Source organism: Melanostigma gelatinosum (assembly GCF_949748355.1).
Source record: "Melanostigma gelatinosum genome assembly, chromosome: 19".
In the NCBI taxonomy this organism is placed as follows: domain Eukaryota; kingdom Metazoa; phylum Chordata; class Actinopteri; order Perciformes; family Zoarcidae; genus Melanostigma; species Melanostigma gelatinosum.
In genome coordinates this window covers 12,861,900-12,921,899 of record NC_136652.1, presented here as the reverse complement: position 1 = coordinate 12,921,899, position 60,000 = coordinate 12,861,900, and the positions used below count along the sequence as shown (strand labels likewise).

Genomic DNA, 60,000 nt, shown 5'->3' with positions numbered 1-60,000 from the left:
AAACGAATTAACGATACTCGTATTTCCATCCAGAGATCTTTCCCAGCTGTGTGCTGGAGGTTTCAGCAGCGGAGGTAGACGAGTACTACTCCCCCAAAGACTTCCAGGTGGGACAAAGGATAGAGCTGCTGAGCCGTCGCTTCCTGCTGTATGACTGCGACGGCTTCACGAAAGAGTATTACCAAAAGAATCACCCTGACCTGGAGATGAAACCCTTAGAGGTACCAAAAGAAACTGACCTGCTTCAGGAGAAGAAGATGGTAAGAACCGGAAATGTATTTTTCATCTGAAACTCTATCATCTCTATTGCCTGAGGATAGGTGACTTTTTGTCGCGATGATGTTTTGTCCTTCATTACCCTCATCTGTCCATGTTTACATGTTCATTCATTGTACATTTATTGTACATATTGACCAGCTAAATATTGAACTTATTTTTGAATATGTGTGTGTTTTACTGTTGTGTACTGATGTGTCTGTAGCTGCTGTGACGTTTTATTATCTGTTCTGTCCACCTCTATATCTCACACTGTCTACAGCCCATCGCTGTGTTGGACAGTAGGCTGGCTCCCATAAGAATTGGCCTTCGAGTGTAGTATTCTTGAACTCACAGGTGAACTTCATATTCCGGGGGTACTCCAGGTTAAGGCAATAGATTGCGGCCATTAACATGGCAAAGCCTGTGGGGATGTCTCCGAGCTTATGTAGGATGATCTTCTCCTCTGCTACCACAGCCACATTGAAGACTTCCAAAGGAAATGCATCATGCAGAGTGCCTTCGTGTCCAATCAACAGTCCAACCTGCATTCCTTTCATGATCACGTCAAGGTTTTCTCCATGGGCCTGAAGATGTATAAAGACATTCAAATCTTAACCGACATCACCAAATTTAAAACATAACTGCCACTCTAATTAATAGACTATAATTTATTTATTTTTTCCAATAATTTGAAGACTTATGATATCATCAGCTCTGCTGCAGTAAAGCTACCATTACCAGCTCAACCAATAGTAATAGACAGGGAGAGCGCTGAAGGGTATGGTAATAACTAATGAACATGAAAAATGTTACCATTGTCACATTACAAAAATTGAGTGTAGTAAAGGTGTAAATACAGTTTCTTACGTCACACATCCGGATTATGTCGGTGGAATCCTCTGAAAGATAGCATGGAAGACCAAGCAAGGCGGCTGTTCTTCGGTTTTGGTTTGTGTCCTAAAAGAACAGGCAAGAGTAGATTAATGTGACACCAAAGCTATAATCCTAATTTTAATACACAATAACAACAAACTTGTTTTCAACACAGTACATACCTCCTTTTGCAGACACTGCAGCACACCGCTCAGACGCAATCTCCTACTCGATGAAACACATGCTTTGTACAGCTCTAGAAGACTTGGCACCAAGGCATCGAGTCCATCCAGGAATGACTCCAGCAGGTCTTTAGTGACAATCCTACTGAACTCGGCACTCAGCTGAAACAGACAGATGACAAAATGCAGAGAAATATGTATGAGTGAGGGAAAATAAGAGCAGTATTGAAATGAAAATACAGGATTTATATGCTATACTCAGTTGGCAAAACATTACCTGTCTTTCACTAAACAATGCAGGCCATCTGTCCATGACTGCAGAGATGAGTGGCTCGTTACCAATGATTTCACTTCTTCTTTGCGAGAATGTTGCAATCATCAGATCATCCAGAAGCTGTGAATCTGGTTCTTTCTTCTGCACTTCTAGAAGCATGGTCTCGCGATCCTTCTCAGATTTACTGGCAGTTTGTCCCTCAGGTGGCTCTGGCAAGAAATGGATCTCTCCCTTTTTTGACCTTCTTTCAGATGTTCCTTAAAATGTCTTTTAAGTTCAGCTTGGTTTTGAAATGTCTTCAAACATTCATCATAAATACAGACAAGGCCTAAACACCTACGATGATGTCCATGATGCTGTTTATAATGCTGGATTATTTTTCCTTGTCCATTGGAGGAGAATGCACAAAACTTACATTTCCACGTCATGAACTGGACATTCTTGATGATATCTGTAAACAGAAAAAAATAAATGAATTGCATGTTTAGTGAAAAAAGCAAATATATGTATTCAACACAAATACAACATTTATTTCCTTTATGATTAAATTATCAATCTTTACAATTTCAAAATACTTAAAACAAAAACAGGGATCAAGTGATTTTGAAGCAAACATCCTCGAGATTAGAAAAAAAGGATAAACCGATTCATACATCTAATTTTTAAATACACTTATTCAGTTTATTGAGTTAGCTAAATCGTGTGCAGTATAATAATAGCCCTGCAAGAGTTTCAAACTTGATGATGGTTAAAATATTCAGTTTTAGCTTTGTTTTGTTATAAGTGAGACAATAGATTGTGATGTTGAAATGTATTACATTTACTTGTAGAGAGTACGAGAACCGCCTCTCAATATAATCCAATTCAACAGCGCAAGTCTCAGGAATGAGTAAAGGAAGTCTCTGAAACCCTCCAACCTGTCAAAGATTACTAGAATAATACGTATATAATTTATTGTTTAATTGTTAGTATCAACTTGTTTGTAGACCATTTAGTGCCAGGCCCTAACCTGCATAATATATATCATTATGTATGTCAAGTCTAAACATTACAAAAACAAACTACATAAAGTTGTACTTTTCAACAGTTAACATTAAACTGGCTAACAGCACTATGGCCTCACTGATCCTGTCTGCTGATGTGGAGACACACTGCTGGTAATAGGAGGGGCTGGTTGTAACAAAATGTCAACTGTTTGGCGACCCTTCACTGAAGAAGGCTCAACTATTTGCGTTTAACCTACAATTGACGTTCGACATAGTTAATTCAACCATTTGCCAGCTCCGTTTGTCTGTGTAAACATACCAGTGATGAAGCGAGTTGACTGCAGAGGGGAGCGGTCAAATACACGTGTCTGAATAATTCATATCGTCTCTACTGGAGGATTTGTTGTCATTTTAAATTAATGTTTTTACTCTACGACAGGAGTAAACTATAACTAAAAGTCCGTCTCTTCATCTCTGTGCAGTTTCTACTCTGCTGTCCGCGGAGTTCAGCATACTCTCGTACAAACATGCACGTGCGCACACACACACACACACACACACAGCAGAGAGAGAGAGAGCGAGAGAGGGAGCGAGAGAGGGAGGGTCGGTCAAAATGTCCGCTTTCCAGTCTTTGCTCTGAATGCAGTTGCGTTCCTAATGAGCGGCATGCTCCGCATTAATATAACGTTAAGTAACGTTACTGGCATTAAAATATAATATAACGAGGAGCAAAGCATAGGCAGCGACTCAGCCATTCAATGTGAATCCAGCAGGCATGAGCTACTTTAAGACAGTAACGTTAGTGGAGGCTAGCAAACTTGCTGACTAATGTTAGCTAGCTAGCTAGCTAGCTAGCTCGTTTTTCACTTGGGGGGGGTGGAGGTGTTCAGCGAAAAACTTCAGTGGCACATATAATAATGAATAAAAAATAATATTGCGGTCACATTAAGAATTAACCAATAGTTTATACTTCTACATTAAATACGTTTTATTAAAAGCACTACAGATTAAATAGGTCCACCATTTATCATTTTAAAAGTTCGCGGGCAAAACAGACCGGGGAAACTGTTAAACTAGCTAAACATCAAGACCACACATTTAGCCTTTAAAAAGCCCGACCTACACAACTGTGTTACATTACTAACGTTACACATGATATCAATTAGGAAAAATACTCAAAGTCATAATTTAAACTCACCTCTGTGTGCTGAAGCCCAGCGAAAAAAATCCTCACTGCGCTCTGTTCTGTCCGCTCTTCTTGTTGCAGGCAGAAAGTAACGTACTCTTCCTCCGCCTCGAGTCATTGGCCGTTGTCAGGTATATAGTGCCCCTCCGCCGGTGGCAATAGTCCTTTCTTGTTTACCACAAAATGCCGATATTTTTATTGGAATTTAAGTATGTGACTTATCTGCAGTGTTTAACCAGTAGATTATGTAAAAGCTTCAACCTGGCCATGGTTTAAAAAAGAAAGTTTCCCTAAAACTCAAACATTGCAGCAAATGTTTTTTTTCATTCCCCACTCCCGCCTTCTGTCTCTTTTTTTTTTTTTTTACTGATAACTTAAAATCACAAGTTCAATCAAAACTTCAAAATCTCAAAAAGTCAACACAATGAATTACTGTAAGTTTACCTTTCAAGAACTTGAACAGCTGAGTTCAAAATGTAAAATGTGTCAGAGCTCTTTGAGTTAAAGAGAAGAAGTAAGTGGACATAACTAAACAGGGCTGTGCTGTTTTACAGTGTGTTGAAAATATTTGATATGCTACAATTTGTATTTCTATCTACAGGAGGCTCCTCCCTATAATGGTTTTGGTTCACAAGAAGAATGTGCTAAAGACTTCAGGCGCCAGAAGTCGGGTATGCGGAAAGCAAATAACCAGCCGACCAAAGAGGTAAAACATCAGACCAGCCATTTAAAATAACACACCCCTCTAATCTTCACTTTAAAAACAAAATGTGACGCACACAACAATTTATGTCCATTCTCTATCAGTTGATTATGTAGCAGAGCCATCTTCATGATGTCATGGAAGGTTGGATTGCCTCAAGAGTTCACTCCACAAGACCAAGTGAAAGCCTTTGCAGAATGTTGAACATAATAAACAAAACGATTGCCTGATATCAGACAGAATTGTCATTTTGTCACACTCTTGCTCTTTCCATTCTCAGTCTGACATTGCCTCCTCACTCACACTCGACAGGCGATGTGTTGCCATGTCCTCAGACTTTGTTCTGGTGTTTTAAGAGTGAAGCGAAGTAAATAGTTCCTAAAATATTCAATTCATGCCATTAAAAAAAAGAGGACCATCAATCGCTAGTATTTGCTTATTCCGACTCAGAACTTCAAGAGAAGCCTACCAGAGGGGAGAGTTGGTAGAACCAGTGGGGAGAACTGGTTCGACCTTGAATAAATGCGTTCACGGCAGAGTGCCGTTTGATGTCATCCGGATTGATTTAGAACAGCGTCAATGTTGTCTGTAGCGGTGTCCACTGTTTTATTACTCTTCAGATCCAGTGTACAGCTGACGACAACAGCGATAGTCCCGCCCATGCCACAAATTGTTCGGACCCCTGTGGCACTGATTGGCTCAATCACTTTTTTAATGAAAAATCTGTCACAATGCCAGACGAATCAGTTGACTCAGAGGATTGGGCAGATTGAAAGGTTTGGACCCATACAGAACAAACACTGGACCTGCTGCAGAAAATGTATTTTGTTTGATGGAATCCGACGAGGTTCCCTCATCCACATAAAACAAACGGAAGACCAAACATTGACATGTTTAGCAGGCTGTCAATAGCATTCAGGTGAAGGGGAGTCCACCATGATCAGTGCCACCAGTGGTTGAGTCCAAGTGCACCACCCTATACAGAATCACCTTAACACACTGCTGTTAACTGTTTTATGATAGAACGCTGGGAATGTAGCAGAAAGGAGAAGTAATTCTGTCTGCATTTACCAACTGGCAATGCAAGCATTTTTCATTTCTGCAAAATAGGGAAACATGTAGAAAAATGACTTCAGTCACAATATTTCAGAAAATTGCATTATTTAATAAAGTAATTAACAAACAAATGGAATGGCATGCGGTAATATCCATCATACATACTTGATGCTTATCTGTTAAGTGACCTGTGATGAATTTCGGATTTTAAACAGACATTCAATGGGCGTGGCCCAGGTTGGGCACACTATTGGTTGGCCAAAATCCCTTTCCTGACACGGTGAAGGGATAATGGTAAGGCCAGCACACAGTTAGCTGTTATCATACCATACCAGTAAAAATGTTCTGCTCCAACGGACCAGACTAGAAAATAAGCAAAGCCAATTCAATGAGGAGAGCTGAAGACAGCCGACACAAGACGGCACTACAGCCGATACAGTACGAGGATATGCATCAACACATTCAACAGTGACACACAGCCAGTAACGCGTGTGCCGCATACGGTGTTCACTTTACATTTGAATCATTCTGCATACAATTGGTGCTCCTTATCCGTGGGATAGCAGGCGGCGTAGATGTATAAAAAAATACTGATATGATAAAAAGAGTAAATGTCTGTTGGGCTCAAGGGATTTCCTTTGATTTCATTTTCCAGCATTCGAGCCCTAAGTCTGTGGCGACTGAGTCCGTGTAACATCTCAGGACGTAGTCAACAAGAGGCTTGGTGGCCGGCGGCCGCCAGCTTTCCCGTTGTGGTGTTGAGAAACCTCGGCCAGGGCTGAGGTCACTGTTCAGGCCAGTAGGTGGGCTATCTTAGGGGGATTTGAGTTTTTTGATCCGAGGAGAAGCTCCATTCTCTGCTTTAAGAACTCCGTTTTCATGGTGACCAACTAGCAGGAGGGGAAACAAGTGAGAGGTCAGGAGCTCTACTGATGTAGCAGATAAACATTCAACGTTCATCAGGACAAATCAAGAACGCAGGGAATGACGGCGGGGGGAAAAGTCACATTTATACTCACGTGAGTCTCTCTTCAGCGGCCGTAGGGGTTGTTTTGCGGCAGCCTTCTTGCGGACAGCCTGTTCGTGTCTGAACTCCCTCCAGCGTCTCAGCTGGAAGCGGATAAACTTCCAGAGTAGCCAAGATTGGGTCAAACATACCAGCAGTAGAACGGTCATCCTGAAGGGGCCCCAAGGAAAGAAGATTAGTGCAATTGTGTGCTTTGGAAAATGCATGAAGTAAGGTCTGAACAACTTTATTTTTTTTTTTTTCTCAGGCTTTGAAAGCAATGGACACCAAGGGAACCACAATTTAGTTTGGTCCAGTTGCCCCGTTTGCAGCCAAGTCAAGTAATCTGCGAGATATGTTGTCCTTGGGGAGATATCTTTCAATAGAGTTCTTAATAGTCATGTAAACTGCAAGTTCAGCAAATTCTTTTTACTCGCCATGTCATATTTGGTCAATCAGTGACAAATTGCTGGCTACAGCTACTGTGAAATGATGTTGCAGACCAATAAAGACATTAAAAAGTTAAGGTTCTTCGTGGGCGCCAAGTGTGTTTTTGACTATACAGTTGTCACAGCAGCTGTATAAAGTAATAGCAGTGCCACAAAATAATTCAGTATCCACAGATGTTGGCCGTAGGGCCGTAGGTCGTTACCTTATCAGTACAGTGTTGAAGTTGCCCATCTCCCAGTCCAGCCCCTGGTTCTCACTACGAGCCAAACCAAACCCAACAGCCAGGAACATCAGGGTCAGAGTGACCATCCGTGTAAACACAAAGCTGATGGCCCACATGTCAAATCTGAAGCACAAACAGAACAACTATTTGTCATCGGAACACATAAATAAATCTGCAAAAGTCAAGTCACAGCAATAAAAAAAAAAGAAGAAGAAAACAGCGAGGTTACTGACATTTTCTGATGGTTCTCATCAGTGAAGTAGAAGAGTCTGGCGATGTGAAAGCCCAGTTCTGAGACATACTGGAGGAAGAGGAGTACCAGACCCACACGACTTAAACTGAACAAAAAGAGGAAAGAAGCAGACGAGAGACAAGTTAAAGCAGGGAAAATCCTCCAGTGGTGAACATCCATAGAGGGTTCTGAAACCATTTACATAATACCAGGAGCAGTAAAGCAGAACAGTGCAGTGAAATCTGGCGCTGCAGATAAATTCCGTCGAGTTTCAACCTCAAACTAAACTTCCTGTTCAGTCGTTTCTCGCTCTCCCACATTTGAATTTTGCAGGTTCTCGAGAAGAAAGCTCCTTCTGCTGGGCGCTTACTTTAACGAATAGGCTGCAGCAATGTGCAGCAGGTACAGACAGATGTACTGGAGCTGACGAGAAATCTCCTCCTGAAAGAAAAGAAAACAGACTTGTTTTTTGTTTTTTTTGCAAATGATATTGCTTTTTGTTCTTTGTCACGCTCCTTCTAATGTGCGTACATGCAAAACAAACACTCATTGCTGTACTTCTGTCTTTGTGAGGACACTCATTGACATAGTGCATTCCCACCAGCACAACTACTTAAATGCCTAACACCCATAAATCTAACCGGAACCTTAAAAGCAAGTCGTAGCCATTTGAAGGAGAGTGGATCTGCCAAAATGTCCTCATTTACCCAAAATGCACATATACTAAAAGTCAAATGGGTGCTCACAAAGATAGATGTACAAGTACACACACACACACACACACACACACACACACACACACACACACACACACACACACAGCTTATCTAGTCACACTCCAGAACTCATCCAGTTCCCAGGGCCTCCTTACTGACCTTGCGTACTTTCTGGAAGTAGAGCTCCGGCAAGGCATGGAGCCAGTAGGCCAGCTGAGTGAGGTAGAAAAACTTCACCTGGAACCTGGAAACACAGACAGGCAGAAGGGAAGTAGGAGAAAGGGGGGAAAAGGGCAAGAAGGAGAGAGAGAGAGAGAGAGAGAGTCGGTACAATTCACACAGCTGCCACAGTGACACATTCCTAGTTTGATTAGGCTCCCATGACTATGCAACTGTTAAACACCTTTAAGATGCCTGATTAGGAGAAGACACAGCTGAGCAATCCAGCAGAAATGTCCCTGTTTTTAACGGTGTTCAATTCATTATTCATAACTCTGACGCATGTTAACATGGCTGGTTAGTTTTGGCTCTGTGTGCAGTCAGAAAATCATGATAAGCTACAAACTACAGGCGCAAGACCAAAGCTGGATTACCAACAGACCAAATCGGACAACCGGGGGCCCCAATGTCCCTAGATCCACTGCGTGGCAATTATTTAGTCGTATATAGCATTAAATTACAATATGAAATCCAGCATTTTCATATAGAGGGCCGAGATAAAATCTAGTTTTAATTGCAACATTTGAGTTGATATCAAACGTGTATAGTGCATAGTATAACCGGCCCTGGGGTAGAAAAAAAATAACGTAATCATCTAAAACTACACATTTATTTTCTAATAAAAAACACATCACTAACAGAGCAAGTATCGCATCATTCATACCTGAGGTGTACATGGGGATAGTTCTCCCAGAGACTGCTGAGATGAAAGAGATATCCTTCCTGTGTGGAGAAACCAAAGACGAGAACACTTTATATTGTCTTTCCTTTGTGTGTGTGTGTGCGTGTGCGTGTGCGTAGTCACTGAATAATCTCACTCACCGTTATGACGATGTACAAACTCCACACACTCGACACCAAGTGAAACACACACAGCTGACCCGACTCATTGAACTTGGTATTCTTGCTCTTGGAGAGGTGGAGACGCCGGTTCACTTTCTGCAACACGAACAATACAAGAGATCATGTGAATGCAACTGGATCCGGTCACAATGGGCGCCCTGATGACGGCTGAATGTGTCATACACAAGGAAGTGTCACAGTAAAATAACTAGGACAAGAAAAGAAAAGAAAAAACAGCAGATACCATTTGTGTCTCCCGCTGCAAACCCTCCTCTGAAGTATTCCTTTCAAGACACTTTGGAAATTGTGGTGATGGTGCTAAAATAAAACCTCATTCCTCCTTCGCTGGCCTATTTCTAAACAATGACACAAGGGCTCATACCTTCAGATGGATTCAATTCGACTCTCTCTTCACAACTCCATTCCTAAAAGAACTGGAGCAATGTCTGTCTGATTTAGTCTGAGAAACAGTCAATTTGCTGCTCTTTACATTTCAAATGGTTCCGTTTCAAATGTCCTTTTCGGTGCAACTGGATGTAAACACTTTAACATTATGCCACTGGGTGACTGAGTACTTACATCCAGTAGATACTCCTGCACTACTGCATGGAGGATGATGGCGATGAAGAAATAGAAGAGGATGGTGGCAGAGTCCTTCCAACCGTAATGGTAAAACGTCACCTCGCCCTCTAAGCACACATAGGAGGGTTTAAACACAAACACACACACACACACACACACACACACGTTTACAATGAGAGGTGTGTTAAGCGTCCTGGAGCTATGTAAACTCAGTTTAAAAATCACAATTCAATGGCGGTAATATGATGACGTTATATGCGGGAACTGAAACGTACGAACTGTAGGATTGGCCATTGACTGTGAATTAAAGTCAGTATTTAATAAGAAATCCACAACTGCATACCTGGTGATAGTGTGGTGACGTTGTACTGAGGCTGAATGAAGAGTATGGCCGTCTTGGCTGTTGTCTGGACATCGGATGAGATGGGAATTAGTATTTCATAGAACATCAAATGGCCAGCCTTCAAGGTATCATTCAAGCATGTACAGTATGTGGGTATGTGCCTGTACTTGTGAGAGCGTGAGTGAGAATCCTAGCTTTTCAGAATGTATGATGTTGTTTGTAATATTGTCAGTCAATCCTCCCCCGTGGCATCATGACTGGGAGCTGAAAGAATCTGCCTGTGTTGACTCGGGATGTGGAAACTGTAACAGAGCTTCCCAAATTATTCTATGACAAGCAAGTTTCCCAAACCTTTTTTAGCTTAAGACCACTTTAAATGTAGCGATATGTAGCCGCAGCCCCTTGTCAGAGGTCCATGTGACTAGTTCAGTCAAAAGAGATTTTAAATAGTTTATTCTGAGTAACTATTGGAGGCCCGAAGGAGTAGAAATATCCACACAAGATAAATTTGTCTTCAATTATTTTGCAATTAATTGATTAATCATTTATTCTACATCACATTTTCTCAAATCATTTATGGCATATTTTGCTTAATAAATTATTGAAAATAATTGTCAAAATTGTTCAGTTGACTAATTGACTGGTTTTAACGATCATAGAAATGTCATGTTGTGTCTCAGATGTCTTTCCTATCCTATTTATCAACTTTATTTATTTATCTTCACACCCTTGGGGACGGAACATAACGGGACTTTGATAACATTTGGTGTAAAACCATCCCTTTTTTGTTAGATAGGACTTGGTATACACAGTGATTAAAGAGTCATCCTTTTGATAGCACGTAGCATAACCTATTAGCTTTAGACACAACCTCATTAATAAAGTCACTGCATGTCAAAGTGAAATCCCTTCAGGTCAATGCAGACCTTAGAGCCAGCAGCCACGGCGCAAAGATTGAGACGTGGCACTTAACTATCACCGGCAAGCTCGCGACGAAAAGTCATACCACTTCCGGCTACGCTTTTAGAAATAAAAGCCCTCACCGTCGGACGTCTGCTGAATCACATTCCAAGCAACAGCGACGCTTTTAATTTGAATGCTGATAAATGCTGTACTTGCTGTCTTAGCTGGACTCCCTGTGCTAAATGACAATTATCAGAATCAAAATGTTGCAGCGGTCTTTGCTTTAAACTGGAACCAAAAGGGTAAAACGTACACTTCAGGAAACGAATAAGATACATTGTGTACTAACGTATATGAGGAGACTCGTATGGCTGTGCCATCAGAGTTTTCAGTTGTATCCCGGTTTATTAAACTATTTTTGAAATGAACTTTTAAGTAGTAAAAGGCAAAATACCGACAACTTTGAACATATCACAGTTTAAGTAGCAATAAACGTGTAAAGTTGCAGTTTATACCCTGCTGTTTACAGCTGTTACTGTGTGGATCCGTTTTAAATCTCACGTTGCTACTTTGACTACAAACAGAGCAACATTCATTGTTCATAAAACTTGTAAAAAAAAACGTGAAAAAACGGCAGCAAGCAGCCACCATATCCGCGGAACTGATTCCACTGACAGAAAGCGGAGATGCAGTCAAACAACAAGTTTTTTAACAAAAGCAAAAGATCGCTTCGACCGAATAAGTTTCCGCTTCGCACCAAGTTAACATATTTGTGTGTGCAGCAGGCTCTCCGTCTTAAAACAGCTGAGTGAGACGAGGGAAGAAAGAGAATCTGGGTTCATCTCACCTCAAACATCAATCCAATCAAAACGAAAATCACCAGACTGAAGACGATGTCGGCATGGTTTTGAATTAAGAACTCCTGGCTGAAGAAAGGGTAACTCTTGTTTCTCCGGCGGAATGCCATGTCAACTCAATGCTGTTTTCCCTGCTATTTTATAAATCTCAATTTTTTTTCTGACTACGAAGTTCAGGAGTTAACTTTCTCACTAATTTACGCATGCGCGACTTCTTAAAGGGCGCGTGCCATACATACCTTCTTTGAGGCCGTCTACCGTTTACACAATAAGTACAGTCTATTATGACAAAAGGCCGTTTCAACCTGAGCGGCCATCGGTGGTGGAAAGTAATTATAGTTACTCAAGCAATGTGTGGAATAAAGTACTATTTTTAGGGATTTGAACTTAACTATTTATGTAATATTTTCCATTTACACTACTTTATAATTACTCCACCACATTTCAGGGGCAAATATTTACTCCACTACATTTATTTGATAGCTTTAGTCACTTTACAGGTTTAGATCATTAATACAAATTAGATATCAACTAATAATTTAATCAACTAATGATTTATTATAGATTAGGCTACCAAGAAATATATTAAGTCATTGAAATTAGCTTCACTCGTACAGCTGCAACATCAAAGTAATGTTTACATTAATGCATCACTAATTATAATCCCAAACTGTAAAATACATTATTCTGAAATGGGCCATAATGAGTTACTTCTGGTACTTAAAGTACATGTTGGTGCTTGTAAGATATGGAATGAGGATCTTTACTTGTAACAGAGTATTTGTACACTGTAGATTTGCTGGTTTTACTGAAATAAAACATCTGAATACTTCGTCAACCACTGGTGGTCACAGAGCAGTGCACATCCTAAATGCTCAAAAACAATTCAACGCACGACAAAAAAAAACAATATTTAAATGATTCCAAACACTTGTACTCCAGTCACCCCAATATGATGGTTATTTATTGCTTATTTAAAGCCACCAGTGGCCTTTCACTTCACATTTCAAAATTGCATACAGGCAAGTCACCTGCAAGAGAAAAGCCAGCATCATCTCACTGCTTTGTTTGCGGATTTCATCCCTTTAACAGAGCAGTGATGAACAAAACATACACGTGTGCCCTAGAAATAGCATCAAGAGCACATACAAAAAGTCACTACAAGTACCTCATCAGCATATTTTCATGTTGTTACATATTACACATTTGAAAGCTATTAAAGTCAGTGCCTGAGACATTTTTTTTCCCCGACATAATGTAAATTCAAACGACATTTTAGCGATTACATGGTCAACATGTAAATAAAGATAAAACATCAAACACAGTTTTTACCAGGTTGACACACTAGCCCTGCTCAAAGCAATGCCAGCTGACAACGTTGATTATACGAAAAATACAGTTTCTTATTCTCTGAGGGGACCGGGGATTTGTTGCTTTACATGGCGATAACACTAAATCACAGCAATAGACATATGGTACAGAAGATACTTGTGCTTTTAAGAAGCCGACGAAGCTCCGGCTTTACGCTGAGATGGTGACGATTCAGAGGTCAATAGTTCGCATAACTGCTGGCAATTATTAACATGAGTAACAGCAGTTTCGGTATGTAATATAAGACCTTAAAACAGCTGCACGCTTGTAATGACATTTTATTGATACAACGCATGGCTACTTCCTCAGTACGTGGTTACAAGCTGTCAGAAACAGTGTTCACTTCGTTGCACAGTGTAATTATTGAGGCTTAAGTTAATTGCTACCAAAAGAATAGAAAACGCTGAGTCAGGTAGAAGGCGTGACTGAGCTCCGCATACCACCTGTTTGACCAATCAGCTCCTTTAATTACCTTCGTGATGTCTGATGAAAGCATTGCTGAAGCTTTCAACTCTGTGTGTCCGGCGATCGGGAAAAGCAATGCTTTTAAAAAATAGTTCATGATTTGAGAAGAATAAAAGGCCAGTTTAGCATGAAACCAAAACACTGTGCCCCACAATGCACTAAATATATTGACACAGAGAGGTGAAAAAGCAGCCGTCCAAAAAGAAGCTGGTGTACTCTTTCCCTGATTCTGTCTTTAGAAACCTAGAAGATATCGTCCTCGTCTCTCCGTGACATTATAAGCTGCCTCCTGGGACCCGTGAGGTGAGGGACTGTAGACGGGGAGTTCAGCACTCCGGAGTCCAACTTAGGACTGGAAGTGCAGCGTGGCCCCACCCGGCCCATGAGCCCGCGAATATCTCTGCGAAGGGCCGGATCGCTGGGGATTGAGTTGAGGCACACCCCTCGTTCCAGACCCCCGATGTCCCGGTCCAAACGGGGGTTACTGGCCCTGCTGGGGGACTGAGGATCAGCGCTGAAATACAAGGTTGAACTTGACTCTGTAGGACAGAAGTACGGCTCTGGGCTGTCTCCAAACACTGACTTGCCCTCTGGTGAGCTCCGTTTGAAATCCGATGTGGGTGACTCGATCGGGCTCTCCATCTCCAGACTGTCGTCCTCTTCGTCTGGGTTTTCGGTCGACGTGGGCTCGCTCACGCTCTGGAACTCGTCTTTGCAGTCGGAGAGAGGTGCCAGGCCTTTCCCCTGAGACTCCGAAGTGGAGACCCCCTCGCAGCTGCCTCCTGCTGTGATAGTCATGCCCTCGCTGCTCTTAAACTCTTGGATGTACTCCTCCATATCCAGTATGGCTGCCGCTCCGCCGGCCCCATACGCTCTATTGATCTTCCCCAGGTCTCCTGTTTTCAGAGCCAGCCGGATTAGGAGCCAGTGGTGGTGGTAGCAGGGACAGGAGCTGTTGGCCCGGCCCCTACAGGTTCCCGGGTGCTCCAGCAGAGAACCAGCCACACCTGAGAGGGAGAAGCTGCCGTGGTTTTGAATGGAGGCGGCCGGCAGGCTTTTGTCCCCGAGAGAGAAAGAGGACTCCCCTCGCTCTACACACGTGCTGCCCGTGTGGTTGCGGTTGGTACCCTGGGAGATCTCGGTTGACTTGGGGTGGAGGAACCTGTAGTATAGGACAAGAGAGGTAGCGCCTAGGAAACAGGGAACAAGAACAAGTTGAATTCAGTACACTCAGTTTTACTGTTTATTTACGGTCATATTCATATCACAAATGACTGAAAAGGCAGAATATCCCGCATATCGTGCATCTAATATCTTTGTTAAGGTGGTCAATTTGCAGCATATATAATGTTATTTACTTTTGTTGTTATTTAACTAGTAACGGGTTGTAACGGTATAACTGTACCACGGTATATAGTAGTATTAAAATGGACTTTTATCCTACAGTGTACATTTGCTTACGTACATAAACTGACATAAGTGAGTGTGTGTGTTAGTTAAAGGCACAATCACACACACACAAGCAATCACATGATGTTCCTGGCGAAGACGAGGATAATAGTGTTCCACTGTATACTGTGATATTTTCCGAGATGGTAATCGTACTGTGAAAATGTCATGCCGTGACATACCGGCCACATCGGTGTTTTCCCACTTAGAATTATTTTTTTAAATCGATTTGAATAACCATAGGGGTGGTATTACTCATATACCACAGAAACTATTAGAGGCATTGAACACAAAAGCATCTGAGAGAAATGTGCTGCGTAACACAGGGAGGGAAGGGAGCGAGAGTGACTCACCGAGGAGAAAGCTGCACAGCACAGTGGCGGGAAGGGTCACGCTGTCCCAAGATGCTTCGCTGAGGAAGTCGGAGGCGGCCAGCAGCAGAGTGGCATTCTCCACCAGCATGAACTGCAAGAGGAGAGAAGGCTACACCATCAGTCATCTCGGACCGCTTTACGTCATTGTAAGCCAAGCACGCAGAGGTGAGGATGACAAGGCAAACTATCTGCCAGTGTGTGTGTATATCTGTGTGTGTGCCGCTGCCCTGTGTATAAGTCATTGAGGCAGTGCTGTATTTGGAGTACAAAACAACACGGCACCAGAATCAAACACGGTGAAAAGGCATGTCTTACTGCATAAAAACTGGCCATGCGAAAGCGCGAGGGCCCGTCTTTGACGTTGAGGAAGAGGAAGATGTGGACCAGCCCCATAACGCCATTAAAGGCACGCCAACACCAGGGGCCGGTGCAGATGTCGGGTTGCTGCGATACGAGCCAGAAGGAGGCCGTGAGCCAGTGGAAACCTGGAGGTCAACGCATAAATAGACGTGGAGATACAAGCGCGATTGGGAATCCATGTAAGAGGCATTAACAGGACATGCTGCATCATTCTGAGGATAATTACATCACTCAGTACCTCAAGTAAGCCTCCGCTACACAAAGGCGCCATGAAGCCTGCTGCTCACCTGCTACTCCACAGACCCACCAGTTAAAGACCCTGGCGAAGAACATGAGGCAAGTCACCCTTGCACCCAGCATGCCCGCCCTCCACACCAGCTGGCACAGCAGGGCCGCCGGAGGCATGGCCAGGTGGCCCGGTCGTATCAGACAGCAGGCTCTGCTGTACAGCACCAGGGCCCAGGAAATAGACAGCACACACAGACCACAGCAATATGCCACTGAGGGTAAAAAAAATAAAAACAGAAGAAGAAAGTATGAAAAACTACTTCCATCTCTTATTCAGACACTGTCTACACGACTATCAGTTTACCTGGGGACATGATGCCCACGTCGGTGGACACCACAACGTATGCCTGCAGCAGGCTCTGAGGCAGCGTGAGGACGAGGGCCTCCAGCAACCAAAGAGCAGCAACATCTGCCTGCTGCATGACAGCAGCTCCGAGCTCGGCTACTGAACCCTGCATGCGCACCACAGACCTCATGCAGTCCCATAATCTGCCAGAAGAGGGAGACAGAGAGAGTGATACAAGAAGTGACACACAGTAACCTCCTGTTAAAAGGTTTCAACTATTTATATAACAAATCGGTTTTTCGGTCTACTTGATAGCTTTGTTTCCTGCGATGACACACTGGATTAAATCCTAACAACATATTCTATATATATATATATGCAAATGATGCTGTATTTTGTGATGCAACATCTGGAGTTGCAAAGATCTTACCGTTTGAAGATGCCCAAGTGCAGTATGTGTATGACGGAGAGGTAACACCGCCTGTCATCCCCGTCGTCATAGTACCATTTCATACTGAGCAGCTGAACCGCTGTTCCCGGTAGGAAAAGGCCGAGAGTGAGGCCCGCCCACTGCGTCTCCTCGTTCCAAAGGTAAAACCCAATACAGTAGATCACTAACACACGTACACAGAAAACAGATACAGAAATGCAAGTTGGTATTAACAGTAAATGTGTTTCTATCTCAAGTGACATCTGTATGTTACAAATCCATGATTTAGGTGCAGCCTATCATATCAGGTCATGCAGATTTTAAATGAAACACATGAAACCCAGCGTGTGTCTGTCGTGTGAGGATTTGTGGCGAAGACATCAGAGTCCTGCTGTGAAAATAACACATTGATATATTTAACGTCTGATTATTCAGTGTCACACTGACTCCAGTCAAAGCAGCAGCATCGTGTGTTCTTTTTTTAATCTTGTGGGAACCTGCTGGAGGCAAAGTCACACTCAGTACATAGTCACCTCGTCTCCCTCTGTCCTGCCCTTGCTCCATTGATCTGCTGAGTCAGGGAATCATCACACCTGACAGTCTTTGCACAGTGTTTTCAGTACAGACTCCAGAAGTGCATGAATTGAACTTTAGTATTCATAGTAATAACATAAGTATTAATAAGCTATTTAAATAATATGTTTTTGGAGGTGAGCATTATTCCTATGTATCAAGGACAAGCCTTTACTGCGGATGTTTTTTTTTTCATTTCTTTGTCGGCTCTGTGACCCTGCTGAATGACCCCTGGAGGTCCCGGGGACCTAGCTTGGCTAACAGTAGGCAACGTTACATAGCTGTGCATTCAACAAAAGAAGCTAGGTTTGGCAATTGCCAGCGTTTTTAACCTGAACGACGGCTGCTCAATGGCTAAGCGACACGTTTTTTCATTCATTAAAGCCAACGGAACATTCTCCACACACAGACAAACAGCCCCCCTCCCCCCTCCACTGTTGTCATATTGAATTCCAGCTCGCACCATGCAAATCGAGCAGACCGCTCGCGCGGGGAATTTTATGCCCACTTACGAGCGGTCCGTTCGGCCACGATAACCAGCGCCGACGCGCCGAACAGAGCCGCCTGGCAGCACGCTATCCAGCACCCGCTCCGCCGGGCCGCCGACGGCATTCTGCGGGCGACCGCCCCAGCAGCGCTCATCATGATGCGGACAGGTGGGAGAGTGAATACACCGGTGGCATTGTCCTGGGCATCCTTCACCCTGGGTACACCCGCTCTCTTCTTCTGCTTCTTCTTCTTCTCCCGCTGCCTGCCTTCTCCTGCCCCCCCCTCCACGGCAAAAAATATGTGACGTCACTGCGCGGTTTTAAAGGGGCACCGATGTACCAGCGTTAACGACTCACCTTCCATCCCCCTTGGGAACATAGCCCTAATGTTTCATAGGAGATCTATTTCTCTCATCACACTTTGAGCATTCACCAGAACGCTGCACAGAAAGCCACAGAGCATGCTGCGCCAGGCCTTGTACCCCATTGTGTTCTGATATTTGTATGTTTCTGTGAAGCATTTTTCTCAGATAGATATTCGGTAAATGTTCTTTTACAATCAGCTGTAAGAGTGCTATTCAGAAACAATCTAACATCTGTGTTTATATCTCAGAATAAACTGTAGAGTCATCTATTTGTGGTTGTAGTCTGTCAGCTGATTAATACTGATACCAAAATATGGAAGTACATGTACAAAATTAGCAGCAAGATCTTATCGATAAGATCATTTTGTTGTGTGTTTCTTTTTTTTCCAGGGTGACGGGTAGACACTTACTGGTGGTGAGTGTCCCAAAACTCATAACAGGATGTTTATCTACGTCACCACATCGGCACACCTCACACACAAAGGCAAGTATGTGTTGCATGCAAACAAGTGAGGTTTCTTCTGTGTTCACTTCAAAGCTTAGCTCACTTAAAATAGGCTTAAATACGCACACACATATAAATAGAAACACTCGCAATGACAAACTTGGTTTATGGAAAATCACATTTTGTTCAATGAAGATGTTCCAGAGATACAAAACAAATGCAGAAAATGTCACAAATCGCTGTTTTTATACATTTGAGATTAATGTTGGCAACAGAATAAATTAACAAAGATGTAAACATTAAATCAATCAAGTCACGGCTCCGAGCCCATGCGGGTAATGTCTTGATTCTTCACACGCTACATCCTGTGTAGAGTAGACAATCCATGATTGAGATAAGGCTTTACTTCAAATCGGCCAGTAACAGGCAGCTGCTGACTTGACCTGTAAGGATTATATGGCTGGATTAGCAAGGCTGTTTCAAGGCTCTGGTGTGCAGCCTGACTCCAGCTTGATGCTGGTTGAATGCAGAGGTAAAGGCAGATCAGCAGAACACTCCTTTGGTGATTTGTAGTTGGTCAGCTCAGTCTCCCCTTGTTCGCCAGAGGTATGAGTCTCCATCTTCTTTATGAGGTCAAGTACATCCCCCTTGTCCATGTCGGCCTCTGCAGCCATGGCCTCGAGCTGCTCTGCCGCCTCACTCATGTCAAACCTTTCAATCTCTGCATTGACCTGGTGTAGCTCCTCCGGCGAGTGTCTGCGGGAGGCCGAGGGGGAGAGAGGACAGAAGCCTTGGAGGTGCACCCGGAGGCTGCAGTAGTGGAGATAGGCACAGGGACAGCAAGGACACCTGTGAGGTCGTTCTCCAGTGTGGAGGCGTTTGTGGAGCTTGAGGTGGACGAATTGAGTGAAGCTGACCGGGCAGAGCTTGCACTGGTAAGGCCTCTCACCTGAGTGTAGCCGCTGGTGGGTCTTCAAGTTACTGGTGCTACTGAACCGCTTATGGCACACCTGTGTCAAAACAGAGCCAAGGAGAATATGTTTTAGAAACACATATCCCACTGTAAAATGGTGAATTTCCTATTTTATACTTCAATTTTTGTATGGATTGAACAAACTTTCCACAACAGATGTTAGAGTGGAATAAATCTTTCCCAAAATGTCGAACAACATCTTCAATCTAAGACAAAGTTATACCTTGCATTCATGGGGCTTCTCTCCAGTGTGAACCAGGTAGTGTTTCTGCAGGTGGGCCAGCTGAGTGAAGGTCTTACTGCAGGTCTGACACCTGAAGGGACGCTCTCCACTGTGCACCCGCAGATGGACCTGAGGATTGCATGTCAGAGATTAGTATTCACCATTGATTCATTGTGTCAAACTCAAGAAACCCTGGTGGCTGGTAAATTCGAAAGATTCTCACAACCGCCGTATTTAGGCTTTTTCTATCCTTTTTGAACGAATATGATGAAGAAGAGCTTACCTTAAGGTTGGACAGCTGCCCAAAGACCTTTCCACATATGTTGCACTCATACCGGATCTTTCCATTCTGCCTGGCGAGGGGGTAAGACAAGGTCTTGTAGCCGATAATCTGCCCACCTCGTTTGATCTTCCTGAGGTCCATTGCATCCTCAGTATTGCTCTCAGTGGCAGACGTGGGTTTGGAAGGGAGGCAGTCTGAAAAGGCGGCCAAAGGCGAAAGAGAGGGCAGTGCTCTGCGGATTGAGGGGGCCATTGATGAGGCACTGGATGTGGCAGGTATTGTGAGGTCTGCGTGGACGTGGCTGGGAGGAGAGTGTTCGAAATCTCTGAGGTGATCTGAGGGGAACCTGAGGTAGTTTGTCCTTTCGGATATGAGGTCCTTGTTGTCTCTGTGCTCACTGGTTGGTGAAAGAATGATGTCTTGTTTGGTGTTGGATAGTGCAAGTGTCATGTCTTTGTGTCTGTTGGCTAGAGGATGAAGGAAGTGTGCATAACCATCAAAAGGCAGTCCATGAGATGAGAGTGTTAAGTGAGGTTTCAGTCGATCTCTGTAGTGCGGGTATGAGTGAGGTAGAATGCTGTTAAGGCCCAGTGAGTAGTGAGGCAGCAGATAGGGAGAATGCCTCAGAGCAGGATGAACTCGATCATGCACAGCAGGCGCTTGGTAAGGTTTGGCTATAGCAGGGCCTCGACTGTGCTGTAAGGTGAAGTGCAAACTGGAGGGAACCGGACCACTTCGAGCTGCTCTTCTGTCAGTTGGAGGGCTGCAGGATGGCAGAGGTGGTAGAGTTGCATATCTATGGCCATGGATGGATTCTGACTGGGGCTGGAATGGGAACGCAGCACGGGGACACGGGGGGAAAACTGCTGAGTGGTTGGTCTGAGACAAGGGACTATCCAGGCGTCTGGGGCAGGTAGTCAGGGATTTGGAAGGCTCGTCTCGGAGGATTTCAGAGACGCTGTGTCCTCGTTTCCCTGTTGTCTTCGCCTGTGCTTGACTCTCTTCTGTGGGACAAATAAAAAGGGAAATGACATCAGAAACACGTGAAATCATTTTTAGACATTCAGTCACAGTATCGTCATTCTTTTGAGTGACACATACACCCATGACAGTAACGTGATCATGCACACAAGCTGCTTGTTAAAATCACTGTTTATCTTCATTTCCGTTGGTTCCCGCGCTACTCCAAAGCCTCATCCTGTGTGTTTGATAAGGTGTGTGTGTGTGTGTGTCTGTGTGTGCACCATCTCCCATGCTTGCCCTGACACTCTATGAACGTGGACACCATATGTGAAACAATAGGCGTCTGATCAGGAGGCAGATAGCATGGCGTTAGTGGGTACAGTATGGTATTTGTATTCGAGTGCTGGCCAGTAGTTTCCACTATAAGCAGGACAGGATACACAGGATAAGAACCGACGTTTTATGTGAACGTGACTGATGAACCAAAGATTTCACCCAGATATAAATAAATCTAAGAGATGCTTGATGGTGTGAAAAATATAGCCATCAACCATTGACCTATGAATAATATTTATTTTTAACGAAAGTCTACACACAGGTCAACGTTATGAAATCTGGATCCAAACCTGTATTTCATCCGAGCAATTCCCCCCACTCTCTACCCACGAAGTCACGACGCGAGACGCCTCACTGACTAACTCCAGCACAGTCGAAAGACGCAAACTGACAAACAGACGAAGACGAAATACAAAAGTATGCATGCACATTTCACCTACTCCTGGACACACTTGACGTCAACCCACAAAAACACAGAGCAACCCTTATCTACATGTGTGCTACCCCCGTGTTCCCCTTCCCCCTCTCCTGAGAGGCCAGCTCTCTGCAAACAAACAGCCGACACTCAGCGAGATATCAATCTGTCAGCAGGTCGTCTTGTCAGGAAGTTCAAGTAGTCACTGGAGCGGTTCCTACTTCTCTTCCTCCTTAAGAGCCAAATAAATAAGAGTAGTCGTGCCAGAATACTGTCAGCGCCTCAGGCAGCCTCTTGTGTGTGAGCGTGTAAATGAGTATTTTGGTATGTGCGTGCGGCCTCTCTGCTAGCATGTGCACTCTTTTGTGTTGGTGAATGAAAGCCACAAGATTTGTGTGCCAAGGAGCTGCCGGCTGTGTTTCTATGTGGAGTTAATAAAAAAAAGGGAAACTGAAACATCGCCTAAAGTCCTGAAATCAGTCTCATCTTTCACAGGTACTGTGGCTATACCTGGAGACAGATCATCTTTGCTTTCAGGACTCCACTCTCCTCCTTTGTGTGTCCTGCTTTAACAAAAGGGCCATGGGCGGGACAAACAAAGAGCGTGTCAGTCGGTCTGCGCTTTGATTGGGAGCCGTACTCCATAATAACAGATGTGTCTCAAAGCTTGGGCACAGGAAGGGTTCTTGTTAACTGAAGGTGTCCAGAAACACTCAGTCCTCGCACTCATGTCCGAAGATAAGATAAGATAAGAAATTCATTTTTACTCCGACTCACACACTTACCAATATTGTCAATGGCCAGCTGGCCCAGTGGAGGGTAGTTGCAGCGTTGTGCAAATTCAGGGCAGTACCACACCAGCAGCTCCCGGCCCGGCTGAAGTGGTTTGATTGTGTAGAAGTAGATTTCCAAACCGCTCTGGCAGGCAATCAGGTTCTGCTCCTCCGCAGAACAGGCTGGGTTGACGTAGCGCATCCAGTTGCTCCTCTCCTCGTTCAAACCATCCAGGATGTGGTGTAAATACCCCTCCGAGAAGACCTATATGGTGTGAGATATAACAAGTCGAAGGATAAGTCAGTTGATGATGACATGCTCTGAATCTGAAACCATGATGTCACTGGTTTCCTGATGCCGTTATGGTAAATACTGAGCTGCTGCTGCAGAGACATTGATGTTGCATGTGTTTGCTGCACACATCTAGAGTTTAAAAAAAGCAGCTCTGAATTAGTATTTCACCGTATGACTGGATTGTACGGGTTAGGGTTATCTCGCTCACGACTCTCACCTATCGCCTTTGTGGTGACGTATTGATGACATTTCTATCGGCCTATACAACTGTTGTTTCTGCTCTCGGCTCTTTGAAGCCGTGCTGTCACTCGAGTCATGGCTGTGATGTTGACACATTGTCTGTGTTTTGGCTGTTGCAAGTTTTGGTTGGGGTGGCATGATGTCAAGGTTGCTGACTTCGAAACTGTAGCATTACACAGGCGCTTGTGCGTGATGGAAGATGTGCCTCTTTTGCTGATTTGTAACATAACGGTTCTCAGGCTCAAAGCCACTTCCTTGCTTAGTCAGTGTGAGAGTTTATGAGTCTGAAGAAGCGCGGACATATGTATGATGTATTTACTGGCAGCGATACCGCTGCCGAGAGAAGCGGAGAAAGAGGAGAACCGCTGCGTCACTGAAACCAAACAGCTGTGTGTGTGTGTGTGTGTGTGACCTCAGGCAGCCATGCAGGGAACTGGCAAACACACATTCACAGTACATGCACATTGAAAGCCATCTGATCCAGCAGCGTTTAAAGGTACCCAAGCATTGGCTGGCCGAGTTATACTTTCACAGGATGTCAGACGTTGACCACAACTGCTTACTCGTGCCACGGCACAGCCACAGCAGCGTCCCAAGATGGAGATACAGGATGTGAACACAAACCTATAGACAAATTTGAGATTCACTTACCCTCCAAAAGTACTTCCTGTCAGCGTCTTTCAGCAGCGTTTCGTTGGTGTAGCTTTCCCCCACCAGAGGGCCGAAACGTGTTCCCTTCGGAATCAGCTCCTTACTGGTCACCCCAAGCACCTGTTGAACAAGGTAGGGCATGAAATCAGCAAACAACAGAGTGGCTAACAAATTGGAGGCCTGAGCAAGCATCCGGATGCACTCAGAGCTGAAAAAAAACATAATTCGAGGGATGAGATTCTTGGGAATACAGTCCTTCTTATCTGACTCTCCACCCCTTGCTGGTTTCTTTGTGATTAACAAAAATAATCAAGCCAGTTCACTGGAAAATTAAAATCTCCAGAAAAAGGAAATAAGCAACCAAGAAATGAGTTGTCATTGTTGTTATAAGACTGTGACAGAACGTGTCCGTTGCTTCACATGCTGAATATTTCATAAGCCAATCGCCCACGTTATCTTTAGTTTCTCTACACTATTCAAATTTCACCACCACTCTTGTTCTACTACCTCCAGGTGTGAAACTCACCCCTCTGTGTCAAGCCTGCAGGATGTGGGAGAGAGGATAATGTATCATGGGCACACCCCGACCAGTCAACTGCACTTTGAGCTCCGGGTTCAAATCCCCCAAAGCAATGGTAACGTAGCCTCTCTTTCATCTTGGAGCAATACTGGCATGGCGTATGCAGCTGGATCAACCACTACATGCTGAGCTCACCTCCAGTCTATCCAGCTAGTTTTACCCTCACTTTGTCAAACTGTGTCACAGATTACTGTAACGTATGCTGCTCTTTGGTGTCAACCAGACTCCAGACAGACCTCATTAGAAGGCCAAAGTGGTGCTACGGGTATTTTGCGTCAGACGCCTAGACTGGGCTACTTCCTCTGATCTCGCCGAACAACCATTTTTCATTTACAGAGGCTCAATCTTAATCCTGTGTGAGTAAAACCTAATGCTTCCTTTTCATGGATAGCCCACTGGGCTAATCCTTTATCATGTATTTACCATGCTATCTGCAATTTCCTAGTCCATCCGGTTAAACACGAACTATCCTCCACTTTAAATCCCTGTAACTGCCACCCACTTAACCCGGAAGATGGTTTATGGTGCTATCCGTAAGGGGAGGGGGGGTCCCGGTGCTGGTGCCCTGCTTTACGGTGTAATTGTGTGCTGCGACAAAGGGTTGGGAATCTGAAGTAGTTACTAATCATAGAGACCTCAGGCTGTGCGCTCAGGGGCTTGCCTTTTTCTGTCTTTGCCTCAACGCATTCATAGCAGTGAGGAAAGGCTGAAATTAGACAACAACATGTCAAGCACTTCCCGCCTGAGGATGGATGAGTGGATGGAAGGATGTTGGAGTGACGCAAGGAGTCGGTAGTTACACAAAACATAAACAACTGCAGTACATGCTTACATACCACTTAGATGTATTGGGATTCTTTTTCCTGCGTTGGTTTTTGTCAGAACTCTTTTAAACTCCACTTTCTCTGAATTTGAAAGAACACAGAGACGAGGAAGATGTGCTTTGCTGCGTACCTCTGCGGAGCTGTGGCAGCGTTTCAGGGACAGGTTTCTGGGCAAGGATCTCTCGGCTCGTGTCTTCCCGTTGTTTCCGGGCGCTTCCTCCAGAAGTTGGTCCTTCACGATGTAAGTGCACTTCTCCTCAAATGTATCCTCGCTCCATGATTTCGTGTCTGCATCCTGTGTCTCGGGCATCGCCTGCTGCGATGACCCTGTGCTATGCGGTGAGCTTTCTGAGGTCAACATGGCTTCGGTGCACTGAGAGGAGGCCTGCAGAACAGATAGAGACTTAAAGTAGGGAAACGTGTTGTCAAATGTCCGTCATTCCATATCTAAGAAGAAACCCAAACAGAAGATCTAATTGTTGACCAAAGACACCTTTTAACTTTTCCTTTTATGTCACAATATAAGGGAAAAAACACAGACCAAACAAACAATAGCTGCAGTACCAAGGGAAGTGGACATTTGAATGGAGCTAAAATTAGATCTCAGAGTGCGATGTGACACAGAGGAGGCAGGGGCAAGTCTGGGATGTTGGGGAGAGGTGGCGGAGAATCTCCCTTTCCCATCAGCCACTGCTACCGGACAAACAAACTTCAAAGTGGAACCTTCGTGCTTGCTGCCCCATTGCCCCCACTGTCCCATACATCCTCTCTCCAAATCACAACCCCCGGGGCTACAAGGGAGGTTCCTGTGCACGTCAGCCCCGGAGCAGGACCACTTTCACAAGGAAATCAGCACTCCCAGTAAATCGAGCAGACTTCCTCTGAACTGGGACTTGGCTCTCAGCCAGGTATAAAGTCTCTTTCTCTTTCTTTCTGTCTGTTCCTCACTGTCTACCCCCCCCCCCCACCCTTTTTAGGAAGATTGTTGTCAGCCACCTCATCTCTGACAAAGGCACAGTATCCCGACTGATGGGATGATAATGGTGAAATAGTGACAGAGAAGAAGACATAAGTGTTGTGATTAAAAGACGGTGCTAATGTGTGCCCTCTCAGAACTTCCTTCTTCGGGCTCGTCAGTTTGCCTCTGAGAAAGTGATAGATAAGGTTTGTGTGCTGCTTATATTTGGGAAGCGCTGATGTGGCATCCTGAAGTAAAACCAAACTCAAGACATCAACTTCAGTGGAAACTGGGTGTAAAAATGTGTTCAAACAATTACGTTTAAACAATGGAAAGACACTCCCCTTTTGATATTTCAAAAAAGGGTTTTTGTTAATTAATCAAAACTCACATCTGACATATATGTTCAATAGTGGCACATATGCTTCAAAATATCTCGTCTTCTTCTCGGGGAGAGAGAAAAAAGGAATGCAGATAAAAGTGCAGAGCGATTGAGATTTATGGACGGCGTTTCCCCCTGTTTTCTTCTGAAGTGTGGTCACCACAGCTGACTCGGAATGACTGTCACAAGTGTGACAGCTCACTCCGAAACCATCAAAACCCTGTGACACAGCAGAAAATATGTTCTGAAAATCAAGACACGAGTCAACGCTCACAGCTGTGTCGCTTGCTGGAGAACATGTAACAGGTTGACTCTAGAAAGCACTCTTCACCTTCCTCTGACATGATGTTCTATACGGGACAGTGTGGTAACATTTCATATAGAATCATCAGAACAAGATCTATAAGTATCAATGAGATGATTTTGAGAGAGATGCATGTACTTACTGTGAAGCCTAGAGAGGAGCCACACATAAGGCAGGCTGTCAGTGCCCTCCTTGAAATTGAGTCCTTGAGTGTCTATGAGCAACCAGTGGCTGTCCTCTGTCTCTTGTCCTCCGTCTCTCTCTGTCTCTCTTGTCGTCTCTCACCCGACCTCAGTATCCTGTGTACCTGCGTGTGACTGGCCGCGCAACTGAACACTCAAGTGTTTGACTCTTCCTCTTGCTTCTTGCATGGGAGGAGGGAAGGTGTGTGCTTGAGACACAGAGAGAGAGAGAGAGAGAGAGAGAGAGAGAGAGAGAGAGAGAGAGATACACTCCCTTTTCCTCTTGCTCTCCCTCCCCCTCCTCCCCTCTGCCCCATGACTCCACCTTGGAGGGTGTTTGTGTTTGCGTGTGTGTCACTCTCTTGCCCCGGGGCGTTAGGCTTTCTCCGGGGGGGGGGGGGGGGGGGGGGGGGGGAGGACGCAGCACAGAGGACATGAGGTCATTTTGGTGCTTGTGTAGTGCGAGGCAAGGTTTCAAAAGTTTTTTATTTTTTATTTTATTGTTTTTAAAGATGCCCAATTCTGCTCAATTCAGTTTCAGCTTTTACTTTGTCGTCGGAGATCTTGTTTGCGTATCGGTTCAAATGCAGCGCACCATATTCACACCACTAACCGCATAGAAGACCTGAAGTAACAACTCTTGATCTTCACAACTAACATGAAAAAGCTCAATTAGATCACAGCAACAGCTGCAGACTGAAATATTTTCACTTTATGTGTCAGTGTTGCCTGTTTGACTCACTGATACTCGCTAATGTTGATCTCCAGAGAGTCTTACAAGGTAGAAATGATGAGTAATTGTTTTGGAATGTGTAATCTGCCACAAAAAGGAATATGTCACGTCACTTTAAAAAACAATCTGAATTCATTGTTTGGTTACTAAAACATCACAATGTCATAGAACACAAGGTGATGTAATCAAATCAGCCCCATACCTAATATTAGGTATAATATTAGGACACTGAGAGTTTGTTTTCCTGCCTTGAAAAGAACATCGATAAAATAACTTGTGTCTTCTGTCATTTTCTTCAGAGACTCTTGAGTGATTTGGCATCATTCTTATATGCCAGAAAGGCAGAAAGTCTTTATTGTGTGTGATTATCACAGCATATCCTAAAAATATGTATCCTAATACAAAATGATGGCTACTCAGAAGTGCAAACTGTTGCATCATTAAAACAACAACAATACGAAAAAGATGAAGAAGAAGGAGAAGAACTTTATTGATATAGCATCTTTCAAATGCACCAAATAAAATAAGGGACGTCATGCTTGTTACGGTAGTATTTTTACCTCATAACAAAGGGGAGGCCGGAGCCAGCCATGTGGCCGGCTTTGTGCCGTCGACACACACGCTGCGATAATAACGCTACCAAAACTGGTTTACAATTATAAGGAATTTAATTCCACTGATGTAAGCACGATTACAGTTATACATTGGAGTGTACACTCCTATGACATATTAAAACAATACAACCCCATTTGGAAAAAAACTACCTCAGGTCCCAGGACACAGCCGTCCCGCAGATTCACAAGCTAAAAGAGGCAGAAAAAACGCTTCTAACCCGCCCACATATTAATTCACGACTCCTCCCTTCCGTCTATCTCAATTTCTATTGGCTACCCACCCTCAGCTCAGCAAACGCCTGTCTTCACATCTGTCTCTTCTGAGCAGCTAACACATTCAATGATTGTCAGTTATTGTTTAATCCCATCTATAATAATCCTTCAAAATGAAAGTTAAACATCTGCAACTTGGCAGAAGTTTCATGCTTCTGCATGTTTGTTTATCTTAATTATGCATTCTCAAAACCCTTATGATTATGACTAACTATGAATTATTAATTATGAATTATTAAACACTTTTATTATATCTACTAACTACAGTTTTTTGCTCAAATTTCTTACAATTCCCCCCTAACTCACAGTTCACTGTGAGTTAGCTACTCAAATGTAGTTAGTTATTCGAATGTCCCTGGAGACCTCCCCCCTACTCAATCCAGGGAAAGGCTCCCTATCTATCTAAACCGAGGCAAAGAATTCATGCACACAGATATCATTTCAAGTATTTCTGTTCAGTTCGTTTCAAGATAGAGTGCGTTGAGAGTCACTGCCTTCCACGTCTTGGGGCTGGCAGGATCAGGATACACCCTGTAGGCTAGAGAACACATACTGAGAAGCCTTGACTGTTCTTTTACACGTGACAAAATTACATTTCTTAATCTTTACACCCTAAAATCCCTTTATAACCCAATTAAACAAAAAATTTAATCTCCAAATACTCATCCAAAACAATCCGTCTATTTTCCAAACTTCCAACATCTCACTGGATGTTTTAGAAGTCCATCTGGATGGTCAGGAACCGCTCGTGAAGTCCCTCTGGTGGCCTCATCTAGACTGTGGCCATCAGAAGCTCCAATTCGTCCTCATCCTCGTCACATAACTGGTTGCCTGGACTGGTGTCTGGCTCATCGGTGAAGCAACAAACCCCTGTAGAGGTCCACGGATGCAAGGGAACCCCCATCCACAGACAACTCGGAGGCTTATGATGACAGCACACAGAATAATTACGATTGCCAAAAATGTATGTTTTCACTGGCTAAGCATACTTCCCAACCAGTCGGTGAACGGATCAGTGACACCAGAGTTGTCTGCTAGCTCTTGGCTGAGTGCTGTCAGTCCCTCCAGCTCCCTGGTCACCGATCCATCAGGAGCTGTGTTATTCGGAATGAAAGTACAGCACGCAGACCCAAACATCTGGCACACGCCACTTTTCTCTGCTAAATCATCTCTAATGCCATTCTGTTCTGCAAGGTCATTAAACTAGTCTTCGCCAGCTGTGCATGCAGTCCTGATATGGCGTCACTGGTGAAGTTTACTAAACGCTGTTGGTTATAGTAAATGTAGTTGATCCAATCGACATTTTTATTAATCATCACCCTCTGAGAGAAAACAGATTCTAAATCTGCTGCTATTTGATTTCTGGCTTGAAAGTCATTAGACACCCCCCTTGGCAGTCTTATGACATCTTATGTACACTTGGTCATCAAAGGCCCCCTTCGGGCCGCCGGCATCTCTTTTGGATCTTCTGTTAGCATGTGGGCGTGGAGAGATGAGTTCTCCATAAGTTGCATCAGTGACAGGCAGGATATAGAATGACAATACAAGTTGCATCAACGCACCTGTCCAATCTTTAGGCAGGATTGGATGTATGGTTCTTCCTCCACACCACCACCATAAATCAGCTCTAGGTGCTGTCTGTCTTAACACACTGTTATATAGATAGTCGCTAGCGTTGTGACTGTGGCTACAATTTGCAATAATACTACCTACATTGGGCCCCATAGCTGTATCTGAGACTATACAATCAAATGGACCCTCTGTAACTTTGAACAGAGGTGGGGTATTATATTCTACAGGTGGGTAATCTCAGTGTAGCCTCTGACAAGTGTGTTGGAGGGGCAAAGTGTCATCAGCAAACAGAGTTAAAATACAACTAATTCAGGACTTAGGAGTCTGAATCTTGAAGGAACTGGTGTTGCTAGGGGTCTAGATCCTAAACACACAATACAATCTGTACTACTGGCTTGAAGCCGTATATTGTACCCACCATAAATTCCCATCTGCCATTCCAGTTTCCACCCCTTACCTCATTCTCTGCGTCAGTCGTATGTCGAACCTGGTCTTTTTACAGGCTTAACAATAATCCTAATGAGCCCTTGTGGGGCAGGACTATCAGTAGCCTTTCCCTGTATTACGTAAAGTCCTCAGTCAGTCAATTTAGGTAAGTCTTAAGGATTACATCTACCCACCCCCTTTGTACACATCACAGGCATAATATGATAACAGCTTCCCATACTTATGTGTGGCAGGCCCACACTCGTCAGTTATGATGCACACGGTTTTGGTCATCCACCCGCAGGCGTGTTCATACTTGGGACTGGAAACTTCTTCACAGAAGTCGAACTGGACCGTTGATGTTGTACCTTCTTTGAACATAAGAGTGAGAGTTACATTTTCATAGGTGAGTGTCGTCAGAGAAGCCTCTCTACGTGGTCTAAGATCGGTTTGATTAGCTACTGAGGCTAAATGTCGAATCCTGATGTAGTCATGCATGTGATCTGGTTCCTGTCTGTGGTTAAGTCCACATACTAAGAGGGAAGCTACTGAAATCAGGAAGAAAGTAATTAGAGACTTCCATAACCCACTGACCCTAGAGTCTCCTAATGGACGCCCTCGCTTAAACTGTGGGGAAAACGTCATCTTCAGTACTGTCTAAACCCCTCTTTTGAGGTGTCTTTGGCTTCAAATTTTCCTGTCTGATGTTCAATCCTGTCTCTGCGAGTGTCTTACTCGTTACCTTCGCTGCTGCACAGTGAGTGAGGTGGTGTCATGTGAGGTTGCCAATACTACCTCCCATGGACCGGTCCACCTTGGTTCACTCCACTTGCGTTTGTGGACTTTTATCCACACCAGACTGCCTGGTGACACATCAGCCTGCTTCCTTTCGTCAGCTGCTGCTTCTGCGTTTGTCACCTGAGGAAACAACACTCTGCTCATGTTAGTTCGAGCTCCCGTATATTTCTCAATTTCTAGAGTTAGCAAGTCTAGTTGTGGTTTATCATGACGTTATTAAATCTCAAAAATTGTGAGTCGCACCTTTACTGAAAACTATTCTAAATGTGGATCTGCAAAAAATGTTTGACACCTTACCATATCTCCCCTTCACCTCGATATCTCTGCTGTAAGGGATCACATGGCAACCATCTATGTATCTTGGCTATACCCTGAACCTCCCCATGGTCCTGGTGACAGCATGGGCATCTGTTGATGTCTCATGGGAGGAGGTCCAGCTGGACCTGGTCGTAGGTGCTGCTGATGTTGTGGTGGGAACGGAGCATGTTGTGGTGCTGCACTGATCTGTCTTCCTCTCCTTTTATGTGGGCAATCTCTTACCCAATGACCTTCTCTCCCACATACGTAGCACACTCCTTTACTTACAAGACCCCCACGCCCCCCTTTATCGTTACCTCTCCCTCTGTTGGATGCACCACTTCTGCATCGTGGTGGGGGCTGATTGTACACCACCGTGGGGGCTGGTACTGCTAGATTTTGTTGCTGCTGGGCTTCTGCTGCTATCATCTGTTTCTTGGCCTGAACTTTTCTATTTAATTCTCTGTCGACCTCTGCTATTTGAAGTTTCAGCAGCCGCCGCTGCATGCTCTTTATATCCTCGTCTTCTTTACTTTCTGCTCGTCTTTCCTCTATCTGCTGTTGCAAATCTTTTCTGATGCATTCTACTTCTCTTACTTCACATTTTAGTCTTCTTACCAGTGCTCCTACTTCCTTACTCTGCTTCTTTAATGTAAACATTATGCAGCCTAGGAGTATTCAAATGTGTGTATTAAATGTGCATGCTTGTCATCACCTGAATCAAAGTCAACTCACCCTCTGTGCTGTATGGCGTGTGGCCGCTGACTCCAAAACTGGGATCCGCTCAACCACGCACCTTGACTGAAACAAACACAGAACTGCCAAAAGTTCAGCAGTAAATGTTAGCATACGTCTGTAGTGTAAGAGAGGTCAACGATCTCTCAAATATGTTGCGCCGTCCGTGTCAAAATTGATTCTTAGGAACTATGTAAAATAGTAAATGTACCAAAATTAGTCAATACTGGATATGTGAAGGAATCTCGAATCCAAAATTGAAGCTGGAATTCCGAAATCAAACTCAACATCTAAATCAGAATCACAATCACAATCCAGTTCCAAATCAGAATTCGAAAGGTTTAAAATTGGAAGTAAAATGAAATTAAAAAACAATGAATAATTAATCAATTAAATATTAAATTCAACTTTAAAAATCAATAACTGTGTTCAAAGATATTCAATCAGAAATACCAATGTAAGTCAAACTGTTGAACTGCACTTACACTCTGGTCTGCACAATACTGAGTCACAATTAAGTTCAAGAATTGAAGAACAACTGAAACCATTAATCTTTGTTAAAATGCTGAATTAAAACCAAAGTCAACAACTAAAGTTATAATGCTTAATTAAAACTAAAGTCAGGATGTAAGCACAAAGGTCATAGACAATGAATTTCTAAGACTGTTTTGTGTAATTTATCTAGGAAGCCACTGGGTGGCATAAAACTATGCTGTGATTGTCTCTCTAAGTCACCAGATGTCAGTCTCTTTTAGTACTAATGTAATGACAGATTCAAAACACTAGGTTTAATATTATTATTATCATTAACTAGCAGTTACTCCTTCTGTTTAATTGTTTTTAAATCTCCTTTTCTTTTGCCTTATGTTTTGATGCTTTTAATGGTTTTATGTGAAGCACTTTGAAATGTGCTATATAAATAAACTTGCCTTGCCGTCTGCGCCGGACCGGAAGTTGTTCTGCGCCAAACCGGAAGTTGTCATGAAACCGGCTTTTTTACAGATATGCTATCCGCAATGCTAACGAAAAAACGGAGCTTCTGATAAAGCGTACGCACACACAAGTATCACCAAAATCCCACACTTTAATTCCACTCATACGCCTTCTGTCTCCTCTCTCAATCCAGCCGTTATTTTATTTTATAAGCACTTATTTTACATACATCGTACCGCAACGCCGGAGCTACACGTAGCTAGCGTTAGCTCCCCACAGCGCGGTCATGCAATATCAATCATTTTAAACGTATTTCCACGCTGCTAAAACACAGACTAGTCACACGTATTATTGGACTTATTTAGTCATCATTTTAAACGTATTTCCACGCTGCTAAAACACAGACTAGTCACACGTATTATTGTTATTATTAACCCTTAAACCTCCGGTTAACGGGCTTTAGCTCCGCCGGACCTGAGCTCACTGTTACGTATATGAAACGCGAGTTATTCACTTCCAACGCCACAAACCACTCACCCAGTCTGTCTAGTTTCACCAAAGCCCTTATTCTACGTCTCTGAATCACCCACACGATCCACTAATTATACATTCACAGCCAAAACAAGCGAGTGTGTCTTTCCTGAAGCCTGCGGCCTCAGAAGCTAACTCCCGCTAGCCTAGCTCACTAAGCAGCGTATGCTCAAAGCCCGAAGATTCTTGGGCCACACAACAAAGGCTCGCACCCCTAAGTCGGAATGCCAAGATATTTCAGTCCGCCAAGTCACATACCTGCTTTAAACTAGCTATCTGCAGGCCTAACAATACTTATGTTGGGCCGAAGGAGACTCCCAGCATGAGCAAAGCAGTATCGCCCGTACCACAGCTTGTTTGATTCCAATGTGGTGATTTACTTACATACACAGCGCTGTCCGTCTTTAATTAATTCTTAGGATCCTTATACTCTTGACTAATCCCTTAAGTTCATCATACTTCAGACAGTAAATCGTACTTACCTCAGTGGACATGGCCTCCCTCGTTGGAACGTACCCACCGGCAACGTAGCGTTAGCCGTTAGCAGCGCTTAGCCAAGCAGAGATTCCCCTAAGATCCTAATAGCTAACTCACAGATTTCATGAAACGGCTCTGCCGACCGATATTGTGGGCCCAGGATTGTCTGCTTGACTACCGCCGCCGTCAGCACACACAGCGAGGCCGGCAAGACTGTCCCATCTGGGGTTCGCCAAATTTGTTACGGTAGTATTTTTACCTCATAACAAAGGGGAGGCCGGAGCCAGCCATGTGGCCGGCTTTGTGCCGTCGACACACACGCTGCGATAATAACGCTACCAAAACTGGTTTACAATTATAAGGAATTTAATTCCACTGATGTAAGCACGATTACAGTTATACATTGGAGTGTACACTCCTATGACATATTAAAACAATACAACCCCATTTGGAAAAAAACTACCTCAGGTCCCAGGACACAGCCGTCCCGCAGATTCACAAGCTAAAAGAGGCAGAAAAAACGCTTCTAACCCGCCCACATATTAATTCACGACTCCTCCCTTCCGTCTATCTCAATTTCTATTGGCTACCCACCCTCAGCTCAGCAAACGCCTGTCTTCACATCTGTCTCTTCTGAGCAGCTAACACATTCAATGATTGTCAGTTATTGTTTAATCCCATCTATAATAATCCTTCAAAATGAAAGTTAAACATCTGCAACTTGGCAGAAGTTTCATGCTTCTGCATGTTTGTTTATCTTAATTATGCATTCTCAAAACCCTTATGATTATGACTAACTATGAATTATTAATTATGAATTATTAAACACTTTTATTATATCTACTAACTACAGTTTTTTGCTCAAATTTCTTACATGCTCTTGAGATTTCGCTGCGGCTGCGTTTTGGACGCCCTGAAGCCGTGTAATCACACTGTTAGGGTGGCTTTTCTCCTGCATACTGGGAAAAAAGAGAAGTTTTTCCCGTGTTTTGACTTTCAGGAGACTTGCGTCCAGCTGTCCTTCTGTAATGCTCAGTGGGGGTGAGATCCAGAATGTGTTGATACTTGTGTCATGCTGTAGGTTTGTCTGTGGCCCGGCTTTCACGCCGGTCTGCTCCCCCGTGGTTCTTTTCTCCAAAGGCAACGTTTAACTTGGCAGGCCGCCAGCCAGCTTAAGAATTGTCGGAATTTTCAGACTTGTCATCCACGCTTTGGACACGTGACATACTGCAGCAGCCATGTATGCGTGTCTGTGAGCTTACTTTCATCTTGCCGTGCATACTCTTTCATTCCACTTTCTCCACTTCAGGGAAGATTCATATTGCATTGCATGTGAGTCGAGTGGATTCTGTTCCTCATCGATTCTCCTTTGTTTCTGCTCTGTTTTGTCCTGTTTCTCATGCTTCCTGTCCCACTCATCACACCTGACCAAGCTGATAATTAGGGCTGCTGACATGAGCCACCGTGTAATTTTAAATCCACTTCTCTCTCGCTGTTTTGCTCTTTCTCATTGCCTTCAGTCATCTCAGTCATCACCTTCTATTCAGCTGTCTTCTCCTCCACCTCCTCTTCCTCTGTAATGCCCCTCTGAACTACATCTATTACTCATATGTACTGTGTGAGCAATTCACTGAATGACAACATGAACTTTTCTTATGAGTCCTTCAGGGGCCTCTGAGCCAAGATTGCACTCAGAACTTTGGTTGTTGGATGGATGCTTCAGCGTGGGGATATATTAGTTGGTATTTGACTTGGAGATATTTCACATGACATTCTTAGAATGACGGAGACATGAACATGACCGCTCAAAATGAAGTGTGTAAGGAAATGCAATATACTATGTTGGACAAGAAGAACAAGCTCACTGGTAGAAACATTGATAGACTATAAAACATTTCAGATAGCATTGCAGAATATGGCCACGAAGACATTTGCTGGGCGAATAAAACTAAAGCAACCTCTATGGTTAGATTTAAGAACAAGAAAGGAACATTTGTATTTTACAGTTTGCAGAAGGTGTAAGTTTCAACAAACTCAAATACGGAGAACTGCTTTGCGCACAGGCTGAGGGTGCCTTCGGGGCCTCTGTAAATGCCGTAGGTATCTTAAGACCTGTAATTCCTATGCTTGAGTCTGTACCTGCCTCGGGTCATTTCTCGCAGCAGGACTAAAGGCGACCACTCCTTCCCCGTCACCTCCCCCGAGGAGGAGGACAATGCTCTCTGGCAGACACGGCTGAGGCCATTTTATAGCCCATTACAGCGGAAATCTTTGACGCAACCTCCACCTCTGACTTTCTTTAAGTTTTATGGCTGCCTCAAGGAGGAATATTTGGCATTCTATCACAACTATCTCCTTGTCATAGCCCCCTACTCTGACCCATGTCACCCTTACTGTTATCCCCCCCCCACCATACTGTGCTGTTATCAGCCTGTCAGCCCTGTCGGCTTCCCCGTTCCTTTTAATGTTGCTTTAAGTGATTTCCTTTACCATGCATTGCCCTGCACTCTATTCAGCCTGTGCTGGGGAAATCATTCATTGAAATGACAGGAGCAATATGAACTTCACGAATGCATTTTGAAGAGAAAAACAGTGACGGAACTTGTCTCTCTCCATCTTTTTATCCCCTCTGTTTTCCACTTTAGGTGTGAATGCAAATAAATGTCAGCACTGCACCACCCAGCTAGTCTACCAACCGTCTTCCCTCAACCGGTGGATGATCTCCTGTTGACAGGCCAAGGGTTATTATCATGGTTTGAGGGCTAAGAGGAATGCTACTGCACTTCACAACAGATGCCTTTTTTAAAATCCGGACAAAACCACCCACAGAGATGAGGAGAAAACGCTCTCACCGCACTCAGCTGACCCACAGGGTAGACGTCTGTAACCTCTGGATGACAGGTAATGTCCATCGACGACGACAAAGCAAGGTAACACGCGCGCGCCTGCATTCACACATGGACTTACAAAGACAACACCTGCACACGCAGTATTCCAGCATTTGCATTTAAATGTGCAAATAGTATCATGTTTGTCTAAATTTTACATGATTTTGAATGTACTTTGGCTTCAAATTTAGACCTGCACTACCACTTCAGGTTTTAAATGAGATAAATCAAAATCAGGCTTTAGCCCCCTTTGGTTTATAATTAGTTTTGGTCGAGTGTGAGGGTGACTTGTGTGCACAGAATATGAAAGCGACAGGAAGGAAATGTACTCATACTCATGGGCCCTGAGGGTGTCAGGTTGAGGAGTCTGCAGTGTAATTGAAATAATTCACCTTCCAGTCTGGAACATTTGTCAAGCGTCATTCTGTCGCTCTGGTTCAACTGGAGGAGCAGCTGCTGATGAGCACTGCTCTAGTGATCAGCTGTGGGGGCAAAACACATTGTTGCTTTGGGATATACAGTATTGATTTGCATGTCACAATAACCATGTGCATGGTTCGTTGAGTTTTTAATTGCAGCTCTTCATCCTCGATATTGTTACATAAGCCGTTCTGCTTGATATGAATGTGACAACCGTGCATTCCACCGTTCAGACATGTTCGAAACGTGCGTTTTTTTTACATCCTGTGTATGTTTTTATTCTACGGGCACTGACTTGTGATGAAGCTTTTCCGGTTCTGATACTAAAATAATGATGAGCATGGAAGTTATTTGTGACCCCGCAAATAGTTTCACAACATACTAGCTTTTTAAGTGCTTTCAACCACATCTCATGGTCTTCCTCAGAGGGAAGGAGATACAACATGTGGCATCGCATGACCTAAGTATGGAACTTTAGTCACAACAAAGATTGCCTTTGTCCTCTCTGATCTTTTACCAGCCGTCCGCTGACCCCTGATGATGATTCTGGTGAATACCAGACCAAACACTCAACCAGTAGATGTTGTCTCTTTTCGGGGGTCCTTGCTGTTTTACCATCAGGCCCCTGATTTCCTTGACATCCATCATAATAATCCTATCGATTATCTGTAGATTATCACAGCTTGAAAACGTGTTTGAAAAAACAACGACTTGATTTGACTGTGTGTAATGCTGTTTGATTCCTCCCCAATATTGAGAAATATATATTTTTTTATGTGAATATTAAAGTTTATTTCAACCAACCCTTTTCGAGCATTCACCAAAAATATTCATGTTTAAAACACATGTACAAAGGCGGAGTCATTGCTAATTGGAACCACCATCCTCCGCTGAGAACTCCACCCACTGTTTTTGACCCTTGACTTCATCATGCCGTGAAAAAACATCCTTTCTGTATTTGAAGCGTGTCCTTTTCACACACTTGCTATCAGTTCTGCCATTCTCAACAGATTACTAATCGTGATGTGACATTATTCCTTTTCACCTTTGGTGAGAAATGCTGCAGATACTCTTTATTAAAGAGTCTTTAACCCAGGGGTCTCAAACTCATTTTCACTCCGGGCCACATCAGCATCACAGTCGGCCTCAAAGGGCCGGTTGTAAATGTAAGACTGTGTAAATGTAACTACTCCTAACATATTGGTAAATAACTGTCTCTGCATTTGATTATTGTTTATACAAGTGTAAAAATATTGTACATGCAGTTATAAAATGTAAAAATATATTTAAGCACATTTCTGTTACAACTTAAATCCTTTTAATTTAGGGTTAAGAAACCCACATGACTCTATCGAAGATCAAACTATTCAAGAAAATAGCAAAGACAAATATCAAACACAAGTTATTACAATAACTTTGTTCAAAGCTTAAAATCCTTTCAAGGGTGCGTTTGCACAATCCGACATGAAGTATTTCATGTGTTTTTAATGCCACGTTTGAAGTAGTCTTCAATGTACTCACAATACATTTCCATTTCAAATGTACAGTGACCAGCCAAAGAGCTGCTTCTGTGTTTAAGTATCTCATCATTATGTCTTTCTGTCATAGTTTTGACTTTCTATCTCGGAATTATGACTTTCTATCATAGTTATGACTTTCTATCTCATAACTTCGACTTTCTATCTCATAATTTCGACTATGGGGATATTTTTATTATCAAGTCTAACTATTACTACTCTATTATTAAGTCTAAGAAAAAAAAGAAAAGATTTTTTACTTTTTTTTTTTTTTTGTGCTGGCGGATTCGCGGGCCACATAAAATGACGTGGCGGGCCGGAGTCGGCCCGCGGGCCGGGAGTTTGAGACCCCTGCTTTAACCACTTTTAAACTCTACCAAAGAAGTCATTTAATTATTGCCCGACATTCTTTGGCCCCTTTTTTCAGCTCAATTTCACTCAAATTGCAGCTCGACAGTCACCTGAAAACGTATCGTCCTCAGTGAAAGAAAACAGTTTTCCTGCTGAACACCAGATTGACTGACTTCTTTAGGAGGAAGTGTCAGACCCCCCTGGAGCCGCACCTGACTGTATTAAAAGGCTTTTGCATTGTTTTGTCTTCCTCTTAAGGCCGACTGTAATAACGACCAGCGCCGAGACACATCATCCGGGAAGAATGCAAACAAATCCGCACACGTTCACTCAAACGCACACAGCTTAAGACGTTTTACCTTTGACCCAACTCAAGAAAAAACTGGTACTATGTAGTGTGATGAAGTTACAAGAAATGAGGACTCGCACAGTGGAATTGAATGCATTTCTTGTGTAGGCCTATCTGGTGTTCTGTGTCTCTCAGGAGCAGCTGATTCAGCTCAGCCTGAGCTTGCTGATCTCAGATTCCTGCCATATTTCTGGATGGCCACTGAACAAACCGAGGTGAACCTGATCCATGCTGTCACCGTGGCACGGGGTAGAGTTTCCCTGACTCTCTCTCTCTCTCTCTTGACCACACACACACACACACACTTCCTCCCTGATATCCCAAATAAAGACACAGGAAGACTGACTGTGACCCCTACAATGAGCTGATGCAATATGCTTGTATGTGCGTGTTCATGCGTGCACATTCTTTACGGTGTGCCTCTTATCTTGTGTGAGTGTCACCGATCCCTCAGACTGTAGTAACTGTGACTGACATGGATCACCTGCATAGTTGTTTCTGATATCAGCTCAATACACTTTTTCAAAGAAAGGATGAAGTTAAACCTGTTCAGAATAGCAGCAGCCTGTCGCCGCATCAATCATGGTGGGAAAAGAGTGCCTTCAGTATCATGTCGACTCTAATAGTAGTTCCACATTTTGGGAAACGGGCTACGATTAATCGCTACCACTTTAATTATTGAGAGTGGACAACATCAATGACATCACCAGGTGCCACCGAGTCTGTGACTGACACTCCTACACCCTCACGCACAGACGCACACTCTCTCTATTTTAGGACCATTCAGACAGCGCTGTCCTCCACCTGTCTCCAGTGTTACCTGCCCCAGTCATTACCAGGGTCCCAGATCCCCACTGTAAGTGCACATGTCAACAGTGAAATTACAGGGCATGCACACACACACACACACACACACACACATATTTGTTTTGCTTTTAAAAGGGTAATATCCGTCTGCACGCAAGCCATACATTCATTTCCCGCTCCTCCTTTTCTTTTCTTGACAAACCCAGAAAACAAAGCAGGTGAGGTTCAAAGACACAACAGAGAGGACATGAAGAGAGGAGACGGGCAGAGTAGATGGACACACATAGGTGGTGTGCGTTCTAATGACAAGGGAGAACTCGGCCCTGTTCCTCCGGACCGTGCGGACTTCAGCTGATTACAAACCAGCGGCATTAGATCTGAGCTTTGTTCTGCCGCTAAGTTGGCTCTGGCCAAACTAATTACGACAAGAAAGTCTCTTCAGATGTCTTAGGTGAGAGTCTATGTGTCTGTCGGTCTTTGGCAACACTCGAGGTTTGAGTGTTGTGGGAAAGAGTGGCCCGGACAAGTTTGACGAGGAGGAAAACACAGATACAAATCGCTTTGACTGAAAGTAGAGATCTATTTTCAGACGGTGAGCATTTGTTTTTACAGTAGAAATATGCCCCGTTGCATGCACATGCACAACTGTTCTTTTGTCCCCACCTCTTTCACCAAGTCGGTTTTGGGTAACCTGAGTGCAATCTTTCCCTTTTCAACATGATCACTGCAAACAATGACAAACTTCCCTTCTCCTCTGGCTGACTGACTCGACCGTATTGTTGCTCTTATCGTGTGTTTTCTGCTGAAAGGACTCATGACTGTATACGGCTGAATAGATACTGACAGAACCTTGGTTTAACGTGGCATTGCTGTCATCCTGGAGCAGACAGGAATGAAGTCACCACTGGACAACATTGGACTTGTTTGCAAAGTTCAAATCAAAAGTAATGGCATGTTCTTTTGTCAATGATCCACATATGATGTTAGTCACCTGTATTTTGCCTTTTTTTCCGGGGGGCGTCAAGGTAACAGGCACAACCTGAAACATGAACCAACTTTACCTCAGTGAGCAAACACGCTGTACATGCATGATGACAAATGCATTTCGCATTTCCTTTCATTTGCGCACCAATCACATCCGTCTTCCGCGTGCGCTATAATTTCCCTGACGGGATCCTCATAACATCCTGTTGTCTGAGGACATCTGAGGGGGCCAGGTTGGACTGACCCGCCACCACATGACACGCAGGACAGAGCAGAGACTGTTATCCTGGCCCCGGCTAATGACAGCCCAACGAGAGAAAGAGGCAGGACGCTGTCCCCTGTCATCTCTGTTTTTCAAAGAGCCCTTATTATTGCGTGTGTATTGTTTTGTCGCGTTGGGATCCCTTTGGACGACTATCATTAAGTTAAGGGACTGTGACTTTAGCTTTTAGCTGGTGAGATATCAACAACGAAACATGGGGCATCCCTTACTGCTGATGATGGTGTTTGTGATGAAACATACAAGCAATACAACCCATTGCATTTTATTGTAAGAAATTGCCACATTGAACTGCATTAAGCAGGCTTGTGTCCACAATATATGCAAACGAGTCTCTCTGTTGCTCGGAACAAATCAAGATCAGAATAATCAGAATAATTCCAACCACAGACAAAACATTTCAGCCATGAAAAGGTATCGAAAGGTGTAACAGATTCCCTTTGCTAGTCTGCTGAAGAAAGCCACGGACATCGGACAGAAGGACAGCATGTTACACTGATATCAAGTCTATTGCCACATGTTACAAATATGTCGCTTTACAATCTCTACAACATCGATCCTCATGAAACCGTGCTCACTGCTGTTTCAACATACTTTCAGCTGACATGCAGCTGACGTTGCAACTTGTTTGTCCTCCAAATATGATCTCACAAGGTGAACGTGTGTGGACTTACAAGAAAATAACTTCTCTGTTCATGTAAAAGCCACTGATTGACCTACGGGGCAGCTCATCTTGGTGCATTAAACTGGTTTATTCAATCTCACGATGTGTTTTTACTGTCACGTCAAGTCATCTCTTTTTGACTGCCATGATCAACAGTTTCTTCTCTGCGTCCACCTTCAACCGAGGTTTCACAGGAGCCACTCGGAGCGAAGTCACGGAGATTTATGAATGAGTTAACCTTGTGGTAACCCTGCGCAGTGAAACACAACAGGTGGCCATTCTCCTTTGTCCGCAGCAACAGAGACAGGTGCTTCCGACTATAAGGGACAGATCACTGTTGACTCTGGACAATGGAGGAAAACAGTGGAACAAGAAGGTCTAATTCATGCATGGCCACTTCCAGCCCAGCCCAACTCTTTGTCAAACACACAAATGCATAAACCCACCCACTCTATGAACATGAAAAAAAAACCCTCCATATTTCAATGGAAACACAAACACGCTCATTCAAACTGTCACTGTTTTTCTCTCCCCGGTGTGTTAAGGAAACGGAGGCGTCAGAGGACAATAGTTCTGTGACCCATAGCTGAGCCTGACATAGGCAAACAGGAAGAGATCCCCTTTGCATAGAGGAGTATTCCTGACTCCAGCTTAAGGAAAGGAAGAAGAATGGAGTAGGGGGGGGGGGGTGCAGAGAACATCCTTGGACCAAAAACATCCACATTTCGGATACCAAGAGTCCACCAGAAGAGACCAAAATGATGACACCACCTGTGACACATCCCACCAGCATACTACATTTTCTTCAGAAAGAAAAACAATCCACCCGCACTCAGCTCCTCTCTTTCTTCACTTTCACTGGGCATTCACCCAAGAGAGGACGGTTAACAACCTTCTCATCTTCGTCCAAAATCTGGCTCTGCAGCGTGACAGCTCTGACACGCTCCAAGCTGAGTTCGACAGGAACAACACTTTGGAATCTCCTGGAAGACATCTGACTGCATGATCGGCCGTGGTATCCGAACAATGTGTTTCCTTTTCTACTGCGTAATTAAACCTGTTTCAAGGCTCTTGTCTGCGTAGCTGCAGAATGACTTACAGTCACAATGTGGCTGATCGCGTCACAGAGGATTAACGCAACACATTCAACAAGATAGCCTGCGTATGTTGCCATAGAAGAACAGAGACTGCAGCTTGAAACACATATTTTAAATGCAGACAAGATCAACCAAATGGAACTAAAGATTCCAGGTATTCACTTTTGGAGAAATGCATTTCTTCAAATGAATCATGCACTTCAGTGGATCCATTCATTTCCTCCTGGTACATGCTACTACCTCAGTGGGCCTTATCTCATGCCATCAGTCACTGTGTAAGAGTAGGTGCCAGTGATAATGATGGTCAAATCAGGGTTGATTGATTAAGTAAGGACAGGAAGGAAGAGAAGGGAGGATGATGTGCAGAAAGAAAGAAGAGTGAAGGGTTGACCCTTATCCTCTTCTGCCACGTAGATAAGAGTGGTGATGGAGATTCCCGGTGGACTTAGATAACCTTTACCTAAAGGTGCAGCTTCCCGATATGCTATTTGCATGACTAGATTCTTTTGGGGGGAAAATAGGGTCATAGTTGTTCCGTGGATACTTTTGCTTTATTTTCTAGATTTATTAACTGTACCTTTATTTTCTGATCTGAAAGTAAGTGAATCAAGAACAACAACCAAAGAAAGGTGTCGTTCTGAGCTTTACTTATACCAAATTAGTTTAATATCAAATCATCAATAATTGAATAGTTACTATACCCGAATTATAAGATACAAATAAATCACTGAAATGAACAACACACAGCGAATCCATTAACTGTTTGAGGGGTGATGTTGGCTCATGCATAACATACAAAACAAAAACTTTTGAACATGTCTTCTAAATTTCCAAAAAGTTATTTTTGTAATTTCCAACCTCCAGGAGTATGTAAACTGCAGCTACACCATGTAAAACCATGGGTTAATTAGTCACAGACTCTTTCAGTTATTCATGAATGTATCAAAGGGTAAATTAAATATGTGGCTTATTACAACGAGCCTGCGTGTTATATTAACCGAAGAGCCCTCTTTTAGCCTCATTATAAATGCACACTGCCCTTTTTCATTATTCAGCCGATCTTCTGTGAGTTCTGTTCCTATCTTTCGTCGGTAGAGGGCGCCATAACAGTTGGTCTGATCCCACAACAACCTGCGGTATTCTCTTCTAAATCCTCGTTGGCTGTTTGTAAGCAGGGCATCTGCCAAAATCTCCAGCGCCATAAATTGATGTTTTACAGGATCCACAGCGTTATTTCAAAAACACCGTTTCAGTCTCTGAGGCAACTTTTTTTTCTTACGCAATTCCCGAAAACTGTCCTCCAAAATGGCCTTTCAGTATCCACAGTCTGACCGTGACGATGCAGTCGTAAGTAAATGTGGCTAGCTAACTAGCCTAGCGTGCTAATACGCCGGGGATGCTTCATCATCATGCTTTTTCATTCATCGGAGTGAGCGTCTGCTTTGTTACTATGCTAGTTAGCTTAGCCTGCTTTGACAACCCACACTGACTTTGTTGACGAAACGCACAGCCGGGGGTCCCCGGAGGGCCGTGACTCACTAATGTTACAGTGTTTATTTGTAACGTTAGCTGACATTTCCTTTGCTGTTTGGCAAACGTTGTTAACCCTCCAGCGGGACGTGCCAGCTTGGTAGTCTGTCCTCGTTTTTGCCACACCTAAACGTACGTTAGCTAGCTCACAGTCGTTACTGTTTCACCTGTTTCAGGTGGATGGGTACCATGGGTCCAAAGTACCAGATCCATACAGCTGGCTGGAGGACCCGGACAGTGAGAAGACACAGGTAACGTTCATCCTTATTCCTGTTTATTGACATATATCTAGCTAGAATGGCAGTTTGTTAACTGAGGACGCACAAGATTTACTGTTATTATTTCTGTTCTGATATTTTGCTAATCTCGTGTTTTATGATTGATTAGTGGTACAAGTCACTCTTGCCGTTAATACTGGCACTGGTTGTGTTCTGCAGATCATTAAAGTCACTCATAACAACCAGTGTTCAGATGTGTTGATGTCACTGAATGATCTGGATACATGAGTTGAGTAAAACCTGGAACCTGCTTTATAAAAACACCTGTTCTGGTTGTACTCAGCAAAAGTCATCAGATAAATCAGTGCATCTGCTTGTTTGTACTGACTGCAGAGATTGTAGTACATTGATTCATAAAACCTCTGGGTGTGTTGTGTGTTCCTCCTCCAGGCCTTTGTCAGCGCTCAGAACCAGCTGACGTTGCCGTTCTTGGAGCGCTGCCAGGTGCGAGACCTGTTCAAGGAGCGCATGACTGAGCTGTACGACTACCCCAAGTACAGCTGTCCCTTCAAGAGGGGCAACAGGTGAGCCACAGCACTTCAATGACACGCTTGTATAGCACATACCTGTGAAAAGCGTTTGTACTTTAACTATTCCGCCACTCAATTTTCAGATACTTTCACTTTTATAACACCGGCCTCCAAAACCAGAGTGTGATGTACCTGCAGGAGAGCCTGGATGCCGAGCCGACAGTCTTCTTGGATCCAAACACTTTTTCCGACGATGGAACCGTTGCCCTGCGAGGTATCAACAAAGCACTGTATTTTATTCCAGCTTTCATTGTATTCTTTTACTTAACGTCTGCTCTCCCTGATGTCTTTCATAAATTGGGCTGTTCTGTTCCTATTTTAAGGATACGCCTTCTCTGAGGACGGGGAGTACCTGGCTTATGGCACCAGCGCCAGTGGTTCGGACTGGGTGGAGATTCGCTTCCTGCAGGTGGAAGGTGCCAAGCCTCTGGAGGACCGCCTGGAGCGAGTCAAGTTTAGCTGCATGTCCTGGACTCATGATGGGAAGGGACTTTTCTACAACTCCTACCCAAAGCAGGAGGGCAAGAGTGACGGTGAGGTCAAATATTCAAACACATAACTTTGCTGTACTCCCACGTCTTGGGAGCAATGCTGAGAGTAAAATGTTTTCTCTCCTAGGCACTGAGACCTCCACCAACCTGCACCAGAAGCTGTACTTCCATGTTTTGGGGACTCCGCAGTCTGAGGACGTGCTGTGCGCGGAATTTCCTGACTACCCCAAATGGATGGGTGGAGCTGAGGTATCCCAGAATCTTTCTTTTCCTGCTCCTACACAATGTAAAACAAATGAAGAAGGCAGACAAAGTGCATGTGTTCATTGTATATTGCAGGTATCGGACGATGGCCGGTACCTGCTGCTGTCTATCAGGGAAGGCTGTGATCCGGTCAACAGACTGTGGTATTGTGACCTTAAAACCACTCCTCAGGGTATTACAGGTACGTTACACAGCATTTGCTGGTAAACTAACGGTTTCCATTTTTCTCTGTCTGATCCAAGAAGCACTTCCTCGTTGTTTTTTTGACAGTCACAGTCGTTGTGTGCATGTTGCAGGACTTAAATCCTCCTCTCATGTTTAGGACTTTTGCCATGGGTGAAGCTAATCGACAACTTTGACGCCGAGTACGAGTACGTGACCAATGAGGGCACGTTGATCACATTCAAGACCAACCTAGACGCCCCGCGTTACCGCCTCATCAACATCGACTTTGCCTCTCCCGCTCAGAGCAACTGGAAGGAGCTCATCCCTCAGCACGACAAGGATGTGATTGGTGAGCTGCTGCAGCACTCGTGTGACCTGTACTACCATCACATTAGGGATGGGTGTTAAAATTCCTTTTGATGTCCATTGAAATACACCTTTGAAACTTCTTACTTGATGTCTTCCCTTGGCCATGTCTGGCCTGCAGTGTTCGCCACCTGTACGTACTCCAGCTACCTGTTTGTGTGCTTCCTCCACGACGTGAAGAATGTGTTAAAAATGTACCGTCTGAGCACGGGGGAGGAGCTGAGGACCTTCCCTCTCGAGGTCGGCTCCGTGGTGGGTTTCACGGGACGGAAGAGGGACTCCGAGATCTTTTACTATTTCACCTCCTTCCTCTCCCCAGGTATGACATCACCAAATACATATATGTGTATGTAACCGCTCGGTTTGTGTTGTGGTTGGAGATGCTGTGTCACTTTATAACATTATTTTTGCTGTAAAAAAAAAAATTTTGTTTAACGGGGGAGAAGAAAAAACTGCTCAACAATTATAGTTAAATGTGCTCCAGTTAGATACATTTGCCACATATCGTCAAACTGATTTAAAGATTTTAGAGCAAATGAGATTGTTGTTTTTCTTTTCCGGCATCCAGCCATCATTTACCACTGCGACCTGACTCAGGAGCCGCTGCAGCCCCACATCTTCAGAGAGGTCACTGTCAAAGGCTTCAGCCCCTCAGACTACCAGACCACCCAGGTAACGAACCTCTCATTGTGTTTGTGTTCTCTGTTTCCATCATTTCTAGCGTGAGATCCTGCTTCTTTTCTTCTTTCTTTCATTAGCACCCGGACAAACACGAATAAAGATAACTTGTGTGTTAATACCAGAGTCACTGCTCCCATATGTCTCCCAAGGCACCTATTCCCTCTCGTTTCCTGGCTCTGTTTCCAGTCCTATTTGTGTTCCTGATTGTGTGTCTTCCTCCATGTTTTTTTTTTTACCAGGTCTTCTATTCCTCCAAGGACGGCACTCAAATCCCGATGTTTATCGTTCACAAGAAGGGCATCAAGTTGGACGGCTCCCATCCGGGTTTTCTCTACGGCTACGGTGGTTTTAACATCTCCATCACACCAAGCTACAGCGTCTCCCGACTCATCTTTGTCCGACATCTGGGAGGAGTCCTGGCTGTCGCCAACATCCGAGGAGGAGGGGAGTATGGGGAGACCTGGCACAAAGGTGAGAGGGATTGTGCTCATCCATCTCCTTTGTTGAATCCCGTGCAAGCCCCCTCATTCACATACTTTTCCCCTTTTTTTAAGCTGGCATGTTGGCCAACAAGCAGAACTGCTTCACAGACTTCCAGTGTGCGGCTGAATATCTCGTCAAAGAGGGATACACTTCTCCTTCCAAGCTGACGATAAACGGAGGCTCTAACGGTGGCCTGCTTGTAGGTATGTCAACGTCTGGCTGAGGAACAACACGGCCTGTACAGAGCTAGAGTCCTCAAACGGTTGTAGTACCCGGTGTGTCTGACTGTGTGTGTTCCTCTCTCAGCGGCCTGCGTGAACCAGCGGCCGGAGCTGTTCGGCTGTGCTGTCGCTCAGGTCGGCGTCATGGACATGCTGAAGTTCCACAAGTTCACCATCGGCCACGCCTGGACCACAGACTTCGGCTGTTCTGAAAACAAAGAGCAGTTTGATTGTCTCATGAAGTAAGTGCTCAGCAGCCGACGTGTCAAAGTGAAAGTTAGGGTCAACGGACTCATTTACAGCCACACCCTCGAGGTAGAAATGTTAATTCGAACATAAATAAAGAGAAACAACGTGTATTGTCTATTCTACAGTGCAATCATACAAACTGCATACAGCTACTGTATTGATGCAGCATGTGGTGTGTTTGCGTACATGCTAAAACTCATATTTTGCAACAGCTGTTATCTTCTGAGGGGACGAACATCACCAAAGTATTTATGCTTCTTCTGGGATCAACAGTCACACGCGTGCTTTGATATCGATAACTCAATATCGACAAACCTGATTGACTTACAATAAAAAGTGTAATTTATGTAACATCGCACAGCAGAAACTGATGTGGATGAAAACAAAATTAATAGGCAACTATTTTGATAATCTATAAATAATTTCATGCATTTTTCAAGCAGAAACCACATCTATTCTGCTTTCTGCGTCTAAAATGAGAGAGTTGGCGGCTTTTCTTTGTGCTTCATAACCAGTTAAACGTTCCTCGTAGTAACTTTAAGCCGTTTTATCTGCAGCCCTTACCGACAAACGGGTTGTTTTTATATTGCCTTACACTTGTGCTAATATCTGAACTCCGCACCTTCCCGCTGCTCCTCTTTGCCAGATACTCCCCGCTCCATAACATCCGCGTCCCAGAAGGCAACGGGGTCGAGTATCCGGCGGTGCTCCTGCTGACGGGGGACCACGATGACCGCGTGGTGCCTCTCCACTCCCTCAAATACATCGCCACCCTGCAGCACATTGTAGGCCGCAGCCCCAAGCAGACGAACCCTCTGTTCATCCTCGTGGACACAAAGTCGGGCCACGGCGCCGGCAAGCCCACCAGCAAAGTCATCCAGGAGGTGGCCGACACCTACGCCTTCATCGCTCGCTGTCTCAACATCTCCTGGGTCAAATAAGTTCATCATCTTTGGAATACTGCCCACACCAGCTGTTCTTTATAACTTCACACCAACACTGTATTAGATCTTTTAACGCCCGTTTACCCAGCCACCATTACTACCGGTACATCTTTTCATTTGTGTTCATCTATTTTTGTCCTTCCATCCCCCCCCCCACCTGCTCACAACCTTTAAGCCAACATGCAGCACCCACCAGCTAACCAACCCTCTCCTATAGGCCATGTTTGTAGTCCTAAGGAAACAGAATAACTACATTATCAGTGATGTGTGTGTAAAGAAGGAAGGGGGTACCTACTGTCACAGTAATCGGCCAATCAGCAATTATCAGTCGAGATCAAAGTGGCAAAAGGTTATTAGTTGGATTGTTTCTGCATCCTCTGGGTGCTTCAGCATGATGCGTATTATTTATTTTACATTTGTGTACAGAATGGAGGCTGTGGATGTTGAATGACTCCAGCATGTACAAGTATAGTGCAAATGATGACACCACGAAACGTGTGTGTGTGTGTGTGTGTGTGTGTGTGTGTGTGTGTGTGTGTGTGTGTGTGTGTGTGTGTGTGTGTGTGTGTGTGTGTGTGTGTGTGTGTGTGTGTGTGTGTGTGTGTGTGTGTGTGTGTGTGTGTGTGTGTGTGAGCGTGTGAGCGTGTGAGCGAGAGAGAGAATGTCAGTCTCCACATTTATTTCAGACTGATGATGATTTCTACCTCTTGACATGTGCTAGTTGTTTACCTTTTAAAGGGAATAAAATACAATGTTACATTACAATAAACAACTTTTTAAACGGTAATTCATCGTGCTCATTTATTCTGTCATCACGAAATATATTTGGTGATAGAGGAAAGTGCTGCTTGAGCTCTAAAATAAAAACACTTATTAAAAACTTTTATTCACGAGTTCATTTTTCATTGGATTTGTCCAAATGATTGTATTGTGACGAGAACAGAAAGTGAGAGTAGAAGCACAAGAAGTTTTATTTAAGAGTCGGATGTATTGTTCTATTTCCACTGTGGACGCTGACTCCAGTGTCTTAAGATTTAATGTTCCCTGTAATATCGTGGCTGCTTCCAGTCCTGTTTGATGTTCAGGTCTTCCACCAGGGGGCAGTCACTCTGAAAATGACCAACACGTGCAGCAGCAGCAGCAGCAGCAGCAGAAAATGAGGGTGGTCTGACAGAGGGCCCCATGTGGATTACTCAACATCCAACGTTTCATGTTCACGAACTTCTCTGATGTCCCATGCTCATGTTTTGTAGTGCAGTTACTGTGAAAATACTACACAAATGGCAGGTCCTCCACCTGAGTTTGTCCAAACTCATTCCCGAACAGAAGTTAAAATCACAACACAGAAGCAAAAGACAAACTTTTTTTTCATGAATGTTCCATTTATTTATTTTTCATTTGAATGCATAACTTCCTGTTTAGAGCATAAATTACACATTAAATTGAAGTGAAAGGCTGTAAGTGTACATGATTTACAAAACAACGTAATTAGAAGACTGTTTGTTTGAGTTTACCATTTTTATTGTTCTCAACAGTCACTCTAATTTCTCTCTATTTATTAAGGCATTTTCTTTAAAATACGTTTCAATTGCTTAATGCCAGTGAGAAAAAAGCAAAGGCTGTAAGGCCTCACCAGCTAAGAGAATTTAGGAGGCGAGAACCGTCCTAAAAGAGCCTTTGATTCTAATTATTAACACACAAATACAGTACTTCTTTCATCAATATGACTCTGTCATTACCTGATATAATTCATCATTTTCACACATACTTTCACAGTGGTTTTGTAAAATAAACGTAGAAATCATTCTCGATTCAGTCCAAGAAAAGGGAAATGCACATCAATCTTTTTTTGTTTTTAAGAAGATTGAAATGTTTGTTAAAAATTATTTTTCTCGTTCAACGTGGAAAAATCCAAACTGAAATTATCATTTCAATGAAAAAAGCTTTTGAGTGTGGGATTTTAAGAATTTGATGGAGATATTCAGATTCGTCAGTGCCACACAATTAAAGTCAATATATTTGTAAAATGTTCCAGGAAACGTTTTTAAGAAGCTTGAAACTGTTTTAAACAACTTAAATATCCTGAAAAAATGAAACCAGAATCAGGCAATTACATCACTTGCATTTCTTTAAATACAATTGTGTTTCTTACTCACTTAATTCGAACTAAATTATCTTTTTTAACTTTCAGCTCTATGTGGAAAGAAATCCACTTGTTAACGAGCTTCTTTGGGACTCACCTTTAGAGTAAATTAATGGAATAAAAGGTAAGTGGACTAAATACTGTTTACAGTCAAAATGTCAACAAGCTCATTTTAAAAATACATTTTCAACTTTCCACATCATAGCTAATGAGGTTTTAAGAAACACATGGTATGCATGTGGGAATTAATATTAATACATTATTCCTTATGACAAAAAACACATTTTCAACCAATAAGCACCATGAAGACAGAGTTTGATAAGAACATGTGACACAGTCAATAGGCTGCTATGATACTGTGTAGTTCGATCACTTACTTGAGAAGTAAGCATAATTGAGAACAGAGAGGATTCTCAACAAAAGCCCAATCTCCCTGAAATAATTGATGTATGTGCGTGCACGAGAGAATAATTAACCACCAGAGGGCGCGTGACAGGCCTGTGGAACCCCGCAGTAGGCCAACATCCCAGACTGATGACTGATTTTGTCAACTTGTGTCCTAAAAAGTGTCGTGAGACTGCTGGAGCGCGTGCTAATGTCTGACTGACGAACATATTTGAAGACGTTCTGAAATACCCAATGAGCACACACACACACACACACACACACACACACACACACACACACACACACACACACACACACACACACACACACACACACACACACACACACCTACCTGTGATCCTACTGAAATATTAATGCGCCAACCGGAAATGGCAGCTCAGCCACTGCTGAGGAACTATATAACTCGGCAAAGGACACATAATTAAATAACTCCCAACTACATGTCAATGTTATTGCTACAATAGTTGTAATTTTACTTTTTGTTTTCTGAAGTTGAAATATCGCATTAAACCTTTTTGTTTGAATGATTTTTGACTTTCCCAAGATAGAAGCTGATCCCTTATTTTACTGTGGCTTGATTTTCTGTCGTATCATTGTATTACTTCGAGGCCTTGCGTGTATTTAATTGATTAAAAACACATCAACGTCTCTTTGGCTTTACAGTGTTTTTAGATGCAGAATGGCGCAGGTGATTGTCTGTTGCGAGCCAATGGATGGCGCTATTTATTTCAGTCTTCTGTCTCTCTTGACTCTTTGGTCTTATCGACTCCCAAGCCCTGGTCTGGGAACAGTTTACTTGTAGCCCACTGCTTTGTGAGGACACAAGGCCGAGTGAGCGAAGAGCAGATGTCAGATCAGTAGGGAGGGTTTGGGGTTGCTAATTTATAGTATTACATTAAAGTGTGTGTGTCCCTCTGTATCGTTTTTTTAATGCGAAATTACGCATCGGCATGCTTTCACTGGAAGATGAAGTGTTTTAATGATGTCTAATAGTTTAAACGGCTTTTGAACAAGCTGGGTGGGAGATGTGAAGTATGGATCCTCATCAACAGGAGAGAAAGAGGTGGGGGAAGTCTGTGCGCATGGTGGGGGAGGCCACGAATGCCACATGGTTTGAAGAGCCATGATAAAGCTCTGAGACATGCAGGAGATTGGATTCAAATTTACCAATGAGAATATCTTGACTCTTGGAACATTTCGCAGAGGAGGGAGTCTTTTTCACACAAAAAAAAACGCCGAAAGCAGTAGATTTACCGGCACTGACTGAGATCAGCAGCAGCATTTTGTGGGGGGAAAAAAATGGGGGCTGTCAATGAAAAATGCGCCTCAACTACCGGATCATTTTGGAGATGATTCTCCAGATGAGTGCCACAGGCTCCCATGCAATCTGCTGGGGACCCTTTTAAAAACTGAACACGCCTGCCCCTCACGTTGCTGCGTCTTGTGTTACCGTGTATAAAATATTCATCCACGGAAAATCTCTTTGATTCCAGCCGGTCACTTGGCTTCACACGCCAGGTTAAAGTCAGCCCTAAACATGTAATTCAAACTGGAGCGTCGACAGCAGACGGAACCTCCGCTTTCCTCCACATTTGCTCGTTGAAAGGGACACCGGGAGAAGCGTTTGTTCTGCCTGTGCCATCTCATTCATTCACGCCGGGGAAAAAAGGGGAAGATGTCTGCACCCGCTCCTACAGGTGAGTCCCTTTTTCTTTTTTTTCAACTCTAAAGAAAGGCTCTGGACGAGGAGCCTGTTTTCTTCAGCCAAATGTGCCGGAAAAGCCCTGAAAGTGGTATTTGGTTGCAGCTAAACTCACCCCTGTGAAGCTGTGGAGTCTGTTTCTCATTGACCTGAGATGACCGGATTTTAACAACTTGGCAAAGTGATGGATCGGCTCATTTATCAAACCCATTCAATACAGTTATGAAGTGTAAGATGCGCACACATGCCCGGATGGAAGCCCGTGATTTAAATGGCACATCGGAATCAATACTAAACTATGACTTCCTTGTGTGAGGCCATGAATAAAGAAGAGTTTGAAAACAACCCGTAAAAGAAAGGACACCGATCACTGCGCCCTTAACTTCATAAGAATATTTAATTGTAGAATAATCTTCCGATGAAGGAATACACCGATCATTCGATCAGTCTGTTCACTGGTTGTATGAAGATGATCAACAAATGGTGGAAATCTTGAGAAAGGTTCGATGAACCCAAGAAGAGGGGAATAAATTGATATATTACCCGCCGAATCCGAGCAGAAAAATACAACCAATAAATAAAACGCTGAATTGAAGCAGATATTTTGTCCCATTGTGCGCAGTTTCTGGCGCACCGGCTGCAGAGGCGCTTCTTTTCCAAAACCTCCCCCCTCTCTCTGACGTCACCGATATTTCATTCACTTATTTTCAACCTGTTTAGTCCTGTTGGAGGAGAGTTTCTTCTATTGAAAAAAAAATACTACTATCACGTGATTTACCTCCCAAAAAGGTTTCTTTTCGGTTTTTGTTGTTTCTCGCTGTTGCCCACCGATAGTGGAAACCCACCCTGCTGAGTCCAGGAGATGATAGCAAGTCGCCTGCAGGCTCTTTGGAAATGTGTCGGATTTAAAGTCTTGATTTAGATTTATTGCGCCAAATCTGAATTCACATTTTCAATGATTCGATGCTAATTTTGCTAAATGAAGCGAGTGAATAAATCAAATGTGCCACGAGCTTCTTCTTTAACTGTTGTGGTCAAGTGTGGAGCACATGGCACATGTGCACTTTTGTGTGAAGCTGTGTACATTTTTCGTTCATTCAAAAATATTCCTTAACGAAATCTTTAGAAATGGCAAATGAACGTAATTTGAATGCAAAATAGTTTCTTCTTCTTTTACAGAGACAGGCAGAAGCCTCATATGATGTGATTTCAAACTGTAAGCAAATTCGCGTGTTGAGAGTTTTAAATGAATAAAATAATTCAGAGAATAATACCCTTTTAATGAAAAACCTTTCACACGTTCATACTCCCCCAGTCCTTGTCAAATAACTCTGAGATGTGATGACCTGCTTTGCCAACACTGTTTACACTTCCTTGCAAAGGATATGAAACGTGAAGGATTGGTGGCTGGAATGCATGAAGTAAGCGACACAAAAAAAATATCCCCTTCACTAAAAAAGAAAGGAGAAAGGGGAGAGACAAACTCAATGAACCCTTTGAACTGCATTGACAGCAGCATGGGTAAAGGCACATTTCCTCTGGGAGCCTTCAGGGTGAGGAGTGGGGGTTGGGTGGGGTTAGCTTGGGTGATGGAGTCCAAAGTCTGCTCAGAAATGTGGTATTCAAACAGCTCAGGAATCTGCTCCATGCGTATGAGGTTAAATCCTCATAATTATCTGTTTTGGTCAAAAGAACCAACTGCTTATATTCTCAGACTGATTTCAGTTCATTTTCCTTACAGGCTGTTTTCTTGTCTAAATGACGGATTATGGTTTATGGCTTAAAATAAAAAAGTTGATTATAATTTATGACCTTTAGTTGGTGTTCACTGGAGCAAACCACCGGCATTATTAAAAATGCGTTGGTGTCCTTTCTCTTTTTTTCAAGTCTTTAAGTATAAATACAGCATATATTCTCTGGCAGGATTGTGACTGGCTGTGAAAAAAGCAGGGGACTTTAGCACGATATGCATATATGCCTGAGCCGTCTAATATGTCATATTTTATAAATATATTCAAATGTTTTGAATAGACCATTGAATACTTGCACACTGTCTTGATTCTTAAACTTATATTCAGTCCTAACAGAGATTCACAATACCCTGAAAGGGTTTGCACAAGTCTGTTGGTGTTACAGTTACAAAAAGTAATGTATCTTAAGTAGTTAACATGTTAATTATAGGTTGATAATATGCATTCTTCATTTCTTCAACATTCTTCAACATTGACATAACTGGATCTTAAAAATAGACCATTTTATGAACTTTTTGCAGGACTCTTTTGGTTCATGTTAGTGGGAAATAAAGATTGTTCCGAAGCTCAAACTAATTTGAAAACAATGTTATCCTGCAGCATAAAGGCAAATAAAAGGGCGCCAAAGTAAGACTTTTATGTTGATTATAAGATAAACACCAGATAAATGAACTGAAGAAGTTGTATTTTTAGTTCAGCTTTAAAATAGACCAATGCTTATGAATTCCCTGACTTAACGCAGAACTTAATGTTAAACATTTTAAACTGTATTTCTCCACATAAGGAAACAAGGAAAAAAGATTGATGACTAAACGAGTTTCAGTACAATCCTATCCTGCAGCATAACGGCAAATAAAAGTAATAAAGTATAACGTGTGCATGGTGGGGATTATATATTGATGTAAAGTAAATAAAACAGGGGGACAAGTTTCAGTTGGTGGTGGTTATAAGACCTAATGTTTGTATTTTCAGTGCATCTAAAAATAGGCCAATTCATGTTTCACACTTCTCATAAAAGGTTGCTGTTTTGTTTGATGCACTCTTCGACACAAAAACACACCCAAAAAAGGCTGATGTGAAGTTAAAACACATTTTAAAATAATATTTTCATTCAGCATAAGGGTAAATTGAAAGATTGTTAAAGATTTTTATTTATTCTTTTTTTTTTTTTAAATACAGCAATGTTGATCCCTGACTTTTTTATGCAAAACTTCATTAAAAAAAACTTGCTCTTATTAGTCGATGTGCAGTTTTCTACTTCAAATTAAAACAAGTTTCAAAACAATCTTATCCTGCAGCTTAAAGAAAAATAGAAGAGATGCCAAAGTATGTCTTCTGGTTGGTGTTGATTATTAAAAAAAACAAATGTAACGAGCAGAAGTTATATTTTCAGGAAAATAAAGTAAAAATGTTCCCTTAAAACACCCTGTACTCATATCATCAGTTTGAGACGTTTCACATTAAATAAAAACATTTTCAGCCATAATAAGGTGTTCAACTTGAGAGGTGGCTTTAACTCTCCACTAATTACTGTGTTGGTATTTCAGTTGCTTCCTTTGACCAACAGGCACACCCAAGCCACACATGTCTAAATTATTCCATCAGCTTGCACACATGCCAGTCAGCTGCACTATGGGGATTTCCACCGACTTGTCCTAATCAGAAAGGTCCTGTCAGGATATGAGTGAGTGGATAACATCTGACACTGGTATCCAACCCTGTGACCCAAACAGTAATTCCATGGCCACTGCAGAGGCCTCCTCTACAAGCATCTCCAAAAACAGGCCTTTGCGCGGGGGCTGGGATGGATGGATTGGGGGTAGGGGTAAAACTCGTGAATTCCAGAGGGTGGGCTCTTTGGCTCTGGTGGGTGGAGATGGGCTTGTTGTTTTTTTTCATTCCTCCAACGTGTTTCCGTCCCACCATGGGTATAGATGTGTGATAGGAAGGGAAGTTTCTCAATGGACTTAGTATTTTTCCAGCTTGTTGTTATCAAGCTGCTGTGTGGCCTTGAGTAAACGCAGCTCATGGTTGGACATAATCTCTCTCCGGAGAGTGTTTGTCTCATGCTGGCGGACATAAAGTGTAACTTGCATATGCAGTGAGACTTCAATAAGGGTTTAAACTCTTGATTTTATCCAAGTTACATTTTTGTGAAATAGTCTTTTTGAAATGACTTACGTTTATATGCTTTGTGTTCATATAATTGATTCAAGTAATATGCATCGACATGTAATATTTGTCAAACAGACAGTTTGTAAATGAAGATGCGAGGTTATTAACTTTTTAAGTTTTTGCTTTATTGGGATCCACTTTTTACTGAAAGTAAACGGGTTCGCTCTCAAAGCAAAACGAAATTGTCTCGACAAACTCTCGTCGCTGTGTCTTTATTCTTGTGTAATGCAGAAGAGAATCAAGCACAAAAAGTTAAGCCACCATTTAATTATCTTTGTGCATCACTTTAAGCATCTCTGAAAAGCTTCTGCAATGTGCCCGTTGGGCCCGAGGCTTGATTTTCTACACTGACAACTGAACACATCAGTTTTCAGGTTTGTTTTTCTGGGTTTTCCAGTCACATTCCAAAGCTGTGAGTTCAGCTCTCCTCTGGTGCCCACTATATGCTGGGAGGTAACTGGTTGTGTGTAAGGAACATGAGCTCAAAAACATGTCCATGCATATAGAAAGCCTGGAAAATGAGCATTACATTTTTGATTCTGTATTGTTATTATGAGTTATTTTCGTCTGAGGTGAAGGGAGTGTATAGGTCCCTCCGTGCGGTTGGTTGTTTGAAAGACGTAAAGACGGGAGTTTATTTAACCGAAGTATAGACCAGGCTTAGAAAAGTATAGGGTGTAAAATGTAGACATGCGTCTCCATGTTTTATTGTTATTAATAACCTTATCTTCCAAATATTTTCGTGTTTTAGTTGAGTATAAAGCATGTTTAAGAAGATGTTTAGACATCTACGGATGGATGGTTATAAAAAAACCTGAGCTGTGTTTTAAAAGGAGGGTCTTCTGTTTTGTATTTTGCAGATGTTAGATTTCGACCCTGGGACAGATGAACAAGTCCTTTGTTTGTCATGTGATTTATTTTAAAAGTGATGTTCAAGTCTGACAAATGGTTGGTGTCCATGTGTGTGGACAAATTGACACACTGCTGCATGTTCATACATGATCGTTGGAAAATCGGTTTTTATTTCAACAAACTTGCAGTTGCTTTTGCTAATTTCTCGCCATATTTTTCAGTTTTCTTCCCCCATGTTTTATTTGGCCCTGCTGCTATGACCACCCAAATACACCCAAAGGATTCATTCAAAATGAATTGAATCCCATCTAATCTGATCTCAGAGTATAATAGCTTGAGGCTATGTAGCTATAGCTACACCAACCCATTATGTCTTTACCACAGCAAAACACAGTGCAAACAGTACAAAGTAATTATAATCACCGAACTGGGGCTGTACTCTGCTCACGGTTGCGAGTCCGATTCCCCCCCCCCCCCCCCCCCACCCTCTTCCCTGGAATCGCAGAGTCAAAGTCACGTGTTCTCACTACGGGAACGGGCACAGCCAGCTCGAGAGCGAAGGAGGGAGAGAGAGAGAGAATGAGAGGAAGGCAGAGAGAGCGCGAGAGAATAAGAGGGAGGAAGGCAGAGAGAGAGAGAGAGAGGAAGGCAGAGAGAGAGAGAGAATGAGAGGGAGGAAGGCAGAGTGAGAGAGAGAGAGAGAGAGGGAAGGCAGAGAGGGAGGAAGGCAGAGAGAGGGAGGAAGGCAGAGAGAGAGAGAATGAGAGGGAGGAAGGCAGAGAGAGAGAGAGAGAATGAGAGGGAGGAAGGCAGAGAGAGAGAGGAAGGCAGAGAGGGAGGAAGGCAGAGAGAG

General features: G+C 43.4%; 6 protein-coding genes across 7 annotated transcripts in view; 2 read left to right on the top strand and 4 right to left on the bottom strand.

Annotated features, from left to right (window-relative positions):
* The window catches only part of efhc1 (EF-hand domain (C-terminal) containing 1), a gene marked incomplete at both ends in the record, with an annotated part of 8,243 nt that extends 3,426 nt beyond the window's left edge, over window positions 1–4,817 (top strand). Inside the window, 3 exons of the mRNA XM_079291170.1 lie at window positions 34–260; window positions 4,361–4,465; window positions 4,743–4,817. Coding sequence (XP_079147296.1) covers window positions 34–260; window positions 4,361–4,465; window positions 4,743–4,817 — 407 coding nt within the window. The remainder of the gene's footprint in view (window positions 1–33; window positions 261–4,360; window positions 4,466–4,742) is intronic.
* LOC306793720 (uncharacterized protein) lies at window positions 316–3,813 on the bottom strand. 2 transcript variants are annotated; one of them, XM_079291450.1, is made up of 5 exons: window positions 3,772–3,813; window positions 1,591–2,038; window positions 1,314–1,475; window positions 1,126–1,215; window positions 316–842 (listed from the first exon to the last, which is right to left on the bottom strand). In XM_079291450.1, the coding sequence occupies exons 2-5, from the start codon at window positions 1,744–1,746 to the stop codon at window positions 498–500; spliced, it is 753 nt and encodes a 250-aa protein (XP_079147576.1). In that variant the 5' UTR covers window positions 1,747–2,038; window positions 3,772–3,813; the 3' UTR covers window positions 316–497. The 2 variants fall into 2 exon arrangements, with proteins under 2 accessions (XP_079147576.1, XP_079147577.1); XM_079291451.1 differs by lacking the exon at window positions 3,772–3,813 and having other exon boundaries at window positions 1,591–1,844; window positions 2,003–2,655.
* A 795-nt stretch (window positions 4,818–5,612) lies between the features above and the next one.
* Window positions 5,613–12,071, bottom strand: tram2 (translocation associated membrane protein 2). Its single transcript, XM_079290791.1, has 11 exons — window positions 11,883–12,071; window positions 10,133–10,196; window positions 9,787–9,896; window positions 9,187–9,303; window positions 9,029–9,087; window positions 8,305–8,389; window positions 7,800–7,870; window positions 7,431–7,535; window positions 7,177–7,320; window positions 6,538–6,695; window positions 5,613–6,408 (listed from the first exon to the last, which is right to left on the bottom strand). Exons 1-11 carry the CDS (start codon window positions 12,000–12,002, stop codon window positions 6,332–6,334), a joined length of 1,110 nt encoding a protein of 369 aa, XP_079146917.1. The 5' UTR covers window positions 12,003–12,071; the 3' UTR covers window positions 5,613–6,331.
* Window positions 12,072–13,971: 1,900 nt separating this feature from the next.
* Window positions 13,972–18,133, bottom strand: xkr5a (XK related 5a; the record flags this gene model as incomplete). The annotated part of the gene is made up of 7 exons (XM_079291356.1): window positions 13,972–14,918; window positions 15,531–15,642; window positions 15,867–16,036; window positions 16,199–16,411; window positions 16,504–16,688; window positions 16,916–17,099; window positions 18,001–18,133. The coding sequence occupies 7 exons, from the start codon at window positions 18,131–18,133 to the stop codon at window positions 13,972–13,974; spliced, it is 1,944 nt and encodes a 647-aa protein (XP_079147482.1).
* A 1,132-nt stretch (window positions 18,134–19,265) lies between these two features.
* prdm1c (PR domain containing 1c, with ZNF domain) lies at window positions 19,266–27,155 on the bottom strand (the record flags this gene model as incomplete). Its single annotated transcript, XM_079290594.1, has 7 exons — window positions 19,266–19,796; window positions 19,983–20,111; window positions 20,266–21,266; window positions 22,765–23,017; window positions 23,939–24,058; window positions 25,473–25,727; window positions 27,129–27,155. 7 exons carry the CDS (start codon window positions 27,153–27,155, stop codon window positions 19,266–19,268), a joined length of 2,316 nt encoding a protein of 771 aa, XP_079146720.1.
* Window positions 27,156–45,083: 17,928 nt separating this feature from the next.
* Window positions 45,084–50,365, top strand: prep (prolyl endopeptidase). The gene is made up of 14 exons (XM_079290974.1): window positions 45,084–45,261; window positions 45,621–45,695; window positions 46,113–46,246; window positions 46,336–46,466; window positions 46,576–46,785; window positions 46,871–46,992; window positions 47,083–47,188; window positions 47,330–47,521; window positions 47,660–47,857; window positions 48,107–48,210; window positions 48,459–48,690; window positions 48,774–48,905; window positions 49,009–49,165; window positions 49,819–50,365. The coding sequence occupies exons 1-14, from the start codon at window positions 45,220–45,222 to the stop codon at window positions 50,111–50,113; spliced, it is 2,130 nt and encodes a 709-aa protein (XP_079147100.1). The 5' UTR covers window positions 45,084–45,219; the 3' UTR covers window positions 50,114–50,365.
* The last annotated feature ends 9,635 nt before the right edge of the window (window positions 50,366–60,000 follow it).

Excerpts from the sequence above, each read along its gene's own strand:
- LOC306793720 (XM_079291450.1), bottom strand. The coding sequence starts at position 1,746 with ATGCTTCTAGAAGTGCAGAAGAAAGAACCAGATTCACAGCTTCTGGAT. Across the intron at positions 1,476-1,590 it reads CATTGTTTAGTGAAAGACAG|CTGAGTGCCGAGTTCAGTAG; the intron begins GTAATGTTTTGC and ends TGTCTGTTTCAG. Across the intron at positions 1,216-1,313 it reads TGCAGTGTCTGCAAAAGGAG|GACACAAACCAAAACCGAAG; the intron begins GTATGTACTGTG and ends CTGTTCTTTTAG.
- tram2 (XM_079290791.1), bottom strand. The coding sequence starts at position 12,002 with ATGGCATTCCGCCGGAGAAACAAGAGTTACCCTTTCTTCAGCCAGGAG. Across the intron at positions 10,197-11,882 it reads TGATTGGATTGATGTTTGAG|ACAACAGCCAAGACGGCCAT; the intron begins GTGAGATGAACC and ends TCCGATGTCCAG. Across the intron at positions 7,536-7,799 it reads GCTGCAGCCTATTCGTTAAA|TTTAAGTCGTGTGGGTCTGG; the intron begins GTAAGCGCCCAG and ends CTTTTTGTTCAG.
- prep (XM_079290974.1), top strand. The coding sequence starts at position 45,220 with ATGGCCTTTCAGTATCCACAGTCTGACCGTGACGATGCAGTC. Across the intron at positions 46,993-47,082 it reads AATGGATGGGTGGAGCTGAG|GTATCGGACGATGGCCGGTA; the intron begins GTATCCCAGAAT and ends TGTATATTGCAG. Across the intron at positions 48,691-48,773 it reads TGGGGAGACCTGGCACAAAG|CTGGCATGTTGGCCAACAAG; the intron begins GTGAGAGGGATT and ends CCTTTTTTTAAG.